This window comes from Lissotriton vulgaris, chromosome 7 (assembly GCF_964263255.1).
Source record: "Lissotriton vulgaris chromosome 7, aLisVul1.2, whole genome shotgun sequence".
NCBI classification, from domain to species: domain Eukaryota; kingdom Metazoa; phylum Chordata; class Amphibia; order Caudata; family Salamandridae; genus Lissotriton; species Lissotriton vulgaris.
In genome coordinates this window covers 195,533,657-195,605,745 of record NC_141695.1, presented here as the reverse complement: position 1 = coordinate 195,605,745, position 72,089 = coordinate 195,533,657, and the positions used below count along the sequence as shown (strand labels likewise).

The window sequence follows — 72,089 nt, the reverse complement described above, 5'->3', positions numbered from 1 at the left end:
GCGGATGGAATGTTGTGGATCCATGCAGATTCCAGAACTTTCAAACACATAAATGTGAGGAAAATGTGTTTTTGGACAAAGTTTGAGGTTTGCAAGGTACTTTGGATAACAGGACCTGGTGAGAGCCAGCCAATTCACCCCATACTGTATCCCACAGAGTGTCTAGTTTTTTAAAAATATTGAAGTTTGGTAGGTTTCCCGTTGTATCCTATTTTCCTATTCATATTTACGTATGCCATTTTCTACCACATGCTCGGCCAGTGGAATGTTACTGTGATTATGTATTATGGAATGTTGGGAGTCTGTGAAGAAAATCCACAGTTGAGAATGGTCTGAGCAGCATGCTGGATGCTCCTGGTGGGGCTAGTTCAGGACCTGTACTGGACTTATCTATTTCATCTACATATCTACGATAAATCATCCTGAACTACATAAACCTGTCTGGACTTCATTACTAACATTTTATGGCGACGATTTTTAAAGAAACTGCCTATTACACACGGATGATCAAAGTTTGGACATTTGGAAACATCTTTTACTGAAATCTGAACTTGGAAAAACTTCGAGGTAAAATGACTTCTTTTAACTAACAGCTACGTATCACAAGCAAACTGGCATCTCTTCGCCTCACCAGTGACTTTGCCATCGCTCAGCCACAACCTAAGTGTGTCAGTTTTTGCTGTTCTTGCTGTTTATGCTTCACCTGTTCAGGAGTTGCAGTGTATCTGTTTATTTTTGTCTGTCTTCAACAACTGTGGTAAAGTGCCTTATTGTTCCTGATACCAACCATGTTGTTATAGAACTTTCACATCTGCTTACGTGGGAAAAAGCACCTGGGGAAGTGCAACTTAAAGTGCTGCCAGTGTTGTGAAGTGCATCTACTCTCCAGAGTTCATCTTCAACACATCGACATGTGTGAAAAACCCTTCTGTCCCTTTTTGTGGGCTTAGCTTTGTCCCAGTTATCTCTCAAGAAGCATAGCAACGATGTGTCAAGGGCTCTTGTTTCGTCAGAGCCTGTGTTGTCCCCAGGGGTCGTGTGTCTCCAGAGCCTGTATTTTGATCGACTCAGGGTTGGTGCCTGAGTTTATTTTGAAGACACAATCTTTGATTAATTAATTAATTGTGGGTTTCTAACGCGCTAGAATCTACTCCCGAAGGAGTATCTCTGCGCAATAGACCGCTGGGGAACCCATCCTGGCTTTCCCTGTGAGATGGTCCCTACTGGGTATCTCCAAGGTGAAACCAGGCATCCCCTGCGTATGTGGGGGCCGTTGTGGAGATGAGGCAAGCTAATGCCCAGAGTTGCCGAGTGTGATCCCTGGTTAGAGTAGGCACCGAGGTGAGAATTATCGAGTCCGCTGACCCTGGTCCACGACCCTGCCGCGTCGGGAATTGAACCCTGGTCCCGGGCCGTCCTCTGCTCCCAGGTCTGCCGCCTCTTACCAGTGAGCCACACGACTCCACTCAGTGATGCTGTGGTTATATGGGGTGAGACAATATTTTTTTTTTTTTTTTTTTTTCACAGACTGCTCCCCTAGTTTCATGGCAGTTCAATGTCAGCAATGCATTTTTTTTATTGGAGGAGCATGCCAGCGACAGTCCGCGCACTCTTACCTGTTCTATCTGATCACGTCCAAGAGCTCCATGGTCTTATTGATGTCACAGCAGTTCCACAAGTTTCGCACTGCTCATAGATGTTTTGAAACTTAAGCGCTCCTGGATCCACCCGACAGGCATCTTTTCTGCTTGCCGCCATCTTGTGGTTGGCAAAAGCAGCAAATTCCAATATGTTCGGCACACATCAAGGGCCATATGTATCAAGCAATTTGCTAAATGGTATGTATGACACATTTTGGCAGCAAAATAAGGAATCGTAAAATTTGCTATTCCTTATTTTGCGATTGCACTTAAGGAATCGCAAATTGTGCGATTCCTTAAATGAAATGTATCAACGGAAAATTAATGCAAAAATGCCCATAAGGATTCGCAAATTACCACCAACTTCTAGTTGGTGGTAAGTTGCGAATTCTTTTAAAACAGCAATTTATTTAAAATCCAAAGGTGCCATATGACGCTCATGCATGCCCTTAGGGCATGTATGGGCGCCATATGCCAACACATGTCATTTTCAGGGGTGCAGCAGGTGTTCTTGTGACACCCCTGCACCTAAAAAGAAGCGATTTCCTACATACATACCATTTTGCGATTTCTAAATAGCGATTCCTTAAAAATCGCTATTTAGAAATCGCAAATGGTCAGGATGATACATCTGGCCCCAAGTGCAGTTCCCTGACCTGTCTGTCAGGTGTTCCGATCCTCGTTTGAGGAGTGGTGGTGAAACGCAGGACATTGGCAAGTTCTGTAGGGGGAATCTTCAAGCAAGGTGCTGTTTTTGGTGTTTCGCTCCCTTCCACTCTTTCTGCAATGCTTTATTCGCTTCTTTTAGGAAGTAAGTGTGACCCGAAGAGATTTCCTGCATCCTGTCACTTTGTTTTGTTTCCACAAATTAGTCTGCTGTATTTTAGGATCATTTTACGTTCTCTAGAGTCTCTTAATAAAATGTCTCTGGACATTACTGTGACTTCCAGTGGTGATATTACGTATATCGCTTGGATCATCTCTTCTGTTTGTCTTTTTGAGCAAGCATTTCAAGCCAACAAGATCCTATGGCTCTGTTGTTTTTCAAGTCTTTACAAAGGCATTTTGAAGTACTGATTACATTTTCACGTCTCGACAGTTGTTCTCGTTAGCGCCAGATTTTTTTTTTTACATGGTCACATGTTGCTTTGCATAAAAGTTATTTTGAATGCTTGCAGTTTTTCATGTCACTATTATGTCTACTAGTAATGTTTATTTTTGGGGGTTTGCATTTGTTTCGTAAAGTCATGTTACTCATTAGTTACAGTCCGCCCCGGACTATCTTTTTTAAGTGTGTTTGTTCAAACACTGGTGTGTGTCACATGGTTACGGTAACATATACACACATAGTTGTAACTGTCTGCAAATGAAAAGTTAATATCACTTGTATTTTAAGCCTGTTTATAGTGGTTGTGTTTTGCCATGGCTTGTAGCACATTTCACGAAGTTACTGTTTTTCACCCCTTTTATCCTTCATAGGATTGTATTATGGGTTTTGTACGTATATGGACTCTAGGTAGACGCCGTCAAGAGTATATTATTTCAGTTATATGCATGCAATCTACACATTCTTCCCTAAAGAGGGATAGCAATGGGTTCTAGTCCCATCTGCTCACTATACACTTGCCTTCATTGGCTACTTATGGTTCCCACGGCATCTACGCATGGGTGTTAGTCCTTTTGCATTATTTAATCATCTCTATCCTTAGGGACTGATTATGGGTTCCTATCCATTAATATTAGTTATCTATACCTTATTTCCATTTTTGTCTTAGTCTAGGTCAGTGGTTTCTTCCCCATGTTCTCTTATTTGGGTTGTATGGGTTTTAGACACATTACTATACTATGTTGATTTCTACAAGAGGTTGTCTTTACAAGGGCTATCGTTTCATGGGTTTTATTCCCAGTCGTAACAGTTTTTGGCCCCTTTACCATGCGGTAGATGTTGGTCTTGGGTTATAGTCCTCCCATTTTCACATACGTTGGTTACATCTTTACTCTTATATAGAATGTGTCTCATGTGTTCCAGTCCCATTTGATGCAACTTTTTGTTTTTTAAATTATTTGTATATTGTCAATTTTGCAATGTTATGTTTATATTTTATTACAATGTTAATTTTATAACGAGGAAGTATGAATGATCTTATTGTAGTTTGCTCTCATCTTCTCATTTTTCTTGCTTTTTCAGTTCTCCTTGTGATGTCTTTTCTCATTGCCATCCGTGGATTGTTGTTTCTTGTTTTTAGTTTTTCTTTCTTCTCTGTCTTTTCCTTATCATAGTGCGTCTTTCAAGCTCTTCCTTCCTTTTCTGTTTACTCTTCCTTCACCACGTTGTGTGTGTCTGGATGTAGTCCAGACTTTTGTTGTGTTGTGCTATGCTTTTCCTACTCACATGTCTGCCTGTTCAGGAGGTGTGTTTTGGGGGTAGTGATTGGTGCTTTCACGTCTAATCTTTTTCTCGTTGTCTTCTTTCGCTGTGTCTTTCTTTTCTTTTCTGTTGTTTTACATAGAAGGTAAGATGGGTTATATTTATCTGTTTTTCTTCTGTTGTTTTCTCCTACTCCCTATTATTGTTCTGTTCTTTCCTTGCAGTTCATTTATTTGCTTCGCTTTGCTGTTTCTCCATTTCTCTGTCTTTCCTCATTTAGGGTTCTGTCTTCATCTCATTTATGGTTCTCCCTTTTTGGTTTCCATCTTATTTGTTTTTGTTATATAGGAAAGGGGGATATGTAGTATCCTAGTTTCCTGTTCATGTTTATGTATGCCATTTCCACCACATGCTCAGCCAGTGGAATGTTACTGTACGGAATGTTGGGAGTCAGCCCATTCTCAACTGTGGCTTTTCTACACAGACTCCCAACATTCCGTAATACATCATCACAGTAACATTACACTGGCTGAGCATGCGGTGGAAAATGGCATACATAAACATGAACAGGAAACTAGTATACTACATTTCCCCAGGTGCCAGCAGAGTTAGGGATTCAAAATCAACAGCTAGGCACTTTTCAAAGGAAGGGTCCTTTTTCACTGTGAAAATGTGGTGTGTCCATGTTGCGTTTTGGTAGTTATGAAAAACAATTGGTCCTTCAAACAATTATAAGTGAAAAATCAGAACATATAGACCAGAATCAGTAGTATATTGATTTAACCCCTTCGATGTTCATGACGAGCTCAGCTCGTCATGAGGCACGGTTGAGCTGTGCTGATGACGAGCTGAGCTCGTCATGAACAATGGTAAATCTGGGAATGCAGCACCGGGGGAGAATATCTCTAGCAGCCAAGGTGTTAAGGATGTCCAGCCGGACATTTGAATTCAATAGATTCAAAAGCGATTCTTTGCGATGAATCAGAACGAAATTGAGTGGGACACAGTCCTGTATCCTTCAAGAGCAAAACATAAAGACAATTACAAATAAACATACATTTTTCAGGCAACACAAGAAAGCTTTTTGCCAATGCAAATAGTGAGGCAACGTTTTTTAGAAACAAACAGCTTTAACAAGTGAGTTTAACGTGCATGCTGTTTAGAGAGTCGACGATGTTTTGATCTATAACTAGATACATAGATCATCATCAGGACAATAGTATTTAGCAAGCCTGAAATTAAGCTCCCTGTAAGGAGAAATGAAACGGGAAGTGAGGCAGGAAACAAGACATTACAAATTTTAAAGGAACGAGAGAGAATAAAATGTGACCTCCAGGAGTTTGACCATACTGTGAAAGTGAAATTTACACAAGGCGATGGCAACAATTATCTATTGACAAGGAGTATGTGAAACAATGGGCTTGAGTGAGTGACAAGCCAGAGATAAATTATGAACACCAATGCTACCTGCCGGCCTCTTGATAAACCGGAGGCAGGCAAGGTGGAGCAGGCATGTAACCAGGAACGGAGGAATTAGGTGACTAGTAGCAGGCAGCCTATGTTTGTGGAGGCCTTCAATTACGGTGGTGAAGTGGTGAAAAAACATTTCTGAATACGAGATAGTGAGTAGGTATCTAAAACGAAGATGAGCAGGTGCGAGAAGTACTCAATTTTAAAAGAACATATGCTGAACTCTACTGTTCCGTGAAGAATGTGAGGAAATACGGTGTGCGAGATAAACTGCATATGGGCTGTGGACCGCGATAAGGATGAGCATGCAGGTTACAAGGACTCACCTGAATGGCGAGCGCGGGGTAGAGGGCATCCTGGGTAAGTGGAATTGGTAGGTGCTGGAAGGTTAAGGGGAATCGATTAGTGCTGTGAAGGGAAACAACCTTCACAACGTAACTTTTATAACGCACTACCTTTACAACGAAACTTTTACAATGCAAGATCCATTACAACGCATGCCATTACAGCGCAACCATTACAATTCATGACACTACAACGCATACCATTACAACGCATGTCATTACAACGCAGTCATTACAACGCATACCATTACAATGCATACCATCACAACGCATAGTACCCTTACACTATCCAAAACTTACCCTACTGTTGCACCCCCTGAAGTTAGAATAGTAATTTTTACCCCTACACTATCCAAAACTTACCCTACTGCTGCACCCCCTGGAGTTATAATAGTCATTTTTACCCCTACACTATCCAACACTTACCCTACTGTTGCACCCCCTGGAGTTAGTATAGCAATTGTTACCCCTACACTGTCCAATACTTACTATACATGCAATGTAATGGTATGTGTTGTAAAGGTAGAATGCATTGTAATGGAATGCGTTGTAATGGAATGGGTTGTAATGGATGTTGCGTTGTACAAAATGCATTGTAAAGGTATGCGTTGTAAAAGTATGCGTTGTAACGTCATACATCTGCTGTGAATAGGTTATTGAAGGGGACCGTGTTGTGTGGCATAACAAGGCGGGAGCTTACCTAATTAAATTGGAGAAGGTTAAGAACCTTTGCCGATGTAAATGTATGACCAGAATCAGGTAATTTTACGGCGCCAAGGTTAAAAGCGGCATCCGTTTGAGTAAGTGCGGTGGCTGATTGCTGAGCACAGGAAGGGCGGAAACTTGCCGATCACAAGGTTTTACCTAAAATTGGGGGATAAAACGGACATTAGAGGTGACCGGGGCACTCATTGGAAGGCTCCCTGGGGGGGAAAAAGGGATTCTTACCGGTCGTTCCTGTGGGCCATCTGGAGCAGGATCGCTGGTGCAAGAAGTGCCGTGAGTGAATGAATAAGGGGGCGGAGATGGTCACGTGATCTGTACGTGATGTGACACTGATGAAAGCATGCTCCCATGGTTTAGTGGGATAATGGAATCCATGTTGGGTGAGTCAGGAAGTACATTGTGTGAGGCCAGGTGTAAAATAGATTTGTGACATGGAAGAATACAAAGCATGTAATAGACACATATACTCATGAAGAAATTATTAGAATTGCAAATACATGGTGAAAGGACTTCTGACATTAAGAACAATGCATTTAAGGAACTTTGGTAGTGAGATAATGGCATCCATGTTGTGTGAGTGATGAAGTGTGGAGTAGATTTGTGACATGGAACAGTTCAAAAACATCCAATTGGCATTTATATTTACAAAATAAATATTTAAAAAGCGAGTATTGGCATTTAGAACATTACATTTTGGAAAAGTGGACCATTAGTGAAACAATGGTTATTACTGATAGTAAGCGAAGAAGTTTAAGTTGCAGAGATTAGATTACGGTTGTCCAATCTTCGTTCCTGTTTAAACCATTTTTGCTAGTGTCCAAACGGATGATGAGTTTTAATTCCTCTTTGTTTAAAAGCTGTGGTAAGTCATGTTGCGTTTTGGGCCATTCCTGTCACGGGCACTAGGCCTACCCACACGAGTGAGGCACCATTTTTCTCTGAGGAGTTTGGGAAATGCGGGGTGGGTGGAATGTTGCGGATCCACGCAGATTCCAGAACTTTCCACCACAGAAATGTGAGGAAAATGTATTTTTTGGACACAGTTTGAGGTTTGCAAGGGATTCTGGGTAACAGAATCTGGTGGGAGCCAGACAAGTCACCCCATCCTGGATTCCCTGGGTGTCTAGTGTTCCAAAAAAGTATAGGTTCCTAGATTTCTCTAGGTGCCGGCAGAGCAGGTCAGTTTTCACTGTGAAAATGTGGTGCGTCCACATTGCATTTTGGGCCGATTCCTGTCGCGGGCACTAGGCCTACCCACACAAGGGAGTAACGATTTTTCTCTGAAGACTTTGGGGAATGCGGGGTCAGTGAAATTGTGTGGTTACACGCAGATTCCAGAAATTTCCACCACAGAAATGTGAGGAAAATGTGTTTGCAAGGGATTCTGGGTAACAGAACCTAGTGAGAACCAGACAAGTCAACCCATCCTGGTTTCCCCTGGGTGCCTACTGTTCAAAAATGTATAGGATTGCTAGGTGCTAGGTTCCTCTAGGGGCCAGCAGATCTAGGGTTCAAAATCTTAAGATAGGAACTTTGTAAAAAAAGGGCCAGTTTTCACTGTGAAAATGTGGTGTGTCCACATTGCATTTTGGGCTGTTTCCTGTAGTGGGCACTAGGCCTACCCACACAAGGGAGGTACCATTTTTCTAGGAAGACTTTGGGGAATGCGGGGTGGGTGAGAATATGTGGATCCACGCAGATTCCAGAACTTTCCACCACAGAAATGTGAGGAAAGGTTTTTGTTTTGACAAAGTTTGAGGTTTGCAAGGGATTCGAACCTGCTGAGAGCCAGGCAAGTCACCCGATCCTGGATTCCCGTGGATGTATAGTTTTGTTTTTAAAAATGTATAGGTTTGCTATGTTTCCCTAGGTGCCGACAGAGCTAGGGTTCAAAATCTACAGCTAGACACTTTGCAAAAAAACTGTCAGTTTTCACTGTGAAAATGTAGTGTGTCCACGTTGCACTTTGAGAGGTTTCCTGTCGCGGGTACTAGGCCTACCCACACAAGTGCAGTACCATTTTATCGGGAGACTCAGGGTAACACAGAATTGTAGAGCAGCTGGTATTACCTATTGACTTTCGATGCATTACTGCCTTCCAAATGAAAGACAATGTGTAAAATAGAAGTCCCTTTGAAAAATTTCCTATATGTCTCATTCTTGTATGGGTACTCACAATTTTGAAAGTGCGCGAATAGCTACTGTTTCTAAACTCTATATTTTGTTCCAATTTCAGAAATACATAGGTTTCTTTCATCCCGATTTGTCACTGTATATATTTTCCAAAATGAATTTCTATATATCGGGTACATAATAAAAAAACATTGCAAGATGCTGCTCAGTTATTGGCTCTGGGTTCGTCGGGTTCTCAGTGAACCCGCAATTCCAATATATACCTACAACCAGAAAGGTCCATCGGATGTAACTGCATATTGCTTTTAAACATCTGTCATAATTAGAAGTTGTTACAGGTAAAAACGTTGGCCCAAATGGCTATTTTTTTTACTCATTTTCAATTTTTCCTATTTTCAACTGTTAGTTTCTATAAAGAAAACTTGAAAGATCTACACAAATGATCCCTTGCTTAAACAAAGATCGATAAATACATTGAATAGTGATTATGAGCATTAGGGATCCCTGGTCATGAAGAAGGCCACAAACCCATTTAGGCTTCGATGTTGCCTGAAACATGTCGAGCTAATGATGTGAAAAAAATAAGCATTCCATAAACATCCCTTTCCTTGTCTAGTTTTTAATCTTATCACTGGTACTACTAATACAGTTATTTGGGTGATCCTTTAGGTCATTTTACCAATATCCACTGGATTCCATTCACTACTGTGTGTAAAATCTAAACGAGCTGCCTATTGTAGTTGAGTTAATTCAGACAAAGCTGTGCCTGAATTTGGACAGCTTCTGATGATGGAGCATACCACTAACAGTGGGAAATGATTATTTGCCCATGACAATACCGATACTATGTTCGCACCAATTATGCTTTCAGAGGATTGCTATACTATTAATCAATTTTTGTGCCTGTTTGTAGTAGGAGGTATTTGCAAGGTTAGCCTCCTCGCTCTCTCCCCTTTGTCAGACAGTGTATGTAAGCTAATTCGCACATATGGCATGATTTAGTGTGTGCTGTAGAGGGTACCTAGTTGGAGTTGTGACGGAGTTCCCTTCCCACCAAATTGAAGGTCCGCCCACCTCAGTTTAGAGTTGGGTAGATCTTCAGACTACTCCGTCTCCGCTACTGACATACATGTAGTATGGAACAACGGAGCAAGGGCCATCAGAAGTTAGACTATTTGATCACCTGCCTGCTTACAGTGGGAGGTCAAATGGCAAGTTTTCACTGCAGTGAAACTGCAATATGATCCCCAATCCATGGAAGACAACTCCTATGGTGCAGAGGTCATTATTATTTTTTTTTTTTTTTAAATCCCACTTTGGAATTTAGTTTTTGAAGATAAAAAAACAGGTTAAAAGTTTGATGAAGGGTACTCTCATATTGACGGAGCCATCTGTCAGACATTCAATACACTGCCAGGATCCACTGTAACCGCAGTTCTTAATAATATAGGTGATGTTTGTTGGGTTGGCGGACATCTATAGGGACAGAGGGAGGGTACTCTGTCAGGAAGATGGAGGGTCTTATTTATGAGCCCCGTGGAACAGTTTTGCGCTGCCGTTGCATTACTTTTCGTGATTCACGTGCGGCAAAACAATGCACCACACCGCGCCATATTTACAAGGTGATGTATCTAGGTAGATGCGTCACCTTGTAAAGCCCTGAGCCACATTATACTTGCATCAGGTATAATGTATGCAGGGTGGGCTCCCACGCAACAAAGCCTTTCAGGAGTGGCCGGTGAAATCTATCAGATTTCATTGCGCCACTTCTAGGACGCACTCCGTCAAAACCTTACGCCTGCCTCGTAGCAGGCGTAAGGGTGACGCAGTGCTATGTGTGTGGGCCTGACTCATGAATTCCTGGAGTTGAGTCGTGCTTGTGACACAACTCCAGCAATGATTGACTTTTGCACCGACAGATACGTCAGGTTTCCTGATACATCTGTCACTCCTTGCAACATGGAGCACCGTACAGTAAACACGGCGCATCCATCGTGTTGCAAGGAAGGTGCAATGAAAACTGTTGAATGCTTTTTCGACACAGCAATGCAACAGTTTTAATAAAATAAGCCCCAGTAAATCTATACGTACCTTTTGCACACACCTTCTCGATGTTTTGGCAGTCGATATTTGTGACATGACATTCTGACCACAAGATATTTTTGTCATAGATATTCTATCAGACATACCATCTGAAAGATGTGCAGAATCATTCTGTGACACTTTCACACTAAGTCCCTATTAGAAAATGGTCTATTAAAATCCTTGTCATTTCCCTACACTAGTATCACTGGTATTCCTGTTCTTTCACTCAAAGATGCATCTGCTGACTAGGCACCTAAATATGGTTGAAAAAAACAAAAGTTCCAATTCCATTGGAACTGGGCCCATCAGAATTTATGTACCATGCATAAGGATGGTCCAACTCATCTGGGAGGGGACTCCACATCTGTTAATATACTGGTTCAGCGGTTTACCTGTTTCTGAATCTGAATGAAGGAAGTCTATCACACCTGGCCCCACCTCATCTTGTCATTAGGTATAATTATGGGATGGAATGTGAAAATTAAAATTATCCTGACCATGAGGCATGTTTCAGATTACAGCACATTTGGGCAGGTATGTTGCGCTATCAGGGCACACTTCTTTTTAGCTGTGTCCCGTGCAATTTCATGCTGTGCCATGAAACTCTGACTGGCCACACTGGCCCTCCTAATTGAGCAAATAAGGAATTACTTTCCTATGAATTAACCAATCAGGAAAAGTTGATACCTCTATACCGGGGTCAGAATTTCTATTAATGGCAGTAAATGCCTGTAGGAAGAGAACCAGAATGGAGGTAACTCTGCAATCATATTACTAAAACAGCAAGCATTATCAATGGTTTTATGTTATGTTATGCAGATTGCAGAGCGCACTTTTACCTGGAAGGCTATCCTGGCACTGAGCAGGTGTGACTCCAGTTAAACTTAGGGCCTTTTGAGACTTTTCAAAAGCCAGGGCTTCGGCTTCTCATGGAATTCAAGGAGTTATGAGGAGGCTCTCATGTGACCCATGATTTCAAAGTGATGTGGAAGGCTCGACCAAAACATCTGGTTTTCCTTAAGCAGGGGATTTTTGTAAGCAGGAGTTAGGACGAGAAGAGGTGTCTGGAAGGTTTGTGGAAACAGCTGTGATATATAGAGGTATGCTGGGCCAAAGTTATGTAATGCTCCTGAAAATGTGTGTGAGGAGTTTAAACTTCAGCGCCGCGCAGATTCCTGCGCTGTGCTGAACGTTCTAATGAGCCAACGGGCTCATGACGGAACGGTTCCGTCATGAGCACAGGCCAACCGACGCTCATGACGGAACCGTTCCGTCAATAGCATCGAAGGGGTTAAATTGTGCTCGTTTGTGTATGCAGAGCCAGTAGACTTCTTTCAGGAGTTGTGTAATGAGAGTGTGGCGTGGGAGGTTGAGAGTGATTCTGGCCTCCGGGTTCTGAATGGTTTGCAGACTTCGAGTATGGTGAATGAAAACACAAGCTTGTGTACTTGTGTCTTCACGCATTAACACTTTAAAGTCAGGTCTAATGGCTTTGCTAATATTTTCTTCCTCTACCACAGACTGTTATCCCCAATCCTGTGATGTCAATGATGTATGTTTCACTGGCAAGAAGCACACAGGGTACTAGCTGCAGGTCATACATGATCTGCAGTTAACCCCAGCAGCGGCTGCAGCCAAAATCAAATGGTGGGGCAGTGTGGTGGCAAGTAATTAAAAAAAACACACTTACCTGCTTCTTTCACTGCCGTTTGTCTGCCTGCTGCCTCAGTGCTCCTTTCTTCTGGAAGTCCTTGAGACAGCTCAGGCTCCAGTCTCCCCACCCAATATTAATACATTGAATTGCAGGGTTCTTGCATGTAGTGGAAGCCCAGATTGCCCACCCTGCCGGGACATTCACTTAAAAGGTTAGACTGTTGAGCCTTTGCACCATTTTGATCACGAGCAAGTTCCTGGTGGCACAATGGATCATCCTTGTATCAACAAAACAAACAACGGCTTCACCACTGCTGGGCTATTTTGAAATATATTGGGAGGTCAAGGTTTGCAAGATATGGCAGATCCTCATCCTACACTGTGGCAAATCATTCAGAAAAGGTGTGATTCTGCAGTATTCAGAATGTTGGCCACAAGTACAGAGCAGCTGAGAATCCTTTGAAAAGGCGGTCGAAAAACATGTCCATTTTGAAAGAGTTGATTTCCTGTTCAGTATGACGTGTGAAATCAGTCTCCAATTGTGAACATTGGCCAACACTTGCCTGCTTCTTTTGGGGCCAGTTTATAGTCGTGTTTGGTAAGAGGAATGCACACCACGTGAGCTGGTGTGAAACCTCCACTCATGAAGAGCAACATGTAATGTTCGAGAAATGTAACAAGCCAAAATAAAAACGTAAAAAAGGACCACTGAAAGGAAGGAATATGCTATTCTGAAGCATGGCAAAAGCTATCAAACATGTGCAAGCGTTTCTAACAAGTCTGAGCAAGTATTATGCAACCAAACTAACTGAAATGTGAGAAAACTGAACCACATCTGCCATGATGCATTGTGTGCAATTCACACTCTGTGAGAAGTAGATATAACATATGAACTGCTCTAGAAAGTTAGAAAATCACAAAACTGTTTACAACGACACTTCGAAGAGCAAATATTCCTTTAGAGGTTTGTCTACAAATGGGTTAAGTTTAACATAAAAATATTCAAAAGCTATAATAAAATGAGTCCATTGAGGGTAGACCGTCAGCTTTCCCATGGCTCCACCCTCAGCTTATTCCAATAGCTCTGAGACAGAGCATTATGCTGCCCCTGCTATGTAGAGGAGACGGCTGGATTTCCTTTTTTATGTCACTGATAAAGATCAACAAATAATCAGCCACTCAACTGTAAAGAAACTTCTAGAGTGTGGTGCCATCTTTTTTTGTTTTTCAGAAGAAACAATAAAGCATTTGATGCAGATCTGGCCATAATATGGTGGCTGTAAACCAAATTTTCAGTGCCTTCACAGGAACCACCAAGACGTCAGCTCCAGTATTCCCTCTAAATACGGCAGTCCTCGGGTGTTGGACAAAATGTTCTCTGCTTCCCTAACAGACAGAGGTAATATCACCATAGTGTAAATGAGACCCTAAGACTGTTCATAAGAGCTGGTGGCCTGAAGTCAGGTTACTTACCTTGGTTGGCACAAACTGTTTCCCAATGATGATGCTAAAGGCAGTTCACTTTTTGTGGTAAATCTTCAGGAATGGTTTCAGTGAAATGTCCTTTTCAGAATAGAGGGGGAAGAAAGGTGGATCCATGTGTCCTGCAAATGCTGACTTCCTACCAATATCACTCCTCCCAGGTAAGAGCAAAGTGTTGTAAAACCACGTCAATATGCACCTTTCTGACATCATCGAAGCCAAAAATATCCTACACCCATCCCAAGCTGGTTTTTGGCCTAAACATAGCACTGAAACTTTCCTTCCAGCAGTAGGGGAGGACTCAAAAAGAACACTTGACCAAGGAGGCACTGCAGCCATTATACTTCCTGAACTAAGTGCTGCCTTTGACTAGGTGAACCACGATATCCTGCTCAAAAAGAATTCAAAGGGCCGGAGTATCAAGGAAAGCCTGAACTGACTCAACTCATTAATGATGGACCGATCCTTTCAGGGATTCGAGATCTCCTGCTCTTCAGACATCATCATCTCAACTGTGGAGTCCCCCAGGGATCTTCCTTGAGTCCCAGGCTGTCTAATTGTTAAATACAGTCACTCACAGACATTGTAACTCCATTCTGGATCTTCATAGTCTTCTGCTTGGATGATACCCAACTGGTATTCTCGTTCCCCAGGCCTGTACCCTGCAGCCCCCACTTCGGGACCATGTCTGGAGCTTGTAGCCAGTTCGATGGACAAGGCTTGCCTTAAATTTAATGTAAGTGAAACCAAACTGATGATCTCAGGGAACAATCCAAACCCCTGTTCGTCCCTGGGTGGGCCAGAATGTCTAGGCAGGGTATGTTTGGATAAAACTCTATCTATGTAAACCCAGGCCACCAAACTCTTGCCCCTTCAGTATCCATCGAATGCTACGCAAATACTTCACCTGTACCCACCGACATTCAGGAGTATCTTAGTACAGTATCACTGATCCTCTCCATACTGGACCACTGCAACTCGCTCTATCTGGGTGCAACCAAAGCAGTCATCAACAAATTACAGGTTGTGCAGAAGAAAGCAGCGTGTACTTTGTTAAAAATGCCCAAATACCCGTCTGTAAGACAAGATATTACAGACCTAAACTGGCTCCCAGTCACCCATATATTCAAATTCAAGGCCCTGTGCATTGTGCAGAGCCGTCCAAATGCAAGGACCTCAAGTTTCTCGTCAGCTCATTGCCCCCTACATATTTAAGACGATCCTTGGGTCCTCTAAAGCACAAAGGGCCTCTGTACCTCCTAGTAGAAGGGCAAGGAGTGGAGGATGGTCCTTCAGCTTCAATGCATCCAATCTCAGGAACTCCCTACCCCTAGCATTGTGGACAGCGCAAAACAAGCTGTCACAATTCACTCCCTGTGCTCTCATGCTCATCACCAGGGGGGCGAATTGTGGGGCTTTACAGTGTTATAATATGCTTCTAGAGACTCCCCTGCATGCATATCTTGACTTCCAGGTATTTGGATACTATTTAGGATTTGACATCCATGCCCAATCCTTGCCAGGTTTTGTGGAAGCCAGTCTACTCATGCTGGAAACTCCATTACATATAATCCCCTGCTCACTGTTTCCTCTACACCCCTGCAGGCCAAGGATGGGTGGAGGAATTCAGCTCACCTGTGGTTGGCTGCTGCTGGCCTGTTCACACCTGATGCATGTGATTGCTGTGAGCTCTTTTAAGCCACAGCTCCCTTCAGGCCAAGGTTGGTCATTGTAGCTGTATTCCGGTGAGACTAATCCTTGTTTCCCGAGCTGTTTGATATTCCTTGATTCTTGAGCTATAGTTAATCTTTGTTCCTTAATTCCTGAGCTATGCCTATTCCTTGTGCTTGAACTAGCACTATTGCTACCTTCACTCCTAAGCCTTAGCATTCCTTGTTCATGAGCTGCAGCAGTTTTCCTTGTTCCTGAACTAGCACTGCCTGCAGTGCTACATTGGCTTTTTAGCTTTTGCTAAATTCTTGTCTTGCTCCAGCACAGCCTTCAGTACTACTTTGTTTTCTTTGGCTCCTGATCCAGGACTATTCTAGTATACCCTTGTAGCCCCCCCTTCTGTATATCCGTTTCCAGTCTCAACCTTTCTTCCCATTTCTTTGGTTCCAGTTCCTAGTTTGCTGACTTCTATTCTGCTGTCTTGCTCCTGCTACTTTTTATGTTTGTTACCTGCTTTCTGCCAAGTATGCCCTGTGATTTTCTTAGTTTCCTGTTAAGCACTCCTCCTTGCTAGCTCCTTGTCTATTGTACTTGTGTTTAGTTCTATCCCCTTGCTGTTACTGCCTTGCGTGTTCCTGTTTGATCACCAGGATCCGTGGGCACAGCTGACTACCTAGGTGGTGTTTCTTGTTAACTGTGAGTATTGTCTTTGAGTTACATTTATAATATCATCATCGGTATAAGCTCCACAGACCCTGCATTTGCATGCATATCCTATATGTGGGTATTTGCAGTCATTATCTGTAACAGCAATTGTGGGTGAGAAACTTAATGAGCTTCAGTCTTACTGTGTGAAGCTCCTGAGTGCTTCACCCCACATTCCCCCTTACTGTTAATGTTGTTTCATATATATTTCTTGCACATTCATCCCGGTTGAGGTTTTTCTGAATGTTAAATCACCTCATGAGTGTCTGTCCTTACTGAGTCTTAGCCATCTTGTTTCTTCTTGCAGGCTTGCCTTTTGGATCCCTTTTCTCCTCTGACTTCTGGTATGATTCTGGGATGTGCTGTACTTCTTTTCCTGCATACTTTTACTACCCATTAGTCCTGAACAGCCCCTAACACAAACTGTATATCCGTAAACTACTCAAGACTTGGCTATTCAAGTACTAACCCCAGACGGAGTATCGATTATACTCTGGGCCGGTGTGATAATGTTTGTTGGTGCCCGCCCCATTGACCACCTCTGCGATGGATTACCTCACTATCACCATTTAACAATACTCCTAAAGTCTCCATAACCATTGTCTGTTGTATTCATTTATTTTTATAGGGCCACTTGTACCAGTTTAAGGTGCAGAAAACTTTACGTCACACACACATTGCACAGAGACAATCCTACGTGTATAAATCACTGTATAGGAAATGTTGTATGAGACAGAGGCCTACAAGGTGTAGGACTGACATGTCATCCATTCTGGTATGCGGTACAGTTTAAGAGTCCTTGGTCTGGAAAAACACAAATTCAGAATTTAAAATGCAACACTATTGTTAGGGGTTTTCTTTAATAATAAGAATTGATTTTTATCCAAATGAGCCCTTTTTGCGATATTGCGATAGTGAAAGACTAGCCAAAAAAACTTATAGCTCAAATATATTCCCTGGAGGTTGCATGCAGCTCTTTCACTGACAGTTAATAGCTCACTGCTCTATATTTAGATTTACATTTATAAACTGCACATAACAGAAGGATCACTCTGACAAAAGCGGTAACCCATTGACCTATTTATATTACATGCACTTTGTGATCTGAATGGGACAATTCTCCTAGACAAAGCTCTGGTCTTTCTCCAGGAAGAACATTGATAACCGGAGTTATCTTGACATTTGTATTGATGCCTGAAAATTGCTGGGATAATGAACGCAGCATCCGGTGCTTTTAAAATGATCAACATGGCTCCCCCACACCAAGTCAGCGTCCGGTGCCAGGGCACCTATCGCACAGATCACACCGCCCTACAGGTGGCGGTTTTTTAATGCGATTACTATGATAGGATGGTATATATAGTCTTCAGCAGTCAACTGGATGTACTTTCTGAAGACAGCAGGCTACTGCTATTCACAGATCTTTCAGGTCCAGGTCATTTCAGACTCCACAACATTTTGAAGGATTTCCACTACCAGACCTATATACCAGTATCGATGGAACTCTGGATGCCATAGTACTGGAAGAGTAACTAGTGTTGGAGTTTAAGATAGCTCTAAGAGTATTGATGCCAGCAGGCAAAGAACAAGGGGGCATATAACCAACAACTAGCGATAATTATCACTAGGTTGGCTTAGCGGCAATAATTTTATCGCTGTGTAGCGACGATTTTTATCGCTTAGGAGCCTTGATATTATCAAGGTTTATCTCCTAAGCGATAAAAATCGGCCGAAATGCATGAATATCGCTGAAAAGTCAGCGATATTCATGCATTACCGAGCAAATGCTCTTAGCCATGTTATCCACCTCCCATTGGATAACATGGCTAAGAACTGCTCAGGGCAGGTGTTAGCTTTTGGAGATATTCGCGCTTAGCGCGAATATCTCCAAAAGTTGGTAATAGGAGATAGCGATGTTAGCGACTGTTTCCAGTCGCTAACATCTTGGCACGCCCACTTTAGTGATAAATATCACTGACATTTAAAGTGGGGCCCAAGATGGTCGCTATCTCCTACTAGCTGCCGCTAACTGGTGTTAGCGACAGCTAGGTAATAGGGAGATAATTTTATCTCTGCTTTCTTGGCTTTTAAAGCCAAAAAAGCGGAGATAAACCCCCTTGATAATATGCCCCATGATACTTATCCTTTGATGCTATTTCTTGTGGATAATCTATCTGACCTCTGGTTCCCGACCTTTAGATTAATGCCAGCTGCCAGACTAAAAGCATTTGCTCCCTTGTACCAGCTGGTGTCACTGTTGCACTATACAACAGCCTTGCCCCTCCATGGAATACATAGTCACATATAGGCACCCCTCCAGCGCACTCTCAGTTTCTTGCTCTCCTGGGTGACTTCAGATGCAGGTCAATCATGACAACGTGGATGTTACAGTGTGCTAAAACTAGCTTAGTGTCTTTCTGACAAAAAAAGGAATCCACTCTATGGAACGGGGTGAAGGTGTTGATAAATCTGCAGTTAGATAGACTATCCACCAGGAAGGGTGAAGTTGTGTGACTTATTCTTCTGGCGGTAATTTCTAACCAAACCTTCCTCACATTTATAGGAGATACCCAAGCAGTGCCCCTGAAAAGGGTCTGAAGAGTGATTTTACTCTGTGTAGCTGTCTGTCTACGCGCCTGGCAAATGTACGCAAAATACCCTCATAGTAGCCTGCCAGACAGAGGGGGAATACCCCTCGCCAATGCACCAAGCTTCCTCTGGCTTGGATTAAGTGAGCAGGTATGCATTCAAGGGGCTCCTTCTTGCACAAGGCATGGCATGTGTTTATGTACAAGATGATCCACTTGGAAAGGGACACTTTCTGGACTACCTTCTCCTTCTTGGCCCCGACCAAACCTATGACGAGCTGGTCATCTACACAGCATTACTGGTGTGCATAATATAAAAACTAAAGGCTCTTCTCTGGTCAAGCCAATGGAGCCTCTCCACCTCTTTTGAGCGATGTGGCACAGAGAAGAATGCAGCAAGTGGAATTGACTTACCTATGTGGAAGGTAGACACAATACAACCTACCTGCAGGGGATATCTGGGGTCCCCTTTCTCCTCTCCGAAGGGATGCTCTCAGGGTCTGCACTATGAGTGCATTACTATACTGTCAGTGCACCTCCTAAGAACATGCTTGTCTCTATGTCCACACCCGTAATACAGGGTAGATGCATAAGCAAAGAAATTCCCTCTTTTGCATGGGGCCACTCTCCCATGTAAATGAGTCAACACCCTCACGCGAGAAGAATGGTGCTAAATGTTTACCAGCGCTGTCAGTATTACAGAATGGGTAGCACAAGCGTCTGCGGTCCCTTCTGTAATAACAAGGGGCGCGGCATGTAAAAAGCAGGCAAACACGCCCATTACGCCACTGAGGTCCTTTCTGTAATACTAACCGTGGTTCTAGAAACCTATTCTATCAGTTTCACTTGGGAAACATAAATCACATCAAATCACTATGATCTCAGAAGCATCACAAATGGATGTCCAATGACTGGAGTCCTCCAGCATTCATCCTAAAAACTAACTGTGAATACTTGTTAGTTTGGATGACGCCCACCTTAGTGTCTATATTGTAACACCAATGTCAATAAACTGAAACAAAATGTAGAACCTACAAAACCATTAGAAAAAAACAATTTATTTGAAAATAGAAAATAAGCTCCACATTCCATAGGTTTTGTGTGTGAGTAATATCAAAGTATTTCACAGTCCATTCTTGTAGGAATGTTTAGTGTAATGTTATCTCCTCTTCAGGAGACTTTTTAAATTATGAAACCTGCGGACGCATCATAACAGCCATGTTGCAGGTCTTCCTATGTTCAGCTCTATTTCTGTGCAAAAAAGAGCTGAAATGTTGAACACTTGCTCTGAAAGAGTCCGGCACTGGGTGGCTTCATGCCCGTGTTCTTGAGCACCATCCATTCTGTTTCCTGCTTCAGGTCTTGTTCAGTTCTCCCTCTACTGAGCTTCCTTCCTGAACGACACCAAGGCAACAACAATTGCTCAAGAAGGAGCCACAAGAAGATGAGACACGAAGACCACAAGTGGAGAGAAAGAACAAAGGTCAAAGGTCAGTGGATAAGAAACCAACATTCTTAATGTGTGTATCAAACATTTAGATACGCGGTATACCTTCCCCCAGCTCTGCAGTGTGATAAAAGCACCACACATAAAACAACAATAAGCAAAAAACAAACAAAAACTGAGCGTAATGTTTAGCTTTCAAGCAAAAAGTAAGTTTCAGACCCAGCACCTATGTACCTTGGGCCTTATTTATGAAGTCCTTGCGTCAGTTTTGCGCCGCCGGTGCGTCACTTTTTGTGACGCACCAGCGGTGTAAAAAATGCGCCCTGTTGCGCCATATTTAAAAAGTGACGCATCTAGGTAGATGCGTCACTTTTTAAACCCCTGCGCCACATTATACCTGCGCCAGGTATAATGTATGCAGAGGGGGCGTTCCCCCGCAAAAAGCCTCGTAATAGTGACGCAGTGAAATCTATGAGATTTCACTGCGTCACTTTTAGGATGCTGTTGCGTCAAAATCTTGCGCCCGCCTCACAGCAGGCGAAAGACTGACGCAAGCCCTTTCACATGGGGCTTTCCCCATGTGAAAGGACGCATTGCTGGAGTTGCGTCACTTTTGTGACACACTCCAGCAATGCGTCACTTTTGCGCTTACAGATACGTCAGAAATACTGACGTATCTGTAACTCCTTGCGACATGATGCGTCATACATTAAATATGACGCATCAGGAATGTCGCAAGAAGTGCGCAGTGAAAAGTGACGCATCGCTGTTTTCACGCAGCGATGCGTCACTTTTCATAAATGAGGCCCCTTGTAGTTTCTAAAGAGAGATCTCTGCTGTCAGCTTCTGGTGCACATACAACACTTGGGCATATGGGTGAATGTCGTATTCCTGCTGCAGTAGGTCTACTCTCACTCTGGGCCCACTATCTACTTCATTAGGTCTGCACAGTCATCACTTATAATTGCAATATATACCTACCACCAGAAAGGTCCATCGGATGTAACTGCATATTTCTTTTAAACATCTGTCATAATTAGGAGAAGTTACAGGTAAAAACGTTGGCCCAAATGGCTATTTTTTTAACTCATTTTCAATTTTTCCTATTTTCAACTGTTAGGTTCTATAAAGAAACCTTGAAAGATCTACACAAATGATCCCTTGCTTAAACAAAGACCACTATATACATTGATAAGTGATTATGTGCATTAGGGATCCTTGGTCATGAAGAAGGCCACAAACCCATTTATGCTTTGATGTTGCCTGAAACATGTCGAGCTAATGATGTGAAAATAATGAGCATTCCATAAACATCCCTTTCCTTGTCTGGTTTTTAATCTTATCACTGGTACTACTAATACAGTTATTTGGGTGATCCTTTAGGTCATTTTACCACTATCCACTAGATTCCATTCACTACTGTGTGTAAAATCTAAACGAGCTGCCTATTGTAGTTGAGATAACTCAGGCAAAGATATGCCTGAATTTGGACAGCTTCTGATGATGGAGCATACCACTAACAGTGGGAAATGATTATTTGTCCATGACAATACCGATACTATTGTCAGACCAATTATGCTTTCAGAGGATTGCTATACCATTGATCAATTTTTGTGCCTGTGTGTGGGAGGAGGTATTTGCAAGGTTAGCCTCCTCGCTCTCTCCCCTTTGTCAGACAGTGTATGTAAGCTAATTCGCACATATGGCCTGATTTAGTGTTTGCTGTAGAGGGTACCTAGTTGCAGTTGTGACGGAGTTCCCTCCCCACCAAATTGAAGGTCCGCCCACCTCAGTTTAGAGTTGGGTAGGCCTTCAGAATGTCATCAGTGGAGACTACTCCGTCTCCGCTACTGACATACATGTAGTCTGGAACAACGGAGCAATGGCCATCAGAAGTTAGACTATTTGATCACCTGCCTGCTTACAGTGGGAGGTCAAATGGCAAGTTTTCACTGCAGTGAAACTGCAATATGATCCGCACTCCATGGAAGACAACTCCTATGGTGCAGAGGTCATTATTTATTTTATTTTTTTAACAAAATCCCACTTTGGAATTTAGTTTTTGAAGATAAAAAAACAGGTTAAAAGTTTGATGAAGGGTACTCCCAGATTGACGGAGCCATCTATCAGACATTCAATACACTGCCAGGAACCACTGTAACCGCAGTTCTTAATAATATAGGTGATGTTTGTTGGGTTGGCGGACATCTATAGGGAAAGAGGGAGGGTACTCTGTCAGGAAGATGGAGGGTCTTATTTATGAGCCCCTTGCAACAGTTTTGCGCTGCCGTTGCATTACTTTTCGTGATTCACGTGCGGCAAAACAATGCACCACACCGCGCCATATTTACAAGGTGACGTATCTAGGTAGATGCGTCACCTTGTAAAGCCCTGAGTCACATTATACCTGCATCAGGTATAATGTATGCAGGGTGGGCTCCCACGCAACAAATCCTTTCAGGAGTGGCCGGTGAAATCTATCAGATTTCATTGCGCCACTTCTAGGACGCACTCCGTCAAAACCTTACGCCTGCCTCGTAGCAGGCGTAAGGGTGACGCAGTGCTATGTGTGTGGGCCTGCCTCATGAATTCCTGGAGTTGAGTCGTGCTTGTGACACAACTCTAGCAATGCATGACTTTTGCACCGACAGATACGTCAGGATTCCTGATACATCTGTCACTCCTTGCAACATGGAGCACCGTACAGTAAACACGGCACATCCATCGTGTTGCAAGGAAGGCGCAATGAAAACTGTTGTATGCTGTTTCGACACAGCAATGCAACAGTTTTAATAAAATAAGCCCCAGTAAATCTATACGCACCTTTTGCACAAATCTTCTCGATGTTTTGTAAATCGATATTTGTGACATGACATTCTGACCACAAGATATTTTTGTCATAGATATTCTATCAGACATACCATCTGAAAGATGTGCAGAATCATTCAGTGGCACTTTCATACTAAGTCCCTATTAGAAAGTGGTCTATTAAAATCCTTGTCATTTCCCTACACTAGTATCACTGGTATTCCTGTTCTTTCACTCAGAGATTTATCTGCTGACTAGGCACCTAAATCTGGTTGAAAAAAACAAAAGTTCCAATTCCTTTGGAACTGGGCCCATCCGAATTTATGTACCACGCATAAGGATGGTCCAACTCATCTGGGAGGGGACTCCACATCTGTTAATATACTGGTTCAGCGGTTTACCTGTTTCTGAATCTGAATGAAGGAAGTCTATCACACCCGGCTCCACCTTATCTTGTCATTAGGTATAATTCTGGGATGGAATGTGAAAATTAAAAGTATCCTGACCACGAGGCATGTTTCAGATTACAGCACATTGGGGCAGGTATGTTGCGCTATCAGAGCACACTTCTTTTTAGCTGTGTCCCATGCAATTTAATGCTATGCCATGAAACTCTGACTGGCCACACTGGCCCTCCTAATTGAGCAAATTAGGAATTACTTTCCTATGAATTAACCAATCAGGAAAAGTTGATACCTCTATACCGGGGTCAGAATTTCAATTAATGGCAGTAAATGCTTGTAGGAAGAGAACCAGAATGGAGGTAACTCTGCAATCATATTACTAAAACAACAATCCTTATCAATGGTTTTATGTTATGTTGTGCAGATTGCAGAGCGCACTTTTACCTGGAAGGCTATCCTGGCACTGAGCAGGTGTGACTCCAGTTAAACGTAGGGCCTTTTGAGACTGTTCAAAAGCCAGGATTTCGGCTTCTCATGGAATTCAAGAAGTTATGAGGAGGCTCTCATGTGACCCATGATTTCAAAGGGATGTAGAAGGCTCGACCAAAACATCTGGTTTTCCTTAAGCAGGGGATTTTTGTAAGCAGGAGTTAGGACGAGAAGAGGTGTCTGGAAGGTTTGTGGAAACAGCTGTGATATATAGAGGTATGCTGGGCCAGAGTTATGTAGTGCCTTGAAAATGTGTGTGAGGAGTTTAAATTGTGCTCGTTTGTGTATGCAGAGCCAGTAGACTTCTTTCAGGTGTTGTGTAATGAGAGTGTGGCGTGGGAGGTTGAGAGTGATTCTGGTCGCCGAGTTCTGAATGGTTTGCAGACTTCGAGTATGGTGAATGAAAACACAAGCTTGTGTGCTTGTGTCTTCACGCACTAGCACTTTAAAGTCAAGTCTAATGGCTTTGCTAATATTTTCCTCCTCTACCGCAGAATGTTATCCCCACGAGAAGAAATCCTGTGACATCAATGATGTGTGTTTCACTGGCAAGAAGCACACAGGATGTTAATGTGATGGAACAAAACTAGCTGCAGGTCATATATGCTCTGCAGTTTACCCCAGCAGCGGCTGCTGCCAAAATCAAATGGTGGGGCAGCGCGGTGGCAAATAATAAAAAAAACACACTTACCTGCTTCTTTCACTGCAGTTTGTCTGCCGGACGCCTCAGGGCTCCTTTCTTCTGGAAGTCCTTGAGGCAGCTCAGGGTCCAGTCTCCCCACCCAATATTAATACATTGAATTTCAGGGTTCTTGCATGTAGTGGAAGCACAGATTGCCCACCCTTCCGGGACATTCACTTAAAAGGTTAGACTGTTGCGCCTTTGCACCATTTTGATCACGAGCAAGTTCCTGGTGTCACAATGGATCATCCTTGTATCAACAGAACAAACAACGGCTTCACCACTGCTGGGCTATTTTGAAATATATTGGGAGGTCAAGGTTTGCAAGATATGGCAGATCCTCATCCTACACTGTGGCAAATAATTCAGAAAAGATGTAATTCTGCAGTATTTAGAATGTTGGCCACAAGTACAGAGCAGCTGAGAATCCTTTGAAAAGGTGGTTGAAAAACATGTCCATTTTGAAAGAGTTGATTTCCTGTTCAGTATGACGTGTGAAATCAGTTTCCAATTGTGAACATTGGCTAACACTTTCCTGGTTCTTCTGGGGCCAGTTTATAGTCCTGTTTGGTTAGAGGAAGGCACACCACGTGAGCTGGTTTGAAACCTCCACTCGTGAAGAGCAACATGTAATGTTCGAGAAATGTAACAAGCCAAAATAAAAACGTAAAAAAGTACCACCGAAAGGAAGGAATATGCTCTTCTGAAGCATGGCAAAAGCTATCAAACATGTGCAAGCGTTTCTAACAAGTCTGAGCAAGTATTATGCAACCAAACTAACTGAAATGTGAGAAAACTAAACCACATCTGCCATGATGCATTGTGTGCAATTCACACTCTGTGAGAAGTAGATCTACCATCTGAACTGCCCTAGAAAGTTAGAAAATCACAAACTGTATACAATAGCACTTCGAAGAGCAAATATTCCTTTAGAGGTTTGTCTACAAATGGGTTAAATTTAACATAAAAATATTCAAAAGCTATAAGTCAAGTCAAGTCAACAAGACTTTATTCGGTTTTGATTCAAACCATAAAAGTGCATTTACAGTATTAACAAGTTAAAACATATTAAAACACACAATAATTAAAATACATGAGCAATTAGTGCAAAAGTGCAGGGTACAACATATTTCATAAAAAGTGAGTTCATTTAGTACAGATAGTCAAATCAACAGAGATACCATCATTGGTCTAAACAGTTTCTCATCTTAATGGACAATTTTAAAAAATCAATAACTTGAAGAATACTGTCACTGTGCAAAAGCTGCAAGTACAATAATGCTGGTATGATTTGATTAAATTAAGTTTCTTTAAAAGATTGACCAGAGAGCGTTTACGGGGATATTCATAAAATTTACATAAAAATATAAAATGCAGCATATCCTGTGGATACATACCGTCGCAGCCACAGGGGGCTGTAGGTTTGATAAAAGCAGCATTTTTAGGTCTAAACAGCAGATGATGAAAAAGGTTTAATCTGAACCTCGTTAACAGGAACTTCTCATGGGAAGTTAGCGATCCCATCAAATAGGGCTCCATCGTATCACCTGTTTTTTACATGGCATATCTTCTTACACTTGGTTTCAGGAGCTTAACATCTTCCCTTTCAAGTTTTCTATCCATAAAGAAGGCTTGCTTAACTGCATCCACATCGCCCTTCACTATCCCACTCGGGTGCTCAAACAGATCCAAGCGACCAAGCTTTAAAAAATTTAGTTTCAAATATTTTAACCAGGGTGTGCCCATTGCCTTATCCTGGGACAAGTAATCTTTCATAATCAGGTGGGTCAATGGTATGTCTTGGTTCAGCCACAGTTTTAACCAGCAGGTCAGCGGACGTAATGAGAAAATATCACAGAGATATTGCGACCCTAACTCTTCATGGACTACTAGATTAGATGTGGCTGCTGGAACACACAGAAGGCGTTTTATAAAAGAGTTTTCAACAGTCTGTAACTGTTCACCGGCCCTATAACCCCATATTTCGCTTCCATAAACGGCAGTTGCCACAGATTTTGCATTATAAAGTTTCATCATGGCATTATTAGGTTTTTCCCCCAGTTTTGATGCAAAGTTAAAAATAGTGGCATTTGCCCTTACCAATTCCTTTTTCTTTTTATCAAGGTGTGGGCCCCAACTAAGTTTGGAGTCAAAAGAGACCCCAAGATACGTAAATGTTTTTGTGATAGGGATTACTACGTTATCTAATTTAAATAAGATGGGGTTTTTTTGGCTGTTGGCCAACATGCATGATAAAGGACTTAGAATTGTTGACCAAGAGGTCTCTTTCTGTCATAAAATTCTTAAAAGCATTTAGTAGAGCTTGCAGACCTCTCTCTGTTCTAGAGATTAAAACTGCATCATCTGCATATAAAAGAACAGGAATTCCTCGCCTGCCAACTCTTGGGCAGACAGCTTTTACTTCCTGCAAAACGCTATCAAGATCATTCATATAAAAGTTAAAAAGAAAAGGGGCAAGAATGCATCCTTAACGCACGCCCTTCCCTACATTAAAATTATCAGTTACACACAGCTTTTGAGAGTACCTAACGTTAGCACTGGTGTTACTATGTAGATCCGCAAGGAAGTTTACAATCCCACTGTCAACAGCTTTCTCCTGTTAACACAGTCGAAAGCTGATGACAAATCCATGAAGGCAAGGTGCACAGTACCCTTTTGGGCAACAGTGTACTTACTTAATATTAAAAAGAGGTTAAGGCACTGTGTAATTGTAGAACGGCCACTGCAGAAGCCGTACTGGGAAATGGACATAATACTATTTTCCTGCGCCCAGTCAGAGAGCCTCCGCAGTAGAGGTTCAGGCAAGCTAAGGGGATTGAGGCTATTATGCCCGCACCGGTGACCAAGTCCCTAATGTGTACACATGTGTGGGTGCAGATGGTCTGGGATACAATCCTCTAAATCCCAAAATCAGAAAACAAAAAATCCTTTTTGTTTTACACATCAAATTGAAAAAGTTGACCCTGCACACCTGAACAATTAGTTAATACAATATAAATTCTTAATACGCATATGTTCACAGAAAGATCCAATTGTTCTCCCAAGAATATCCAAAGTCAGGTTTCTTCTTTAAGCAATCCTTTTATTCACAATTTTTAGATTAAAACCAATAGCCAACGCGTTTCGTCCGAAAACGGACTTCTTCAGACGACCGCATGAACTACGAGACGACCGCACGAACTACGAGACGCCGGGACCACACATACGGCACCTACTTCATCTCCTTACTTTGATTGAAAATATTGGACCTTTTGGCACATCTTGGACATATGATCTTTCCTTCTTTATTGAAAATCATTTCTGAAAACACAAGTTTTAAGACCAACCTGAAGCTGTGCCATACAGATATATTTAAATTAAGCCCTGAAGAAGTCCGTTTTCGGACGAAACAAGCCTCCGCAGTAGAATTCTACCCACTATTTTGACCATGGAATCAATGAATAAAATAGGTCTATAACAAAGGGGGCTACTCTTGTCCCCCTTCTTAAAAACTGGGACAATTGTCGATACCCCCCATGATTTCGGGCAGCCGATGTTAGCAGCTGCGTTAATGACCGATTCCAATATTGGTGCCCAAAAACTGGGTTCAGACTTATATAAGTCTGGCGGAATCCCATCAGGTCCCAGTGCTTTCCCAGCTGTAAGCCCATTATACCCTCAATGACCTCACCTCTATCAAACCTAAGATAATCATCACTGTTGCCTAGAGAGGAATTGGAGTTAGAATTCAACGTACCACCGTACAATTGCGAAAAATGTATTACCCATTCCTCCTTTCTTATGCAGCATTCCAATCCATCCCCTGGATCCTGGGTCAAAAAGGGTCTTTTTACTACCGCCCAGAATCTAAAGCTACACTTCAAAGTAGAGGGTTCAAGAATCTCATTCCATGCTTCCTCTCTTAAAAAGCCCTTACGTCTATTAATAACAATTTTGTATGCCTTTCTGCAATGTTGAATATTTTCCTTAATTCTGGGTTTCATTGACAGGGCTGTCCTTAGATTACGTGAAGCCCTAGAGCAGTCATGATTAAACCATCTTGGTCCCAAGATCTCAGTGCGTTTTACTGGTGCTGACATCAAGTGAGACACCTTATCTGTGATACTTTGAAAAGCACTTAAAACCTGACATGGTTCTGGTCCTTCCTGAGTACATTTTGCAATTTCCTCAGTACAGTGTTCCTTAATATCTTTATACAATCGATCTGGTGTGATCATAGTCCACTTAAGGCGCCTCCTGCCATCAGTGGTACTTAGTCTGCCATTGGTACAGTTCCGTCCCTCTTTGGCCACCCAGGGGCCCTTCAAGTGAACAGTCAATGAATTATGATCACTGAATTCACTGTGTTCAATGATAAAAGAGTCCACAAAAGTCTGCATTGACACAGAGAGCAAAATGTAATCAATGAAGGTACCCTTCCCGTGACCCCTGAACGTAGGGATTTCAAAGCGCTTGTGAGGATCCCTCAATGCCATTGCCACAAAGCTATAATAAAATGAGTCCATTGAGGTTAGCCAGTTACAAACCTATTTCCTTCCAGTCTAAAAGCAGTGGGGCAGACCTTCAGCTTTCCTAATGGCGGGGGCCCAGCTAGCTCCACCCTCAGCTTATTCCAACAGCTCCGAGACAGAGCATCATGCTGCACCTGCTATGTAGAGGAGACGGCTGGATTTCCTTTTTTATTTCACTGATAAACATCAACAAATAATCAGCCACTCACCTGTAAAGAAAACTTCTAGAGTGTGGGGGCCATCTTTTTTTGTTTTTCAGAAGAAACCATAAAGCATTTGGTGCAGATCTGGCCATAATATGGTGGCTGTGCACCAAATTTTCAGTGCCTTCACAGGAACCACCAAGACGTCAGCTCCAGTATACACTCTAAGGGGCCGATTATGAAGGCAGACGGACCTGAGTCCGGCCGCCACCATAGAGTAGGAGGGAACCTCCGCATGGCCTGCGGAGTTCCCTCCTGTGCAATTAAGATGTGACTGCCACCCTGGCGGTCACATCCTCTATTTTTACCATTGCGGCAGGTGCGGCTTCAAGCTGCATCCACTGCAATGGTAAAAATGTATACATTGCCTTTGTATGCAGAAAGCGGCAGGCACCGTGCAGTGCCTGCCGATTTCTGCATACAAAGGCAGGGGGGTTCTATAGGTACCCCCCATGTGCACCCCCACCCCCCTTCACCCAGGGGGCCTCCAACAGGCCCCCGCAGTGAAGTTACACATGCTTTTCCACAGCAGAAAACCCGCCGCGGAAAAGCATTTGAAATAGCCCATCCTAATATGGCTGACTGTGTCTGAGAGACTCTGTCACCATATTAGAGCTTTTCCGCCGCGGTTGTAAGCCAACCGCCGTGAAAAGCTGCGGACGGAAACCTGGACCCACCAGCCACCCTAATGTGGTGGTGGGTCTTTAGTGTGTCCGCTGCAGTTTTTCCGCATCCTCTGGGCCGGCGGTGGCTTCCGCCGGCCCGGAGGATGCATAAAAAACACAATCGTAATAGGCCCCTTAATACGGCAGTCCTCGGAGTGTTGGACAAAATGTTCTCTGCTTCCCTAACAGACAGAGGTAATATCACCATAGTGTAAATGAGACCCTAAGACTGTTCATCAGAGCTGGTGGGCTGAAGTCAGGTTACTTACCTTGGTTGGCACAAAATGTTTCGCAATGGTAATGCTAAAGGCAGTTAACTTTTTGTTGTAAATCTTCAGGACTGGTTTCAGTGAACAAGTCCTTTTCAGAATAGAGGGGGAAGAAAGGTGGACCAATGCGTCCTGCAAATACTGACTTCCTACCAATATCACTTCTCCCAAGTAGGAGCAAAGTGTAGTAAAACCACATCAATATGCACCTTTCTCAAATCATCGAAGCCAACAATATCCTACACCCATCCCAAACTGGTTTTTGGCCTAAACATAGCACTGAAACTGCCCTTCCAGCAGTAGTGGAGGACTCAAAAAGGACACTTGACCAAGGAGGCCCCGCAGCCATTATACTTCTTGACCTAAGTGCTGCCTTTGACTAGGTGAACCACGACATCCTGCTCAAAAAGGATTCAAAGGGCTGGAGTATCAAGGAAAGCCTGAACTGGCTCAACTCATTGCTGATGGACCGATCCTTTCAGGCATTTGACAAGCCCTGCTCTTCAGACATCATCATCTCAACTGTGGAGTCCCCCAGGGATCTTCCTTGAGTCCCAGGCTGTCTAATTGTTAAATACAATTACTCGCAGACATTGTAACTCCATTCAGGATCTTCATAGTCTTCTACTTGGATGATACCCAACTGATATTCTCGCCCCCCAGGCCTGTACCTTGCAGCCCCCACTTCGGCACCCTGTATGGAGCTTGCAGCCAGTTCGATTGACAAGGCTTGCCTTAAATTTAATGTAAGTGAAACCAAACTGATGATCTCAGGGAACAATCCAAACCCCTGTTGGTCCCTGGATTGGCCAGAATGTCTAGGCAGGGTATGTTTGAATAAAACTCTATCTATGAAAATCTAGGCCACCAAACTCTTGCCCCTTTGTTTCAGTATCCATTGAATGCTACGCAAATACTTCACCTGCACCCACCAACATTCAGGAGGATCTTAGTACAGTATCACTGATCCTCTCCCTCCTGGACAACTGCAACTCGCTCTATCTGGGTGCAACCAAAGCAATCATCAACAAATTACAGGTTGCGCAGAAAGCAGCATGTACTTTGTTAAAAATGCACAAATACCTGTCTGTAAGACAAGATATTACAGACCTAAACTGGCTCCCAGTCACCCATACATTCAAATTCAAGGCCCTATGCATTGTGCACAGAGCCCTCCGAATGCAAGGACCTCAAATCTCTCATCAGCTCATTGCCCCGTACATCTTTAAGAGGATCCTCGGATCCTGTAAAGCACAAAGGGCCTTGGTACCTCCTAGTAGAAGAGCAAGGAGTGGAGGAAGGTCCTTCAGCATCAAGGCATCCAATCTCAGGAACTCCCTACCCCTAGCATTGTGGACAGCGCACAAGCTGTCACAATTCACTCCCTGTGCTCTCATGCTCATCACCAAGGGGCCGAATTGTGGGGCTTTACAGTGTTCTAATATGCTTCTAGAGAATCCCCTGCATGCATATCTAGACTTCCAGGCATTTGGATACTATTTAGGATTTGACATCCATTCCAAATCCATGCCAGGTTTTGTGGAAGCCAGTCTACTCATGCTGGAACCTCCATTACCTATAATCCCCTGCTCACTCCTTCTTCTCCACCCCTGCAGGCAAAGGATGGGTGGAGGAATTCAGCTCACCTGTGGTTGGCTGCTGCTGGCCTGTTCACACCTGATGCATGTGATTGCTGTGAGCTCTTTTAAGCCACAGCTCCCTTCAGGCCAAGGTTGGTCATTGTAGCTGTAGTTAATCTTTGTTCCTTAATTCCTGAGCTATGCCTATTCCTTGTGCTTGAACTAGCACTATTGCTACCTAAACTCCTGAGCCTTAGCATTCCTTGTTCCTGAGCTGCAGCAGTTTTCCTTGTTCCTTAAGTAGCACTGCCTGCAGTGCTACATTGGCTTTTTAGCTTTTGCTAAATTCTTGTCTTGCTCCAGCACAGCCTTCAGTGCTAATTTGTTTTCTTGGCTCCTGATCCAGGACTATTCTAGTATATCCTTGTAGCCCCCCTTCTGTATATCCGTTTCCAGTCTCAGCCTTTCTTCCCATTTCCTTGGTTTCAGTTCCTAGTTTGCTGACTTTCTATTCTGCTGTCTTGCTCCTGCTACTTTGTATGTTTGTTACCTGCTTTCTGCCAAGTACGCCCTGTGATTTCCTTAGTTTCCTGTGAAGCACTCCTCCTTGCTATCTCCTTGTCTATTGTACTTGTGTTTAGTTCTATCCCCTTGCTGTTACTGCCCTGCGCGTTCCTATTTGATCACCAGGATCCGTGGGCACAGCTGACTACCTAGGTGGTTTTTCTGGTTCACTGTGAGTATTGTCTTTGAGTTACATTTATAATATCACCATCGGTATAAGCTCCACATACCCTGCCTTTGCATGCATATCCTATATGTGGGTATTTGCAATCAGTATCTGTAACAGCAATTGTGGGTGAGAAACCTAATGAGCTTCAGTCTTACTGTGTGAAGCTCCTGACTGCTTCACCCCACATTCCCCTTTACTGTTAATGTTGTTTCATATATATTGCTTGCACATTCATCCTGGTTGAGGTTTTACTGAATGTTCAATCACCTCATGAGTGTCTGTCCTTACTGAGTCTTAGCCATCTTGTTTCTTCTTGCAGGCTTGCCTTTTGCATCCCTTTTCTCCTCTGACTTCTGGTATGATTCTGGGATGTGCTGTACTTCTTTTTCTGCATACTTTTACTACCAATTTCCCAGTCCATGCCCAAATCCCTGACTGTGTCACAGACAGTCCTGAACAGTCCCTAACACAAACTGTACATCCGTAAACTACTCAAGACTTGGCTATTCAAGTGCTAACCCCAGACGGAGTATCCATTATACTCTGGGCCGGTGTGATAATGTTTGTTGGTGCCCGCCCCATTGACCACCTCTGCGATGGATTACCTCACTACCACCATTTAACAATACTCCTAAAGTCTCCATAACCCTTGTGTTGGAACCTAATGTTGTCAGGTCACCTAGGGTAGCCTGGCCTAAGGTAAGACAATCTCTAATTGAGGCACATGTGTAAAGATTGCAGACAACCCAGCAGTAACATCAAGCAATTCCACTTAAAAATGACGCTACACCAATCTTTGTGTAAAAATATGAGCTGTTTTATAAAAATACTCTTTGCTCTCTTAGCTATGGTTCATCTTCAGATAGTACAGTTCAATACATTACATTCAAACAGTGAAATTATTAAGATCTTCAAAGTTGCCAAAATATCTCACTATTCAGCTTTCCCGCTTAACAACACATTACATTAGTTTCCAGGGAGCAGTGTCTGCACTCCTCTAAACTTTACTAGACTTGACTCCTCTGTAAGTGATTAACACATTTACCCCCTCTCCACCTTTGTCTCTAGAAGAATTGGCTAGCCTTACTCACTTCCTTACTCTATGCAAGCTCCTCTCTAGAGCTATCTAAAGGGGAGTGGGTATATATATATATATATTCACTAAAGGTGTACAATCAGCATTCAATATTAGGTCTCAGATGATCTTTTCAAGAATCTTGGCGGGCTTTGCCCAGTGTTAGCCCAATCCTCGTGTGGCCAACTAAAAGTCTCTGCTCCTTGTAAGTGAATCTATGGCCTCCAACTTCCCCCTCTCAACCTCTCCTTACTTCCTTTGTGTTGGGCCCACTGGGCCTGTGTCTCCATTCATCAGGGGGGGGGGAAGACAAAAGGAACCAGTCTCTCCAGGCAGTTGACGCAGCCCCTCGTCCCTCCTCTCCGGCACCAGACCGCTCCTCCTTGTTAGAGCGGATGCAGGGAAATAGGGCACACAAGCGGAGAGGAGCCGATGCTCACCTCCCGGCCGCCTCCTCCACCGGTGAAATCTCCGCCTTCTTTGAGGGAAGCGGAGTGACTGGGCATGCGCGGGCGAGTAGTGACTCGCGGTCGGAGACTCCTCAGCTGCGCGGGACCTCCTCCTTGGGTTCCGCCCACGCCCCGGGACTTGTGTTCAGTCCGCCAGACCTGCGCAGTGCCTGGAAGTGAAGTTTCCCCAAACGAACCTTCCGCCTCAATTATCGGGCACAGCGAGATGGGGCAGCCTTCACTACACGGACAGTTCTTTGCGCCGAGCAGTAGGGGATGAGGTTCCTCACGCGATCTCACCACCTCAGTTACCAGGCTTAGAGAGATGGGGGCAGCCTTCACCACACGGACAGTTTTCCTCAGCGACACTGCGCCAGGCACTTGATTCTAAGCCCCAACCAGGAAGATCTCACTTCCCCTGATGAGGCGAGTGAACACCAAAGATAACCACAGAGGGGGGGGGGGAACTCGTATGGAAGTCTGGTAAATCCTCCTATACTCTCGGTTCTCGTGGCTTCCAATCAAGGCACACAGGAATCCCTCTCTCTTAATCTGCACCAAGTCCCTTTTTCTCAATGGCGGTGGAAGGAATTTCACTCCAGTGTAACCTCCCACATCCACTCTCTCCTCTAGGACCAGATGGGAACAGGTGCCCAGGGTCTACAGGTTTCCCTCAGGCAGGTTCAGGTCAGGAACTACAAGGGAAGAAGGGTGGTGCACCAGTATGGAGCGACCCTATCATGGGAAGTCAACCCTCTGTTGATCCAGCCCCCGCCTTATGCTACAGCCTTCACTCTAGCCAGCCTACTCTGCAAGACAAAATGGTTGCCCAGCATTCCGCCTTTTATAGGCTGACCCTCAGAGGTCCAGAAGGGACCAGAAGGTTCTGGAATGCCCTATGCTACCCTATGGGACAGTTCTCAGGTGTGACAATTGTGGCAGTTGGTAGCCACCATTTTGTGACTCTAAGTGAATTCCTGTCAGGAAAGGCATCTAGGCCTGTGGTGAAAAACTATGAGAGTAAAAGAACACCTATCCCCCAGGCCAACAACATAAAAACATAGTGGACTCAAAAAGATACAAAGGCATGAGGGGCAAAAAGGGGACAAAATAAATAATAGATTGGAGGGACTACGCAAAGGGCCAGACAGGTCTAACACCTTGTCTGTTGTATTCATTTATTTTTATAGGGCCACTTGTACCAGTTTAAGGTGTCAGAAAACTTTACGTCACACACACATTGCACAGAGACAATCATACGTGTATAAATCACTGTATAGGAAATTTTGCATCAGACAGAGGCCTACAAGGTGTAAGACTGACATGTCATCCATTCTGGTATGCGGTACAGTTTAAGAGTCCTTGGTCTGGAAAAACACAAATTCTGAATTTAAAATGCAACACTATTGTTAGGGGTTTTCTTTAATAATAAGAATTGATTTTTATCCAAATGAGCCCTTTTTGCGATATTGCGATAGTGAAAGACTAGCCAAAAAAACTTATAGCTCAAATATATTCCCTGGAGGTTGCATGCAGCTCTTTCACTGACAGTTAATAGCTCACTGCTCTATATTTAGATTTACATTTATAAACTGCACATAACAGAAGGATCACTCTGACAAAAGCGGTAACCCATTGACCTATTTATATTACATGCACTTTGTGATCTGAATGGGACAATTCTCCTAGACAAAGCTCTGGTCTTTCTCCAGGACGAACATTGATAACCGGAGTTATCTTGACATTTGTATTGATGCCTGAAAATTGCTGGGATAATGAACGCAGCATCCGGTGCTTTTAAAATGATCAACATGGCTCCCCCACACCAAGTCAGCGTCCGGTGCCAGGGCACCTATCGCACAGATCACACCGCCCTACAGCTGGCCGTTTTTTAATGCGATTACTATGATAGGATGGTATATATAGTCTTCAGCAGTCAACTGGATGTACTTTCTGAAGACAGCAGGCTACTGCTATTCACAGATCTTTCAGGTCCAGGTCATTTCAGACTCCACAACATTTTGAAGGATTTCCACTACCAGACCTATATACCAGTATCGATGGAACTCTGGATGCCATAGTACTGGAAGAGTAACTAGTGTTGGAGTTTAAGATAGCTCTAAGAGTATTGATGCCAGCAGGCAAAGAACAAGGGGGCATATTACCAACAACTAGCGATAATTATCGCTAGGTTGGCTTAGCTGCAATAATTTTATCGCTGTGTAGCGACGATTTTTATCGCTTAGGAGCCTTGATATTATCAAGGTTTATCTCCTAAGCGATAAAAATCGGCCGAAATGCATGAATATCGCTGAAAAGTCAGCGATATTCATGCATTACCGAGCAAATGCTCTTAGCCATGTTATCCACCTCCCATTGGATAACATGGCTAAGAACTGCTCAGGGCAGGTGTTAGCTTTTGAAGATATTTGCGCTTAGCGCGAATATCTCCAAAAGTTGGTAATAGGAGATAGCTATGTTAGCGACTGTTTCCAGTCGCTAACATCTTGGCACGCCCACTTTAGTGATAAATATCACTGACATTTAAAGCGGGGTCCAAGATGGTCGCTATCTCCTACTAGCTGTCGCTAATTGGTGTTAGCGACAGCTAGGTAATAGGGAGATAATTTTATCTCCGCTTTCTTGGCTTTTAAAGCCAAAAAAGCGGAGATAAACCCCCTTGATAATATGCCCCATGATACTTATCCTTTGATGCTATTTCTTGTGGATAATCTATCTGGCCTCTGGTTCCCGACCTTTAGATTAATCTCAGCTGCCAGACTAAAAGCATTTGCTCCCTTGTACCAGCAGGTGTCACTGTTGTACTATACAACAGCCTTGCCCCTCCATGGAATACATAGTCACATATAGGCACCCCTCCAGCGCACTCTCAGTTTCTTGCTCTCCTGGGTGACTTCAGATGCAGGTCAATCATGACAACTTGGATGTTACAGTGTGCTAAAACTAGCTTAGTGTCTTTCTGACAAAAAAAGGAATCCACTCTATGGAACGGGGTGAAGGTGTTGATAAATCTGCAGTTAGATAGACTATCCACCAGGAAGGGTGAAGGTGTGTGACTTATTCTTCTGGCGGTAATTTCTAACCAAACCTTCCTCACATTTATTGGAGATACCCAAGCAGTGCCCCTGAAAAGGGTCTGAAGAGTGATTTTACTCTGTGTAGCTGTCTGTCTACGCGCCTGGCAAATGTACGCAAAATACCCTCATGGTAGCCTGCCAGACAGTGGGGGAATACCCCTCGCCAATGCACCAAGCTTCCTCTGGCTTGGATTAAGTGAGCAGGTATGCATTCAAGGGGCTCCTTCTTGCCCAAGGCATAGCATGTGTTTTTGTACAAGATGATCCACTTGGAAAGGGACACTTTCTGGACTACCTTCTCCTTGGCCCCGACCAAACCTATGACGAGCTGGTCATCTACACAGCATTACTGGTGTGCATAATATAAAAACTAAAGGCTCTTCTCTGGTCAAGCCAATGGAGCCTCTCCACCTCTTTTGAGCGATGTGGCACAGAGAAGAATGCAGCAAGTGGAATTGACTAACCTATGTGGAAGGTGGACATAATACAACCTACCTGCAGGGGATATCTGGGGTCCCCTTTCTCCTCTCCGAAGGGATGCTCTCAAGCTCTGCACTAAGAGTGCATTACTATACTGTCAGTGCACCTCCTAAGAACATGCTTGTCTCTATGTCCACACCCGTAATACAGGGTAGATGCATAAGCAAAGAAATTCCCTCTTTTGCATGGGGCATCTCTCCCATGTAAATGAGTCAACACCCTCACACGAGAAGGATGGTGCTAAATGTTTACCAGCGCTGTCAGTATTACAGAATGGGTAGCACAAGCGTCTGCGGTCCCTTCTGTAATAACAAGGGGCGCGGCATGTAAAAAGCAGGCAAACACGCCCATTACGCCACTGAGGTCCTTTCTGTAATAGTAACCGTGGTTCTAGAAACCTTTTCTATCAGTTTCACTTGGGAAACATAAATCACATCAAATCACTATGATCTCAGAAGCATCACAAATGGATGTCCAATGACTGGAGTCCTCCAACATTCATCCTAAAAACTAACTGTGAATACTTGTTAGTTTGGATGACGCCCACCTTAGTGTCTATATTGTAACACCAATGTCAATAAACTGAAACAAAATGTAGAACCTACAAAACCATTACAAAAAAACAATTTATTTGAAAATAGAAAATAAGCTCCACATTCCATAGGTTTTGTGTGTGAGTAATATCAAAGTATTTCACAGTCCATTCTTGTAGGAATGTTTAGTGTAATGTTATCTCCTCTCCAGGAGACTTTTTAAATTATGAAACCAGCGGACGCATCATAACAGCCATGTTGCAGGTCTTCCTATGTTCAGCTCTATTTCTGTGCAAATAAAGAGCTGAAATGATGAGCACTTGCTCTGGAAGAGTCCGGCACTGGGTGGCTTCATGCCCGTGTTCTTGAGCACCCATCCAGTCTGTTCGCTGCTTCAGGTCTTGTTCAGTTCTCCCTCTACTGACCTTCCTTCCTGAACGACACCAAGGCAACAACACCTGCTCAAGAAGGAGCCACAAGAGGATGAGACAAAGAGACGACAAGTGGAGAGAAAGAACAAAGGTCAAAGGTCAGTGGATAAGAAACCAACGTTCTTAATGTGTGTATCAAACATTTAGATACGCGGTATACCTTCCCCCAGCTCTGCAGTGTGATAAAAGCACCACACATAAAACTCGAAAAAGCAAAAAACAAACAAAAACTGAGAGTGATATTTAGCTTTCAAGCAAAAAGCAAATTTCAGACCCAGCACCTATGCACCTTGTAGTTTCTAAAGAGAGAGCTCTGCTGTCAGCTTCTGGTGCACATACAACACTTGGGCATATGGGTGAATGTCGTATTCCTGCTGCAGTATGTCTATTCTCACTCTGGGCCCAATATCTACTTCATTAGGTCTTCACAGTCATCACTTATAAATGTAGGACCAAAAACATTTTTCTGAGGAGCTTAGCACCTGCCTTACTGAATACTGAGATTGTCAAATACAAGGCTGCCTCGAGCGTAATTAAGAGTTTAGTAGACAATGCGCTTCATCCCAAACATAGCATAGTATGCTGTCCGCCAAAATCGGGGTCCGCCCGTTTCATTTAGAGATAGTCAAACATTAAGAATTCTGTTGATGGAGCCTCCAGCGGCTCAATGAAGTAGATGCTGCCAGAGTAAGGGCATTGCATTATCTGTCCTATTTAGGATGAATGTTGTAATGCACTTTTCCCTGTAAGTACTGCCAGGAATAATATGGAAATTAGGAGCATGAAACAATCTATGTTTAAGAGGGGGAAAGCCAAGAGAAGGATCGACTATATTCTGGTAGACCTTGACCTCTGGCAAAAAATAATTACATGATCATATTGAATCGAAGGATAGTGGTCAAAATGCCGTCGCACTGAAGGTATCCGGTCTCCTAATTCTGTATGGCCGACCCCAACAGATGGTGGCCCCTGTTGTTACCACTAATAACAATAAAAAAGTAAAATGGCCACAGATATTGGCCAATGGGAATTTCACCCAAAACTTTATGCTGAGGTAGCACAGATCCTTTCGTGAGTAATCCTGATATTAGTGATGAGGATATTATGGCTACTTTCCAGCAATTAACTTCTACTCTTAGATCCTTTTTAGGTCTCGCCTACGCAGCGCGCATGCGCTGCTTGGAGAAAGACCTCTAGCCATCGGTTCCCCTTTTGAGGCAAAAACGTGCACCCGTTTCATTGTTTTGAATGCAACACGTGCACATTTGAGCTATTCTCTTGAGGGAGCGAGCTTTGGAAACATATGTTTGTAATTAACTCATAAACACGTGCCCCTGGCTCGCCCCTGCAAGGGAATCTCGCAGGACCCCTCCTCTCTCCCTCCCCCCTGCTGCCAGCGCGAGGCGCGCTTGCACTTGTTTTTTTATGTCAGTCCCCCGCGGGGCACAAGCAGGCATCCACTTCTGACATTTTGGTGGGATCATCTGAAATGACAGAAGTGGATGCCTGCTTGTGCCCCGGGAGAACTGCAGGACAGCCGAGAATATGTCTCGCAAGTCTGCAGCTATAAGGTGGTACAATGTAACAGAATTTAACCACAAGCGCCGCAGCGTGATTAATGACTATACATTCACGAGTCATGATGCTGCGGCACAAGTGGAGAGCGGGAGGCAACAGTTTAAACAAACCAGTGGCAGGCTGCAGGGGGTGGCAATGGAAGCATCACCAAGTTGTTCCGTGGTTATTATAATATCAAACACACACCCGATCGGCAACGCTCACACCAATCGCTGCGCGCAGTTGTTTAATTTATAACAGTATGGGGAGCTTGTCAATCAGATCTGACTTTTAACACATCTCCTGTGAACGTGTTTGAACTGTAGCAGAAGCAGGTTGTCCCCGTTTGCTTCCTGTACCCGGGGAAAGATGGCGGCGCAGGAACTGTAGAGGAAGCAGTTTGTCCCTATTTGTTTCCTGTACCTGAGGAAAGGACAGTGATGCCGAAGAAGAGGGGAACCTCTTGAGCATCTGGAAGAAGGTAATTCCCACTGGCTCGGGATGATCTTTTTATTTCCCTTCCTGGGATGCAGGCATTAGTCCTAGCGTGCTGTGAGGCAGTCTGCCTGGCATTAATGTTTATACATGTGACTGTAATACGGAGCAGTAGTCATACTGCCCTATACTTTGTGGTGTTGACACCCCTGCCCCCGTAGACCTCTCCTTCCAAGCGTGTGGCTCTGCCTCTGTCTTGTCTGTCTGGTGTCCTCGAAGCATGCTCTACTGTCTGCGCTTTTTGGTGGGAAGGGGTGCTGATTAGTCTTCCTGAGCACCACCATTTGGTAGATAGTAGCGTTAAAGGGTGAGACTGATGTCTTGGTTGGTGTCCTTCTGGTGAAGCCATCCTTTGGTGCTTTTCCCAATCACTGTTCAGTGTGGCTGTTGATACCCAGGAGCAGAAAGTTCACATCTCTCCTGCCTTGCTGTGCTTCTCCAGTCTACCCTGCTTTGAGGAGCCTCACTATACAAAGGCTGGAGAAGAGCCCGGAGAGGCATGATGAAAGCAGAATGACTAACACCGATTCTAGAAGTACAGACAGAGATTCGACAATACTTGTCTGCTGTGATTGTATAATAGTGGGACCTACTGACCCACTTGTTGTTTCAGTTCCAAGTTCATTTTTGTCAAGGAAGGAAGTGCTCCTCAGACAACTTAAAGGTCTGGAATCTGACCTGAAAGGAAAGAAGTCGTGTTCCAGTCCTTAAGTGCCTGGAGCCAACCTGCCTCCTGAAAGAGAAGGACCACGTCAACCATGCAGGTGGTGTGGTTGTCCAGATCGCGCCAAAATCAGCTGACCTTGGAGCTCCAGGGTTTAGCTCCCTAGGAAGATGTAGGGATCTGTGTGCTCCATGCACCTAATTACAGTCCCTCCCAGTTAGTTGCCGGCACAGTGAAGCTATTAAGTTGTACCTGAACAGAACGTGCCATTGTGACATTATAGAGTTGTGTCCAAGTGGATTGTGCTACTGTGACACTCATGAAGGTGTGCCTGCACAGGCTGTGCCATTCTGACATTGTGAAGTTTTGCCCTAGTGGACTGTGCTGTTGCAACAGCATGATGCTTGCCAGAGTGGGAGGGGATGCTGTGTCTTTAAAGTACACCTGATCATTATGTGCCAATTATCCAGCAATTTAAGCCATAGCTGGGTCATGCTGCCAGAAACAATCTGCCTTGAGGCAACCTCCTGACCCTTGACCCCACACCCTCAGTCCATAAGTTGGCTTACAGCTAGTGAGAGACTGCAACCACGCCAGAGATTGCCCACCTACTCACAATCTGCATAGCGGCCTAGGATGCTGCCTTCTGCGGACCTGACGTGAGTGCTAGAGCACACACCAGCGTATCTCCTCTCGGAAGAGGAAGAGAGAGACTGATGAGTGCAGTGGATCCCTGTCTTTGCTGAACAGCAGATGAAACTCCATAGTGGTGAGATAAGGACAACCGGGACTAATAAGAGTAACTGAGCAAACAATCTCATTAGAGAGGGAACCACTACACCTGTGCCTGATACCTGTCGTAGACAGAACTCAAAAAGGGGAGAGAGGAGCGTTGAGAAAGGGTCAGGGAAGGAGGGAGCAGGTCGATTACCATGACTGTTGAGTTTTGAGCTTGAAGAACCCCACACTACCCACTTTAGAAGCCTTTGAATGCTGCCATCTGAGAGTCAGGTGCTGGAAGGACTTGGCACACTTTGCAGCTCAATAGTGGAGCGGACCCCCAAGGGCATAATATCCACTCCCCCTCCTCTTTTGCTGCTGGTTGCGTGCATTCTCTCACAGTTCACCCAATCCTTTCCCTGACACATGCTCTTTCATTTTTTTGCTTTTCTTTTTTGTCCCTCACTCCCTTCCTCCCTTCATCTTTCTCTCCCCTTCAGCCCCTACTCTTCCCCCGCTTCCCCCTCCTCCCTCCTTGTCAGCCACTCTTTTTTCCCTTCTCTCTCTACATCCCACCTGCCCCTCTCACTCTGTGTGCTATGTGTTACGAATAGATGCAAATAAAGAAATATTTAGCATTCTAAGAAAAACACAAATAGCGATGTATTGGAGTGTACATTCCGGCTCACTTGAATGTATTTACTGTAAACGCTTTGATAACCTTGTGTTACGATGTAGGAGACACCAGGTGCAGGTAAGTGAACTCTTTATTCATAACCTCCACAGTTCCACTAACAGACAGCTTCAGCTCACATAACCTCTGCGTTCTCCTCTCAGCCCTCAGAGTCTAACATTCTAAGACAGCCTCCCGGCCAACAGATAGGCAGTGCCAAGAAGGGAAAGAAAGGAGGGGTGAGAGAGGGGGAATGAATACAAGGGCTGCTTCTATTGACTTGATACTTAACCTAATAGTAATCATTGATTAAAAATTATATGAGCGAATATAACACCTTTACTTTACCCGATTGTGTTTAAATGTGATGAACTCTGAATGCAACAAATACTAAAGGCTCTCTGGTTGGATTGGAGTTGCCTTCTCAGGCAGTTGACAAATGGAAACCAGGGGTGTAGCTACATTGATTCGGCAGGTGCAGTGACTCTGGGACCCAGAGGCCCGAGAGGCCCCTAAACCCTGATTATTTCTGTATTTCACAGTTCAAACAGTGTACAGGGGGTTCATGGCAATAGAGGGCATGCCACACAGGCTACGGCACTGATGGAAGCTCTACTTTTCTGATTAAACCATCGTACTGTGGGCCATCAGTGAAACAGGCACATACAAGCCCTGGCAAAGGCTGTCAGTCTGATCATAAAGTTTAAAGAAGTATCTGTGTTTAGACATTTGGCACAACTTGTTGAGATCCTGGATAGCTTGAACTAAACTGGGTCTTGCTGCTCCTTGCCTCATGCCTACCCTGAAAGAATATGGCTTCTCACTTTTCAGTTTAAATTACCTGTGGTTATTTATATAGAGCTCTTTCTGTGTGTCTTTATGAACCATCTCTTGTCAACACAGATGCAAGGTTTGTGCATTGAACATTTCCACACCACAGTTTTCTACTATATCTTCTTGGACGCAAAATAGTTTGCTCTACCATTTTGGAAGTAGAACATCACACTTAACAAGAATGATGTTTCAACTATGTAATAGGAATATAAAAAGTAATTGTCCTCCTTTAGAACTGACAATACTTGGTGTGGTTTTCCCCCAAACATTTCATTTTCAATCCTCCTGTTTTGCTGAATTTTTTTTTGTTTTGGCTCTAGGACTCTACACACTTTACCATTTCTAACTAGTGCTGAAGTGTTTGTGCTCACTCCTATAAACTCTGAAACATTGGCTTACACCCAAATGGCACTTTTAATTTACTTGTAGCTCTCTAGTAAATTGGTTCTACATCAAAGGTCTTCAAACTTTTTGATGCCGAGACCCCCTTGTAAAACCTTTTTAGGCGTAAGGACCCCCTTCCGACAAAAGTTTCTAGAAACTGGTACTCCTGTTCATCAACTTTTGACAACCATAAATGCGCCTGTTAGACCTCATCACATCCCTCCATCATTCATCCACCCACACTTTCACACATCCATCCATCCACCCTTTCATCCTTCCATCCATACATCCATCCTTCATCCATCCACCCTTTCATCCTTCCATCCATTCATCCATCCTTTACCCATCCACCCTTCCTTCCATCCACCCATCGTTCATCCACCCACCTTTTCACACATCCATCCATCATTCATCCATGCAACCTTTTATCCATTCATACATCCATCCACCCTTTCATCTTCCCATCCATACATCCATCCTTCATCCATCCACTCTTTCATCCTCCCATCCATACATCCATCCACCCACCCACCCTTTCATCCATCCATCTACCCACCCACCCTTTCATCCATCCATCTACCCATCATTGATCCCCCCACCTTTTCACACATCCATCCATCCATCATTCATCCATCCACCCTTCCATCCATCCATCCTTCATCCGTCCACCCTTTCATTCTTCCATCCATACATCTATCCTTCACCAATCTATCCTTCATCCATCCACCCTTTCATCCTTCCATCCCTACATCCATCCTTCATTCATCCACCCTTTCATCCTTCCATCCATACATCCATCCTTTACCCATCCACCCTTTCATCCTTCCATCCATACTTCCATCCTTTACCCATCCACCCTTCCTTCCATCCACCCATCATTCATCCACCAACCTTTTCACACATCCATCCATCATTCATCCATGCAACCTTTGATCCATTCATACATCCATCCACCCTTTCATCTTCCCATCCATACATCCATCCTTCATCCATCCACTCTTTCATCCTCCCATCCATCCATACATCCATCCTTCATCCATCCACCCTTTCATCCATACATCCATCCACCCACCCACCCTTTCATCCATCCATCTACCCATCATTCATCCCCCCCACCTTTTCACACATCCATCCATCCATCATTCATCCATCCACCCATCCATCCATCCATCGATCCATCCATCCATCCATCCTTCATCCGTCCACCCTTTCATTCTTCCATCCATACATCTATCCTTCACCAATCTATCCTTCATCCATTCACCCTTTCATCCTTCCATCCATACATCCATCATTCATCCATCCAACCTTTCATTCATCCATTCACTCATCATTCATCCACATACCTTTTCACACAACCATCCATACATCCATCATTCACCCATCCACCCTTTCATCCATCCATTCACCCATCCTTTACCCATCCACCCTTCTTTCCATCCATCCACCCATCATTCATCCACCCACCTTTTCACACATCCATCCATCATTCATCCATGCAACCTTTTATCCGTTCATACATCCATCCACCCTTTCATCCTCCCATCCATTCATCCATCCACCCTTTCATCCTCCCATCCATACATCCATCCTTCATCCATCCACCCTTTCATCCATATATCCATCCACCCACCCTTTCATCCATCCACCCATCATTCATATCCCCACCTTTTCACACATCCATCCATGCATCATTCATCCATGCAACCTTTTATCTATCCATACATCCATCCACCCTTTCATCCTCCCATCCATACATACATCCATCCTTCATCCATCCACCCTTTCATCCACACATCCATCCACCCACCCACCCTTTCATCCATCCATCTACCCATCATTCATCCCCCACCTTTTCACACATCCATCCATCCATCATTCATCCATCCACCCTTCCATCCATCCTTCATCCGTCCACCCTTTCATTCTTCCATCCATACATCTATCCTTCACCAATCTATCCTTCATCCATCCACCCTTTCATCCTTCCATCTATACATCCATCATTCATCCATCCACCCTTTCATTCATCCATCCACTCATCATTCATCCACCCACCCTTTCACACATCCATCCATCCTTCAGCCTTTCATCCATCCATCCACCCATCAGTCATACACCCACCTTTTCTGTGCCTCTCTCATGGGGGGGGGGATCAGTATCTCTCTGCGTCGTCTTCATTCTTCTTTCCCACTCATGGGAGGGCATCTCTGTGCCTCCCTGCTGGGGGCGGGGGACGTGTCATGGGACCCACAGCTCTAGGTGCGCAACATCCATTTCAGTCACAGGGCTAAACTACAGCCACTCCCCCAGCCCCCGCCCCCAGCTCCCCCCAGCTCGTGTATGTGAGGGCCGAAACAGCTTCAGGGACACACACACACAGTCACACCCAAGTACTTGACAGGTCTTTAAAAGACCTTTTACTTGTTGATGAGGCAGTTGATGTTTTTCACACCTCGGTGTGAATTAGGCCTCCGCCGAGCACCCTCCGCCCAATGCCAGGAACTGCACTCGGCAGAATCTGCGACCCCCTTCCCAGGACTCCACGACCCCCCTGGGGGTCGCGACCCACAGATTGGAGACCGCTGTTCTACATGTACCCAACCTGTGAATGAAATCCATTTAGTGACCCTGCACTACTTATTGTGTCGCCCACTTAAGCTGCCCTGTATCACACCTGTCAGTGTATCATGCGTGCAGCTTTAAACTACTATTTTGACTTGGCAAAATCAAACTTTTTCCCGGTCCAACTCTTCCTTTTTAATACATAGGGCACAGTGTATGGTATTTACAAAGCGGGACATGTACGTTTAAGTTTTACATGCCCTGGTAGTGGAAAACTCATAAATTCACTTTTCACTATTGCAAGGCCTAACTCTCCCATCAGATAACATAGGCGTACCTCATTACATTTAATAAGTGATAACATTTTATTGGGAGCAGGTAGCAAAGTTATGTTTGGTGTCTGCGGAATTGTAATTGAATACTCTTTTTAATGGTAAAGTCAGTTAAATGTCTTTTAGGTAGTCCCCTCATGTATACACCAATTACATACATTAGTCCCATCCACATGACAATAACGGTTCTAAGCAGGTGACCTTTTACCTAGTAGCTTGCTCTTGTCTCTTCGACACCAGGCCCCCGGTACTTATTATCTCTGTACCTGACGTACATAATCATGTCCCCAGGCACGGCAGATTTACTCTGTATAAGGGTCACCATTTTTTTCATTCATGGCCAATAACCAGCTGTTCAGATCACTTTTGTTTAGAAAAGGATTAGTGAATGTTTTGAAAGCGTCCTGTTGTTTTGAAAACAGATCAATTCTAGAAGAAACCCTCAAGTGACCACTTTAATATAAAAGACCCTCATTCCACCCTACAAATTAGAGGAGGATTCCTTCCAGGCTAGACTGAGACTCTGCGTGCTGATCCTTTGACGAGCAGCAATCTGCCATCCCTGGCAGGGTGTCATACTCAGTCATACTCGAAGCAGAGACTGGGTCCTTCGTTCTTTACCATCAGGAGAGGGGTTAGTGATTCCCTTGGGGATTCTTGGCTACATTTTTCCCACACACATGGGGATTCTTGGCTACATTTTGCCCACACATATGTGCACATACACATGCTGCACCTACATCTTTAGGTAAGGTATCGTTAGGCAGAATAGTAGGCAGCCCATTGTAGGAGTACGCCAATGCTACTGTTTTATATAACCAGCTTATTTGCTCTTTTTAGCAAGTAGAAATGTATCTACTATTCACTATATTGGTGCTCGCGAACACTTTTGTCTGCTCCTGTCTTCCGATTGTCATAGCAAATATGTTTTACACAAGTAGACGCTTGACCAATAAACAATTATTAAAAATGTCCCAATCATCATTCTGTGTGCATCCTGAGAAAAAGTAAGCATGATTGACTGAGCGGAAAGTACTGTACTGTTTTCCACGATACCTGAGGAATCGGGGTTGTCATGTTCAGTGGTTGCCAGAAACTACCTACACCGCTGTAGAATTCAAGGGGGTGGTAGTGGCACTGTAGAGCTAGCTGGTCTAACGGCTGACATATCCTGTGTGGGGTGTTGTGAATCTGTCTATACACCTGGCACCCAGTTTAGGTCATCGAAAATGCACAGGTCCGGGGACGGTCCTAGGAACTACACGACATAGCACTGCCAAAGTTGTTTTGGTTCCCAACCCACCTCATATGCAGGCCGAGAAACGGCCGCGAAGCGGGCGCGCCGCTGGCTCACCGAAGGCGCGTCTAAGGCAAGCCCGTCTGCGCCCGTCCGCGCCTGGACCGTACCCAGCGCAGGAACCCCTGGACTCCACAAACGCCATGACACCAGAATCCACTACGACGCCTGCACCCTCCACGCACTCAACACCGGCCGAAGCCACACCTGCTTCCATGCCACCCCGAAATGGACCCACGGACCCTTCTCCTGCCACACCTCAACCACCAAACCTCCAAAGACTACACCCAACCACCTCCGCTGCATACTCCTCAACACCCGCTCCGCACGCAAACACACCAACGAGCTCTGGGATCTGCCCCAGATGTGGCCTTCCTGACCGAGATCTGGTGGAACGACTCCTCGGCGCCCGACATCGCTATAGCCATCCTGGACGGCTACAAGATCACCCGCAGGGACCGCGCCAACGGAATCGGAGGAGGAATAACCATCGTCCACAAGTCCACCCTCAAGGTCACCACCCACGGACACCCTCAAGACTGCCGAACACCTGCACTTCTGAATCCACACCGACCCCAACACCACACTCAGAGGAACACTCATCTACAGACCCCCCGGACCCTGGGCTCAGTTCAGTGGCTCCATCGCCGACCTCGCCAGCACCCACGCACTCGCCTCCACGGACTACATCCTCCTTGGACCTGAACTTCCACCTCGAGAACAACAACGAAGCCAACTCCGCCACCGTGATTGACAACCTCGCCAACCTCGGCCTCAGACAACTCGTCACCGCATCCACCCACGTCACCGGCCACACGCCTGACCCCATCTTCTCCACAAGCTCCCACATCGCCTTCGACCACGCCACTGAACAGCACTGGACCGACCAATGCTGCATCCATTTCACCTTCAAGAAACCAACCACACACCTCCGCACCCAACAGCTGCCTTGCCGCTGCTAGAGCAAAGCTACCGAAGACCAGCTGATCACCTCCCTTGTCAAAAACCCACCCACGACCCCACCAACGCAGACTCCACAGCCCGCAACCTCAGACAATGGATTGATGACTTCGCCAACACCCTCGCCCCACTCAAGAAACCCTCCAACAGCCACACCAACAAGAGACCCACCTGGTTCACCAACAAGCTCCAGGCCTCCACACGTGCATGCCGGAAACTGGAGAAGACATGGCTCCACGAAGGCACACCGGACAGCTACGCAGCCCACAAGGACGCCACCCGCCACCCACCACATCATCAGATTAGCCAAGAGATCCTCCTTCAAAGACCGCTTGGATAACAACGCACACGACAGCAAAGAGCTCTTCAGCACCGTAAAGGAACTCTCCAACCCCAGCACCAATGCCAACGACATCCCGCCCTCACAAGAACTGTGCAACTCACCTGCCATCTTCTTCCACCTCAAGATCGCTGACATCCACGACAGCTTCAACACCACGACCGCCGGACTACGCCAGACTCCACCCCCCTGTGAACACCCCCAGCGCCAACCGCCTGACCTCCTGGTCCAACGTCAACGATGACGCGACACACTAGGTCATGAACTCTATCCACTCAGGATCTCCTTCTGACCCGTGCCCACACCACATATTCAACAAAGCAGACGCAGCCATCGCACCCCAACTACGGAAGGTCATCAACATCTCCTTCGAAACAGCAACATTCCCGGAAAGCTGGAAGCATGCCAAAATTAACGCCCTCCTCAAGAAGCCCAAAGCGGACCCCAAGGACCTCAAGAATTTCTGGCCCATCTCCCTGCTCCCGTTCCCGGCAGAGGTCATCGAGAAAATCGTCAACATGCAACTGGCCCGCCACCTGGAAGACAACAACATCTTGGACCTGTCCCAGTCCGGATTCAGACGAAACCACAGCACCGAGACAGCCCTCATCGCCGCCACAAACGACATCATGCGCCAACTAGACAACGGCGAAACATCAGCCCTCATCCTCCTGGACCTGTCAGCCGCCTTCGACACGGTCTGCCATCGAACTCTAAAGACACGCCTCCTAGAAGCTGGAATCCAAGAGAAGGCTCTTGACTGGACCACGTCCTTCCGCTCCGGCAGAACCCAAAGCGTCTGCCTCCCACCCTTCTGATCCGAAGCCACCGACATCATCTGCGGCGTACCCCAGGGCTCATCCCTCAGCCCGACGCTGTTCAACGTCTACATAACCCCCTCGCACAAGTGACCCGCCATCACGACCTCAACATCATCTCCTACGCTGATGAAACCCAGCTCATCCTCTCCTTCAACAAGGACCCACGCACCGCCAAAACCAACCTCCACAAGGGAATGAAGGCCGTCGCCGACTGGATGAGGAGCAGCAATCTGAAGCTGAACTCGGACAAGACGGAGGTCCTCATCCTTGGACCCACCCCCTCAGCCTCGGACAACTCCTGGTGGCCGACCACACTGTGAACAGCACCAACAACCACCGACCATGCACGCAATCTCGGATTCATCCCCGACTCCTCCCTCTCCATGTCGAAGCAGGTCAACGCCATCTCCTCCTCCTGCTACAACACCCTCCGCATGCTCCACAGGATCTACAAGTGGATCCCCACTGAAACAAGAAGAACGGTGACACAGGCCCTCGTCAGCAGCAGACTGGACTACAGCAACGCACTCTACACAGGAATCCCAGCCAAACACCTATGACGACTGCAACGCATCCAAAACGCCTCCGGCCGACTGATCATCAACGTCCCCCACTGCAGCCACATCACCCCCCCTGAGAGACCTACACTGGCTCCCCGTCGACAAGAAGATCACCTGCAAGCTCCTCACCCACGCACACAAAGCACTCCACAACGCCGGAACAGCCTACCTGAACAGCAGACTCAGCTTCCACACCCCCACCCGCCAGCACTGCTCCGCAAACCTTGCCCTCGCTGCTGTCTCCAGCATCCAATGAAAGACCTCCGGTGGCAGATCCTTCTCCTACCTCGCCGCCAAGACCTGGAACACCCTCCCTACCAACATTCTGCAGACCCAAGACCTACTCACCTTCAGAAGACTCCTCAAGACCTGGCTCTTTAAGCAGTAGCATCCCCCCTCTCCTCTCAGCGCCTTGAGAACCTCACAGGTAAGGAGCGTGCTTTACAAGTACTCTGATTGATTGATTGACTACGTCTTGCCGTGATTAAACTTCTCCAACAGCCCTGTTGATTAAGGGCCATCGGAGGCCGACCTATAATTCCACCCATCTGCTTTAGATGCACACAATTAGAGTTCAGCTTTATCTCCCTTCACTGCCAGGAAAACCCTGATGGTAAGGGAATCATGGTGAGGGGAGCATTGTCTTTTTATTTTCAAAAACAAAATACAGTTTGGGGATTTTAGGTTCGAAAATAAAATAAATAAAACAGTTTAGTGCAGGGCTCCATCATGTTGATGGAGCTCTTCACTAACAGCGCAATGCATTGACAGGAGCGGCTCCTGGCAATGCTTCAAATATGACCACCAGCTTGGCAGTTACTTATAACAAGCATTTGCAATGCAATAGGTCTCGCATTAGGAAAGTTTGAGCTATTGGTCTTGTAAATGACAAATATTTTATTTATGTGTTGGTTTTGAAACTAGCGATATTAATAGCTTTGTCATTTACAATGCCAATAGTTTTAACTTTCGCAAACGTAACACCTATAGCATTTGCAATGCAATATGTGTTGTATTTACATGACTTAGATGTATTAATATTACAAATAACAATGGCTTTTATTTTTTTTAATAATTAATACTTAAATAAAAGTTATTGTAATTTATATTGGCAATAGCTTAAACTTTTGTAAATAACTTTTGGGAAGATTATGTTCAGTGTATTTTATTGTGATGAAAATCCAAGAACAGAAGTGGAATATTAACATCTTTTTGTGACATATGTAATAAAGCTTGAAACATTGAGAGAACATATTAGAACCAGTTGTTGTTGAATGATTGCACAGAGTGATGCAGTGGCGTTCAGTGGTGCTGAGTGATGCTGTGGCCTTCAGTGGTGCTAAGTGATGCTGTGGCGTTCAGTGGTGCTGAGTGATGCTGTGGCCTTCAGTAGTGCTGAGTGATGCTGTGACATTGAGTGGTGCTGAGTGATGCTGTGGCATTCAGTGGTGCTGTGGCATTGAGTGGTGCTGAGTGATGCTGTGGTGTTGAGTGGTGCTGTGGCGTTGAGTGATACTGTGGCATTGAGTGATGCTGTGGCATTGAGTGATGCTGTGGTATTGAGGGATGCTGTGACGTTGAGTGATGCTGTGACGTTGAGTGATGATGTGACGTTGAGTGATGCTGTGGCGTTGAGTGATGCTGTGGCGTTGAGTGATGCTGTGGCGTTGAGTGATGCTGTGGTGTTGAGTGGTGCCGTGGCATTGAGTGTTGCTGTGGCGTTGAGTGGTGCTGTGGCATTGAGAGGTGTTGAGTGATTCTGTGGCGCTGAGTGATGCTGTTGCGTTGAGTGGTGCTGTTCCGTTGAGTGGTGCTGTTCCGTTGAGTGGTGCTGTGGCGTTGAGTGATGCTGTGGCATTGAGTGATGCTGTGGCGTTGAGTGGTGCTGTGGGGTTGAGTGGTGCTTGGCGTTGAGTGGTGCTGTGGCATTGAGTGGTGCTGAGTGATGCTGTGGCGTTGAGTGATGCTGTGGCATTGAGGGATGCTGTGCGTTGAGTGGTGCTGTGGTGTTGAGTGGTGCTGTGGCGTTGAGTGGTGTTGTGGCATTGAGGGGTGCTGAGTGATTCTGTGGTGCTGAGTGATGCTGTGGCGTTGAGTGGTGCTGTGGCGTTGAGTGGTGCTGTGGCATTGAGTGGTGCTGTAGTGTTGAGTGGTGCTGTGGTGTTGCGTGGTGCTGTGGCGTTGATTGGTGCTGTGGCGTTGAGATCGAGCCAACAGGGGAAAAGGAGTTCAGGAGGTTATTATGAGAAGTTAACCAACACCTCTTACACCCAGACCTTCAAGTCATCTTTGATCTGTAAGGCGATTAGACATTAGTGTGTTTATTCCAGTATGGCTGCGTTTTTTCAGTGTGTTTGTTAGCATTTGAGCCCTTCGGTGTTGTCCGTGGGTGGGGGTGGTTGGAGATGGTTGATAAGAAAGTAAAGCGGTGTTCACATCATCCAAAAATGTGGCCACTCATATTAGCGTGTGTCTGCGCAGCTCAGTGCCGCATGGAAAATGCTAGAGGGGGTAAAATACCGACAGCAGAGAGCTGTTAAGTGAAACAAGTGTTCATGGCTAAATGCTGTTTGGGAGGTGGGAGGGGAAGTTATAGGGCTGAAAGCGCATTGCTTTGAGGTCGTGGGGAGGCAGTAGTAAACGAGTGGGAGGGAAGCGCTGGCGAAGCGTCGCACTTCAAGAGCCTGGTGGGGGGGGGCAGGGCAGCGAGCGAGTGGAGCGCATTCCAATGAAGTCTGGTGCGATGGATGTGACGTGATCTTTTGTGACTCCAGCTGGATGTATTTGAGCACCTTATTAGCGTCCCTGATGTTTTATCCCTAATTTTAAAAATCTGTTAAAGGTGGTATTGTCTAAAAAGAATATGTGTAAACTGTGTTGAATGTGGCGTGAGCACTTGTGACTTTATTTGGAGCATTGTGTGCTAATAACGGAGCTGTGTAGTAGGGTAGGTCAAAAATTTGTTCGCAATATTTAGAAATAAGTAAAAAGTGATAATTTAAATATATGTAACGTTTCGGCACGAAAATATCACCTGCTGGAAGTGGCATAAGCCCCTGGGACTTCCTCTGGAGCTCTTTGTGGCAATTTCCCTAGGGCCCTCGAAGGAAGGGTTTGCGCCGATGCATGGAGTTATTGCTATGGAAGCAAAATAGCATTTTGGTTTTGGAGCACTCCCTGCATGTTTATTCAAATAAAAGGGACGCATGCCCCATTTAGTATAATATCACTCATGGAAGGAAGGGAGTGCAACAGAGCTTCATATTAGCGTAGAGTGAAGCTTTTTCCCTTAAATTAAGAAATGGTCAAAAAGCGGTATTTTGTAAAAAGAAAACGTGTAAAGTGCGCTGGATGTGGCATGCTTCCTTGTGTTTCCATCCAGGACCCTCTGTGCTATTAATAACGCTCCCTATTAGCATAAAATGCAGCCTTGTTTGTGATATTTAACAATGGGCAAAAAAAGTCTATTCCCAAATACTCCCCCCCAACCCCCCCTCCCCCGGAGCTCTGTGTGGCAATTTCTCTGAGCCCTCCGTGCGCTGTTGCTGTAAGTTTGGTTTCAGCTGTTTTAAAAGAGCAGGAAAGAAACGTTAGAGGCGCTGCATAGAGTTACTGCTAATGAAGCAAAATAGCATTTTGGTTTTGGAGCACTCCCTGCATGTTAATCGATATAAACGGAACATGTGCACCATTTAATATAACATGTGAGAAATATTGTATTAAATAATATTGAATTATAATGGGGAGACGAGAAAAAAATGTGCTCTGGAAAGTGGTAGCTGCGCACACAAAAGTGAAACCAAATTTAAAATTACAATTCTATCATAGTGTAGTGTAGGAGTTTCAGCCAAATATAGAGCATGTCTGCGTGCAACCCTGGGAGGTGGGAGCCCAAGTAAGCTTTATATTAGCGTAGAGTGTAGCTTTTTCCATAAGATTAAGAAATGGTAAAAAGTGGTATTTTGTAAAAACAGGACATGTAAAATGCGCTGGATGTGGCATGAGCCCCTGTGATTCCGTCTGAGCTGTGTGTGCTATATAAATAAAGCTCCCTATTAGTGACATGACAGTAGGCAATGTACTCAAAGCACAAGAATGTGGCGTACTGCCCAGAGCTGCAAGCAAAAAGCTAGAAAGCCAGGTACAAGTTAGAATGTCAGCTCACTATACTGTGACTGTGGGAGAATTAGTTAATGTTCCTGCAGCTTTGAGAAGGCAATGTGTTCTTGTACTATCCAATAGCTCTCATGTAAAAGGTGCCACTGTTTTGGGTGGGAGTTAGCGCTATATGAAATCGCCCAGAAAACAAAACAAAACAAGCGATAACAGTCAGATACTAAATGTGCGCCGCTGCCGAGGCCTATGCAACTCGTCGCACGCAAAAGGGCTTTGGAGAAATCCCTGGCTTTGTCGACATCGGGCCTGCGTGCAGCAATTTGGATGCTTCATTCTGGCCCTTAGAATTTATTGGTATGTATTTGACTTTTACATCCAGTGATTGCCCAGGATTACACATTGTGGCAAAAAAGAAGGGTGGATTAAAAAGCATGTCTCCTACTGCCACCGTAGGAAAGCCACTAGATAGAAAGTGCACTAAAAATGAAGTATGTTGCCAATTGAAGACGTGGGTTAAACGCTGCAGATATAGATGAAACGGGAAAAGGCATGGGCTTTGGAGAAATCCCTGGCTTTGTTGACATCTGGCCTGCGTGCTGCAATTCGGATGCTTCATGCGCGCTTCACGATAGCAATAACGTGTTTAGGCGTGAAACCCTTTGAAGTAGCCAGGAAATGAAACCCTTTGAAGTAGTCAGGCTGAAAAAAAAGCAATTAGGACGGCCTGCGGCCGTGAACAATTAGGACGGCCTGCGGCCGTGAATAAGTGACGGCGGGGGCGGGGAGAGAGGAACAGATGGCTGTGAAGGGAGAAAGGCTGCTGGCAGGGGGAAGGCTCGTGCATGAGAGCAGGTCACGTGATTGGGATTCACGTGAACTTTTGAAAATCCGCATCGTAAAAAGTCAGCTTTTGTATGGACAGCAATAGGTTCGAGTAAACTCGACCTAAAAACGATGGGTGGCCCCACGGAACACCGGGTCATCCATCAGGATTTAAATCAGCCCTCGGTCTTGAAGTTTATTAGAAGTAGTAAAAAGCAATGAAGATCATGGTGAGAATTGATAGCAATGTTAGTTAGTATTAAGTATTGGCTTTGGGAATCATGGTGAGATTTTTAATTAAAATGTATTACAGGTAGGGATCAGTGTTCAGAAGCATGGTCAGACTTGGTATTGAAGTTTATTAGAGGTAGACATTGGCATTGAGGATCATGGTGCAACTTGGTATTAAAGCTTATTAAAAGTAGACATCAGCATTGAGAATCACAGTGGGACTTGGTATTAAAGATTATTAGATGTAGATATTGGCATTGAGCATCACAGTGGGACTTGGTAATAAAGTTTATTAGAGGTAGATATCGTCATTAAGGATCATGGTGAGACAAATTGATAAACTGTAATAGATATCGGGCCTCACCTGCCAACAGAATCAGTCCTGCAGAGACCCAGCCTAGGGCAAACGACCAAGAATATGAAAGAGTGGCTCCACCTGAGCTGCTTGTGGATCCAGTAAAAACGCCCATAGCAATGATGGCGCTGCAAGCTGGGAACAAAAGGAGCAACATGAGACATCTCTTCACTCAGAGAAAGCAGATGAATTCTGAGTCAGGAATGAATAAGGACTGTTTACTTGGATCACTGATATCTGTTTAATTTGAGAAAACCATTATAGTAATAGTTTTATTTGTACTCATCCTGTTCCTTTACATTACACATTTGGAAAACTTAAATAAACAGAAATCTAGAAAATATTAATAGCACCATTATTATTTAATTACTGCGCTCTTTTGCCTTCCAGCATCTAAGCAGCGGTGGTCTGTAATGTGCTAAAAGGCATGGTTTTGGCTTCTGTATTGTTTTAATAACCTAAGTTCCAAACTGCAAGATGGAAAGAAAGAGAGACAGAAAGAAACCAAAAATGGAAGAAAGAAAAGAAGGAAAGAAGAAAGGGCGAAAGAAAAGAAGAGAGAAAGGAAGCAAGAAATGAAGAAAGAGAAAAAATGAAGGAAGAAAAGAAGGAAAGAAGAAAGGCAGAAAGAAAGTAAGTAAGAAAGAAAGAAAGAACACTCCCAGGTTCATGCCTGCGGCCAGTACCATGTGTTCAAGGGAGACCCTATTGGCAGAAATGTGCCCATCATCATCAAGAAACAATTCCATTAAAAATGTTACATCCGATCTAAATTTTCTTTAAATGTGAATTACCATTTACCAAATATAAGCTGGCAAATCGAACGTATTCATCTAAACCCAAACAGCTTGTTAGTGCTGCTCACGAAAACAATGCACCTCATCATGTTTTGTAATGGAAGAACTCGCTAGAAGTTGAAATGTTATGTTATGTGTATTTGTAAAGCGCGCTATCACCCACGAGGGTATCCCACAATAATACACCTACCAGGTATTGGCTGATTCAAGATGTAAGACCCTGTTTCAAGGCATTAGCTAAAGGCTGCTGATGCCAAAAAAGCTACCGGCTGTATATTGTACACAAGAGGTTGATTCATTCAGATCTAATAAACTCCAAGATGTATTCTGAGTACATTAGTAGAACTAACTGTTTAATTGTCATGGTAGCAACAATCTCTATTGCCATCATTGCATTTTTTCCTCCTACAAATGCCTTTTTTAGGGAATGTATGACTATACAACACATGCCTACACCTCGCATGCCTTTATCACACATATGTCTTTACCACGCATTCCTTTAACACACAATTCACGTATAGTTAAGGTAAGTTTACCCTCTACCTTTTTATATATCCCAACTTTTTTATATTAATTATAAATGTATTTTTTCTTTCTAAACCTCTCTTTCTTTGTCTAAATGACCCATACTTCTACCCACACCTAAAGCCTAAAAATACCCTTAAAACCCCATATCCTTACCCACCCCTAAACCCTACAAATGTATTTATCACCTATACCATTACCCTGCCCTAAACCCTAAGAATACCCTTGCTACCCTATATTCTAATCCACCCAAACTTCAAAAAGTACCCTTACCACCCAATACCCTTACCCACCCCATACCCTAAAAATACCCTTACCACCCTGTACCCTTTTACACCTCATTCCCTGCATATGACCTTGTCACCGTATAGCATTACTCACCCTTACACCCTAAAAATATGTCTAGAACTCTATATTCCTCTTAACCCCAAACCGTAAAAAACACTTTCCCACACCTAAATCCTACATTATATATATACAAAGACAGACAGATGCATGCACACACACACAAACATACACACAAACTCTCTCTTTCTTACCTTAAATATACTTATCTTGCATTGTAAAGGCATGTGTGGTGAAGGAGTATGAGTTATAAAGACATATGTGTGGTAAAGGCATGCGTAGCAAGTGCATGCGTGGTTAAGACAGTGGTGTAAATACTGTTTTCCTTGGTAGGTTGTAAATTTCAACTTCACTGAAATCACACAGTGTTGTATAAGATGCCGTCCTCATCTCTCCTCACCGCTCCGCGAGATCCATTGTTAAAACGGTTGAATCAATGTCATCCACAGCCAACTATGTGGTAAAACGATTAGTTACAAAATATCTCATCATATTTAGTGCATTTCTTAGAGAGACAACAAACTGTTTTATATCAAAGCTAGTATAAAGATTCACCTGCACAAAAATTCAGGATGGTCACCAGCTTCTGCTTATTCATCCCCATTGAAACATTGTTGATCCAGATTTCAAGGATCTGAGCGACGGCAGATCCCACCATCAACAGGAACGAGATGATGATGAAGGCTCGAGTGGCGTCAACATCAGCTGCAAGGAACCAAGAACACGTTCTTAAACTGATTCAGAGCATGGTTCACTCTGCCTTTGAGTTGCAAATGGATATTTTGGTAATGGTTTGGGGGGTGGTGTTGTTCCCTCTTCATCTGGGATAAAATAAGCCTGCAATTTCTGCCTAGCTTCATCCCCTGCACTTTTGAGAGGCATTAAAGCATCTATCCTTAACTAAACAAAGCAACCACATTCCTGCCTCGGATGCTATATGACGAGATACCCTACCTCTCCTGCGTATAGCGAGCTCCATCTTGTTTTAATTCCAGATGCTGGGACAATTCCTTTAGTTGGTTTTTCAAAGGCCAGCGCAGCACTTCTGCCAAAAACTGAAGGGATTATTGTGGCGCAACACAGTAAGTCGCCTTGCTGTGCTGCATAGCGCTGCATCACAGGGTAAGGGCAAGAACGCACTGTCTGTAAAGAATATGACACATTCCTGTCCTCTCCTTGCACTGGCACCATTTTGGCTGCTTCACTCTTATGCAAGCACCCTTACAGCATAGTGCAAGGGTGCCTGTGTTGCATGCAGGCTTGTTTTGTGCAGGAAGGGGCGCCTTTCTGCACAAAAACAATCCTGAGAGGCATATTCCTTTCTCTATGTCTGCTGTAGGGTACAAAACACATAAAAAAGTAAAGAGGAGAAATAAAAATATTTCTCTTTATGGCGCCTCTCCTCGGGAGGCCTATCTTTTTGGTACATCTAAGAATGTTTAAAAAAACATGGGATTGGCATGAAAACACCCACGCACCGTCCATGGAACACATTTCCAGAGTAATGCAACACAGTGATTTGTGCTGCGTTGTATTACTCAAGGCCACACAAGGTGGCTGTGCGTGGCTTCATTAATCTCTTTTGGACTTGTGTTGCGCTCACACCACATTGCAAGAGAAACGAAAGTCCTCTCAAAAATATACCGCTGAGTATTTTCTGATGTTGCTCAAATCTAAACTATGCCCGCAGTAAGGGGTCCAAAAGTAGAGAAACAATAAACAAAACACGCAGCAAGTTTGGTAACATAATTCTTGTATTTATGTGATCACGGTTTATGCATTTGACCAAAGATTGTGTGATTCTGGGTAATCCCTTATCATCTCATTGTGTCTGGAATAAGTGTATGTAGTCTCTTTGCCATTTCAATCAACTCACCCTCTAGTCTATGTAATATCATGCTGCCACCTCTGATTGTGATACTTCTCACTGTGTATAGTGTGTCTGTTAGAAATATTTGCTAATAAATGCTTTAATGTTGACCAAAGAGGTTTTCAGACACCAGCGTAGTTTTATTCTAATGTTATGTCTGACTGCCTCGGTGCAAAAAAGATCAAACAAACAGGGGGGTCTATTTCCTATATTTTTTTAATTTACAGTTTAGTTTAGATGTAGGAGTCACAAAGAAATCAAACCCCAGACCTTTTCCCTACTTGTGGAAAGCTTAAGACCACAGTCTTCTCTTCTGGAATCTGAGAGAGGAAATTTAGGAGCAGATGTATGAAGACGTCACAAAAAGAGATCAGAAATTCTACACTGACGTTTTGCAATGTGCATCTCACTTTGCGATGCAATTTATGTACTAGGTTGTGTTGCAAAATCTCAGATTACAGGAGAGCGCAGTACAATGTGCGTGGCGACTATTCAGGAGGTCGCGTTTGCAATCCCCTGTGATTGGCTGCAAACACAGAGGTGGTGGCTCCGGGAAGGATCATCAGACCACCATCCCCGTGTTTGTACTTTTTTAAGCAGCCAATGTTCATTACAGGAACTGAAGCTGCTTCAAAAAGTATGGTTCCCGTTTGGGAAGATATCGGGGTGCAGGGAACCACCGCCTGCTGCCCCGAGGCTGCGACATGATGTGATCCCAAGAGGATCCTTTCCCCTTCGAAATTGCGATTCGGTATGTCACTAAACGTGTGTTGCCAGTCTGACCTCCATTTACGACTTGCAAAATGGGTTTAGTACATTTAAAGAACGTTTGCCTACCCTGTGATTTTGCTACTGTCAGTGCTTGCAAATGCAAGTGGTTTAAACATCTGACCATAAAGGGAGAGACGAGAAACCTCTGGAAACTTCTGAATGGGACTGCTGAGTTCTGACATTCTGACTGGCACGGATTACCTTTCTAATGCTCAAACTAACGTATATAAAAGTAATTAAAGAGGGCTTCCACAGTAACTGAATTATTCAGAAACCTAAAAATAACTTTGGTCATGTTTGTGTCACTGCGGCCGGCACAGGTGGGGCGGGGCGGAGTGGGAGAAGGGGGAAGCTGACAGACGATGGAATAGGTATAATTAAATATTCAATACCTATTCAGTCGTCTGTTGGCTTCCCCCTGCCGCGCCCTGCCCCGCCCAACCGCCCTACCACGCTCACCTGAGCCAACCGCCGTTGTATTTTGGTGCTACTTGCCAAAGATTACCTTAACTTCAAGGGCTATCGAAAGTAGGTGCAGGAAGGTCGGATCCATGCTAGACTTTCAGGATTACGACTGTTCAATTGACTTGTTTTCATGTAGATTCATTTATTGCAAAGATATTTTGTTAGGGCATCCTGAAACTCTGGCATGAACCTAACATTTCTGAACTCACATTTGATGCTCCTGCTTTACGCGATGTCCGTCCTTCATGAGAATGCCTTTAAATCGGTCTCCAGTTCCTGTTTTTTTTTTACTTTTATAACATAGATGAAAAATTATCATACACATTGTTCCATCTCTGTGCATTTGACAGTTCGATTCCTTCTCTTACCGGCAGATCCAAATGTCGTGCAAATACCCCGTACACAAATTCTCCAGAGTCCAAAAAATGAACCAGAGCCAGACATCCAGTAATCGGATGCGAGCGAGATTAGAATGACTATACCACTGATGATGATAAGGACCAACGAAGACAATTTCAGGGCGGACATCATTAATTAGTTTCTGTGCAACCTCTTCAATTCACCTGAAAAGACATAACACAGATTATTATATTGATAATATTTATTAGAATTCCCCGAGTAGTTAACTATGGGGTTTAACCAATAAATGCTGAATTGCATAGCAAAGATAAAGTTCAAATGTTATAGAATATATTACAGAAAGAGCTGTAAAATCTAATCCAATTAAATATCCACTGGAAGAAGAATGGCAAACTAAGATACTGCCTGAATGGCTTCATTCCAAAAACATTGTAGAACCCAGAAGGCTCCTATGATAAAAGGAGAAAGAGCTTTTACAGCACTTGTGATTTCTTCATACAGAAATACACCGGCAGAAAGAATAATGGAGGAAAGAGCCTCTAAGTCTTCTAGGCGATGGCTCTGTGATAAAGAATACTGAGCTTTTTCACACAGAATAAATGAAATCCACCCTCACCTGAAAGTTAAGCTTTCTGCAGTAATCGCATTGATTGGATCCAAGTAGATGCCACAGTCAGCGCCATCTTTGTATTATTTCTCACCTATTTAAACCGTAGCAATGACTGGTATAATAAGCTGAAGCAAGCACAATGACTGTCCCTCGGATGTCTGTCCAAAAAAGGTTATGTTAGTTTTACTCCCTTCTTAGTCTTTGCAAAAGATTAATCTTGTAAAAAGAGTTCATTTCGGTAGAACTCAATTCTTATTATTCAAGAGAACCCTAACTATGGAGTTCTGTTTTAAATTCTGAGTTTGTGCTTCTCCAGACCAAGCACTCTTAAACTACACTGCCTACCAGTATGGCTGATGTGATTCTTACACCTGGTAGTCCTCTGGTTTATGTAACATTTCCTATATGCTGATTTACAAATATATGATTGGTTGTCTCTGTGTAATTTGTGTGTGATGCAAAGTGCTCTGACACCCTACACTGGTGCGAGTGCCACTATATAACTAATTGTAAAACTTCTGAAAGAGAGTGGTTATGGAGACTTGAGGGGCTCTGTTATGTGGTGGTGATGACCTCCACCATGGATGGGGGGCTCCAACAAACATTGTCTCACCGGGCACCACCAGCGCTAATGCCGGTGATGATGTTCACCAACCAAAAGTGAAAAATTAATTTTTGAATGAGGAAAAAATAGAACTCGAAACAAACCTACAGATATACTTTGGTGATGGTGTTTTCATTTTGTGACATTTTTATCGCACCAGTCGTTATAGCATAACTTTAAGTTAAATAGCAAAAACCTGCCACGTCAAGCAAAGTTGTTCAAAACATCATTCAAGTCCAATCATTAAATGCCTGTTTCTCCCCAGAATTATTAAATGCTCTACTTTTTCACTTACTCTTGCAGTGGTAGCTCTGTTCTCCTGTTGTGATGGGTCTTCTGCTGTTTCAGGTTGCTGTCCCTGTTGAACACAGCAGTGGCCTCCAAGTTTCACTTCTTGCCTGTTAGAGCCCTTATAAAGGGCAGTCTTCAGGATCTCACATTAATACCTACCGCCCACTTTTATTGTGTAAGCTAACTAAAAACGTGTTTGCACTGCCGTTGTATGTTCTGCACGTTTCTTTTAAGTGGAAGTATGAATCATTGAGCCTGAGCGATGAGTAAACAAAACTCTATTCTTTAAACAAAGGACATCTCCGGGTACTTGAAACCCATGTCGGGGGAGGCAAAGCCTTGACCCTTGGACAGAGGACCAGGAAGCTGGCCCCTCCGGTCCCCGTAATTTGAGGAGGCTGGGTCCACGCAGCAAAGAAAATAATTGTAAAGACAAGGAAGATATTCGCATGAATAGTAAGAGAGCATTAGGATAATCATGATCGTGCAAATGTATAAAACATGTTATGTTGAATAAACTGCGACCTTTTTTGCCACTAAAGCACATTGTCAGTGGTTTGATTTGAGGTGCATAAGGGACGCAGGGGTTGGAAGCAAGGAAGTGAGAGGGACAACTCACCTCCTGGTGAAGAACTCAAATCTTCATTCTCAGGGGTCTCACTAATACAAAAGAACTTGGCACAGAAGCTGAAATATCAAAAGACATCTTTATTAAATTTAATAAGTGAGCAATTGAATGAGGCAGTCTAAAAAGTTCAAAACACAGAGGCCTTTTATATGTTCAGAATTACAAACTCAGCATTAAAGAAAGGGGCAGTCCTAGCTTCTGCAAGCATACAAAATACCTAATATGGACATACAAGATCTGAAAAATAGTAGGAAATAGAAAAACATTATGTAACCAGAATGTCCCCCTTACGTCGTGTTTCTGCCCAACCCATAAGTCAATCAATTACAGCACTTATAAGTCAATCAGTAATGGCAGAACATGTCTGTATGCAGTTAGGCCAGCTAGTGTCTAAGATTGCTTTCAAAGCAAGGACAGAGGGGGGTTTTCTACACGTTGCAGTCCAAAGGGCAGAAATACTTCATGAATAGAGCAGTCTGTGTAAAGGCAACACAAATTGATGACAAATGTAAGATGGAGTCAAAATTAAAGAACCTCACTGGAAAGGGTTTTACATACACCTCAACACACACAAGCATGGGCATACATGTACAATCACAAACATTCACATACACAAACACACACACACTATAAATTATACAGCAATATCAAAGTGAAAAAAGTGCCACATGATCACTTTTTTAAGGAAGAGAAGAACACTGGAACACAGCTCTGCATTTGAAAGAGTAAGGGGTATATTCACAAGAACCTAACTCCGATTTATCCCCACCGTACCGCATCAAAAGAGGAGATAGATTTAACACCCCTTTCACAAGCTGTTCAAACTGCAGGCATCGCCAGTATTCCCGCGATAACTGCCCAAATATTTTGCTCCGCAGTGGACACCATCAACTAACCCTAATGTGATGCAGAGTAGGTGTTTCCATGCAAAAACACACGAAAACAACCACAACACCACTTTTACAACAAAATGCCAGATCCGCGAAGCGAACCAAAAACAGGCGATAAGCCGCAGTAGCAGCAGGGATTTGACACCTGTCTTTTGCTGGTGCTAAGCAGGACCATAACCCACAGCATGAAAGGGAGCCCAGCCAAGACCCACACCTGAAGACCCACAGATGCCACGGAGACAATGATCATGCAATAGCAGGATGAGAGGAGAGGCATAGAGCAGGCATGTGCAAGTACGGTAAGTGAACAAGGAATGTGAACCTACCCAATGAAAGGTGTGGCCTGGAGGTGCCTGACAGACCACAGAGTGCAAACCACGGAAATGCCCATGTTGTGAGTAACTGCTGCAGGTGCATGGAGTGCAGTGTCCAGTGGACGCTACCATGCCCCCAGGGGCAGAAAGGAGAATTGTTGCACGTTACGTCTCCCCCTGCATGCGTGTGCGTAGTGGGTTGGACCTGCATATGCCAGGCCTGCGTAGGGGTGTGAACAAAAAGTCCTCTCACTGCTCAATGGTTCTCTTTTCCCTGTGCGACTACCCCAGGCTGCTGGTCCCCAGACCCTTCATGCCTGCCCCAGTGTGCTAACAAGGCTCCGCTCACCTTACTACACCGGCGTATGTCAAAGAGGACCCACTACGTGCTGGTGCAAACTCCAAGCACAGGGCCGCGACCTCTGCAGTCTCCGCAGACAATCGCTGCCCCCCGACACTGGCCCACAGCACTCTATCCTCATTTACATACTCCACTGGCATCCTCTTTGGCCCAGTAGGTCCTACATGTGGAACTGTGTCCTGAGTCCTGAATGGCAGTGACCCCAAGTCTGTGGCAGTGGCCACAGCACCAGACCCCCTTCGATCAGTAAGGCATAATTCTATATGGCAAGCCAGCGACACGTGATGCCACTAACCGTGTTCAACGCAAGCCGGCAAAACGTGCTGCCACTAACCCTGTTCAACGAAAGCTGTCGACATGTGGTGCCCCAGGCCTACCCTGTGGACCAGTAGTTCACACATCCAGCACTTTTTTGCGAATCATGAATGGCAGAGTTCACACCAGTGAACGCATGGAGAGGTGTAAGAGGAAGATGCGGTTCAGTCCTGACGACATCTGGATCAGAGTCGCAGAGGTGATCGAACACTATCAGCAACTGACCTGGTGCCATCAATCCTGTCCACTGCAAGTCTGCGTCCTGTGGGGTAACTAAGCCTAAACTACGCATGCCGGTGGGGCCATCCAACCTAAGCCGGCAACACTCTGTCAATGGCCCGTGCCGACCGCTGCCTCAGGACTACACTGCGGTCGAGTAAATCACACACAATTTTGAATTCAGCCTTGATTAATTTATGGCAAACTTGATGTCATTGTACAGGCCTCATTGCAGACTGCATCCCTTTTCAGCCACGGTGCCACTGAGTTTGTTTCCCGAGACCTACGACACATTCTGGTTGGACTCTGGGGGTGACTGAGTCCATGGACTTGGGTTTGTCGTTGCCATCGTGTCAGTGATACTGACTCCGTGGGAAAAACGATGTAGTGGCAATCCATTCCTCCATTTGCTGGTTCCGGATAGCCTCCACCCTCTACATCATGCCCTGGAGGACACCTCCCACTTTCCCTTGCAACCCTCCGCCACATGCAACCCTCCGACGTTGATGAGGACCCTCCCAGGGCACATGCCCCATCTGGCTCTACTGCAAGTCACCGTCCCATGGTGGGGGGTCTGTTCCGGCCACAGTGCATCCGGGGCCACTAACTCTTTGCAGCACAAGTCATGGGGCCTTTGTGGTTGTATGGTTATGACCTTTACGATGTACACTGTTGTCGATTTCTGTCTGCACCAGGCAGCCCTTGCCGGCTGGTGTGCACACACCCCACACACATCCAACAGAGGTGTCACTCGGTATGTGTGCCGGCTAATAAATGTGGCTGTGCGCATGTGCACATAGCCACTTCTTACACCATCTGAGCAAGTATGTCAGTATAGTCATTGTGTCAGCATGATGGGCACTGGTCCTGCAACGTCACTGTGTGCTTTCTTCTTTGGACGTTAACATGTCACTTCATCTTTGGCAGTGGCCACGGACATGTTGCTGCGCACGTGCACCCCTGATTAGTGAGGGGGCACGTGGGAGGGAGGAGCAGCTGTGTGGCAACGTGACACACAGTGGGGTCGCTCATGTGCCACGTGCTGGGCATACCATCCGAGATTCTTATGGTCGTACACATCCCACCACAAGCACATCTCCTGTATGCATGCAGATGGTGAAGTTACTGCAGGAAAGAAAAGTCCTTTGTCTGCACTATCAGGCGGTAGCACATCTGCAGCTCTGAGCAGGAACTTGCATGTGGCCAGCACCCCCTGACAGATATGATAGCATTTGTTTGTGGCTCCCACACTACTCACTGCCAGATTTGGGGCCACTGTGTACACATCCCACATGCAGTAGTCCTTGCTCGTAGTTAGCATGCATGAAATGGCCTTCACACGTACCCCAACCACACCACAGATCTGCACCCATTGCATGCAGACACTTCTCATTCCACCAAGCTGTGCCATTGCATCCACAGGTCTGGCGCAGGGCAAGCCAGTGCTGCTTCAAGCAGAGCCACTGACGCAATGTCAGACCATCCCGGACACATGCCTGACTCCAGTCACTTTGAGCTGTACCATGCACGTCTGCTTCATGTCCTGGTGGCAATGCCTGTGGCAGTGCTGCTGATACGTTACCGGTGTTCAGCCTTGTGTTGCATTGTCGCTCGTGCATATTTGAGTGGTCCATGGATGTCTGACTCTTCAATGTCACAGGGGGTGACCTGGAGTTCAACGTGTGTGTGCCCCCTGTTGGCCCATGACCAGGAGTGTCACTGTGATGCCCATTTACGGCATGCATGTATGTTTGGCATGCAGGCTGGGAACTGGGCCTGGGAGATTGCACGAGTCGTTGTGTGCAGTGAGCACATTGAGCCACTACCCGATTGGGCTTTGGTGCCCATTGGCTCGAGTGGTTGGTGTCAGCACACCTGTCCGGGTCAGCTGATGGATTACGTCGACGACATGTCGGATATGTTGGATGACGATGGCTCATTGGAGCTGTTGGCCTACACTGCTGCTCTCGCGTTCATGGATGAGTGACAAGGTACCTTCAGCCACGACTGGATGTGACCCATTGAGCGAGTTCCGATGCCTGTTTGCAGGTGGTGGATCTGTTCATATGTCCTGAGATGACCTGAGAGACCACCACTGGCTCCCCATCCAGAAGTACTGCCTGTTCAAGATCCTCACACATGCCCACAGACTGGGACCTGCCTACATCAACAATCGACTGAACTTCAACCAACCTTCTAGACACCTGCGCTACTACTCACTCGCCCTTGTTCACACCCCCCACATCCCTCGCAGTCGCAGCAGTCGCCGCTCATTTCCTACATCAATGACAAGACCTGGAACGAAAGCATCCTCGCTGTCTTACTTCAGAAAGAGCCTTAAGACCTGGCTCTTTAAATGAGACACAGCGCCCAGATACCCCTAGGGGTGAAAGTGTTGCTCATTGCAAATGCTTTCGATTGCTGATTGATTTATTGAAGTATAAGGAAAGAGAGATGAAGATCAGACGGACATGGGATAGAGTTGATGAGTGAGGAATGAGGACTGAAAAGTTAGTAATGATGTCCTAAAAAGTAGCTTTACAAACATTGTGCTATGAAATGCTTCTCACTGCCCAATTTGTATTAAAGATTTCATTTAGGGTTGGGAATCGACATATATCCCACCTCTAAAAAGCCTCAGTATGAGTATCCGTGTTTGGCCTTTTAGTCTGCATCCAAGAGTTATCATTACCAGGGACACCAGTAATTTCCAGTGGCAGAGTTAACATGACTTGCAGGTGCAACCCAGAGGCTCCCTTGAGAAATGAGCAATTGCCTAGTAAAGCAGTAATTTTGGGTCAGATTCCTCTGGTAATTCCTAATTGCTCATACAGATACGCATTATGGACTGTGCCATGGGGGCACAACCCATTCTGTGCTTCCCTGGGATCCTTTGCTATTACAAGAAGGTCCACAAATGCTTGTGTTGCCCCTTCTACATTATTTATAGCGCTGGCACACGTGTAGCTGCAGCGCTATCTTGAGAGGGCGTTCCCTCATTTCCATGGGGGTGTAGAATCACTATGCCTCTGCACCTGTGCTGCATTACAGTAGCAAAAGAAAATAAAAAAAAAGTTGCTAATGACTCTTCTTTAAATATGGCACTAGAGTAACAGTTTTCATGCATTCTGTTGACACCCTAAAATATGTCTTAATAGGAGAGCACTTTTTTAAAATCACAATTCTACAAATATATATATATATATATATTTATATTTATATATATATATATATATATATATATATATATATATATATATATATAATATATATATATATATATATATATATATATATATATATATATATTGAAGAACACAAATCTATTACTTATACATGATTATAAGGTACCATTCTATTTATAATATTACTAAGATTATCTGTACATCAAGTGACCTATGAGTGGCTAACATTTGTTCAATAGTTTTTCTGAGCATAGATTCACAAGAGTTTCCCTTCTTGTTGAAATTTAAGAGTAATCAACACATTTTCATGTTCATTGAAGCCTTCCAAAGTTTCCCAACGAATCATTCTTTGAGCAAAATTATCTTCAATTTCTACCACAACTAAACAAAGCTAACAAATAAAAAAGGTGATAATGTGTTCTTAGGCCTTCATAAGACTGTGCATTTCTCTCAGCAACCCGTGTTCCTTTCCTGCATTTAACCTGTTACATGCTCGCATCGGCCACTACCTGCCCAGTGCTGCGCACGACGGTTGGCCGACGCAGCCCAGCCACTCTTTAGAACTCCCGCACCGGGGCGCAATTCGCGCCGCGGTAAAGGAGTTACTTTAAGAAAAACTAACCTGCCCACTTGTTTATATTGTAAAGATTCCAGGCTCTCAAAACAAAATTCACAAATGTCCACCCACCAATCACAAGTGAGCAGTTCATTTTTAAAGAGAAAATAATAAAACTCCAAACATACATCTATGTATAATGTGCTGTGAATGTTTTATTTTTGTGAAATTATTATGGTCAGTCGTTCTAGCATACCTTAAAGTAAAATAGCAAAAACCTGCCACGTCAAGCAAAGTTGTTCAAAACTTAATTTTGTACAGTCCGCTTATTAAATGCTTGTTTCTCCCCATCATAATTAAATCGTCTACTTTTTTTCTTACTCTTGCTGCAGAAGCTCTGTTTAGGCCAAGCTTTAGCTTTAGTGGTAGCGCGCAAGCGCTACTCTCTCTGCGATTCATGCAGTCGTCTAGTATGGGGAGACAAGCTGCCCTCACTCTCCGCCCATATTTTTCATTGGCTTCTGTGTTTGTCCTTCTTAAATTCTGTCTTCTAATTGATAATGAGGCTTGTTAGTCTTGCCTTATTATGCTATGTGGTCATTTGTATCCTTCCGTGGCTACTGGCCTCTTTACTTCGAGTGTTACACTGTACAGACATTGTTGCAAAGTCATCCTGTGCCCTGGGCAACCCCCAACTGTTTGCTTAATGGTACTGTTGGTAACTGACTCTGACTGACCCTGGGCTTTGCCTAATCAGGCCCAGGGCCAGTGCTGTGCTGAAAGAGACACATTTAGAATACATTGAAAACACCTACATACACTAGGGAACACTAAGGGTTTGGGTACCCCTGCGGTTGGCATGACCTACCCTATCAGACGCTATTAAATATTAGGGCAGGGGGATTAAAACTACCTAGAAATCCTTCACCCCCAAAAGCGCATGGCAGATTAGAGGCCAGCAGATTTTTCTGCACTTGCAGTTGTGCACTGCTGAAGCCTGGGTCAGTTTAAAAGTAGTGGCACGACTGCTTTTAAAAAGTATGTTGTGCTCAAACTCGACTTTGGGGCACTTAAAAATGGTTAACCTACAATGTTTTGGCATATTAGGAGCCCCCAGGGTCTCCCCAAGGTGTCCCAGTAATGGGGGTCAGGTATTTATAAGATAGACCCTTTGAAAATTCGTTTTATATGCCCTGGGTTAAGTGACATTTCACATTTAACTCCCCACATTGTGATAAAGTGCTGCCCAAATTCGACTTTGATGCTAGGAGTCCTGTGGAGGGAGGATCTGCGATGTTTCTACAGATTCAGAACCCCTAAAGTCTTGCCTAGTTGTCCCATGGGAAGGGGGTCCTGTAGATATAACCAAAGTACTTATAAAATATGTTTTTGTAAGTCCTGGTGCTGGAAAAATGGCCCAAGTCATTTTTCCCATTGCAAATCCCCTGCAACATAGGTTAACATAGCAGGAAGTTATTAACTAATAACTCTCGGTAGGGGAAGGCTAGAAGTGCCATTGAAATACTTCCCCGAATGGTATTATTAAACTCAAGAATATGATATGGTTGAATTTCCCCCAAAGTGTACATACAAGAAGTTATGAGACTTTCTTGTTTGTAAGTCCAGATTTAGCCTTCCAGTGGTCTGTCCTGAGTTAAGTGGATTAGCCAGGCTGCCTTAATGAGGTGATAAAGAGCCCCTGAGGTTAACCAGCTCTGCCAGGAGGGCATTGTGCTGCTACACAGGAATTCCAGAGCAGGGGGGGGGGTTTGTAAACCAAGGTCTTCATAGAGGAGAGGAGGCCTTAGTGTCATTTACAATTCTAAACTTTTAACCTCAGCCGGAGCTAGGCTTACGGAAGGAATGCACAGATGCAAGGGGAGGAGTTTATAGAAAGTAAGCCATCCTAGGGGTGTGTTTAGCCAGCTTTTACTTCCTTGCTGGAAAATCAGCCATTATGAATTTGGAAGATTTGGTGCACTCTGGGACAAAATAATGCCACTCAACAGGGTGTGGTCATATTCTTGGGCTGTTGCCCTGCTCCCAATGGTCCATAGTAACCCTGGGCAGAGAACTACGCTCCGCTCGCGGAGTTTGCAAATTTTCGGCAACTTCGCACTTCGCGGCGAGCGCGAAGCTGTCGACTACTTCGTAATCTACAGAGTAACGTAGTAGCTTTTCCTCCTCGCACGCTCAACAGCATTCTCGCGTGCGCGGTAATGACTTACCGTGGTTCTGCGTTCGCTTTCTCGCTTTTCTCTCCCGGTCGCGTTCGCTACGATGTTTGGAATCCGGCCGCACAATCCCACGCGACTGTGAGAACGCGATAATGTCATTCGGCCGCGCGAACACGTCATTAGGACGCGCAATCTTCCTTGCAGCACCATGTAGATAAGATCGCGTTTCCGAACACGCAGAAACTGCAATCTGGCACAGAATATCTCTCGAGCATGTTAAAACCTTCTCAAAAATGATCATTTTGACCAGGAAAACCCCTCAGATTGTGATTTGGCT

General features: G+C 44.5%; 1 protein-coding gene across 1 annotated transcript; it reads right to left on the bottom strand.

Moving 5' to 3' along the window:
* Positions 1 to 38,391: 38,391 nt before the first annotated feature.
* Positions 38,392 to 63,310, bottom strand: LOC147701174 (lens fiber membrane intrinsic protein-like). The gene is made up of 5 exons (XM_086928588.1): positions 63,112 to 63,310; positions 61,611 to 61,805; positions 58,692 to 58,841; positions 56,479 to 56,604; positions 38,392 to 38,770 (listed from the first exon to the last, which is right to left on the bottom strand). The coding sequence occupies exons 2-5, from the start codon at positions 61,771 to 61,773 to the stop codon at positions 38,730 to 38,732; spliced, it is 480 nt and encodes a 159-aa protein (XP_086784714.1). The 5' UTR covers positions 61,774 to 61,805; positions 63,112 to 63,310; the 3' UTR covers positions 38,392 to 38,729.
* Between the last annotated feature and the right edge of the window lie 8,779 nt (positions 63,311 to 72,089).

What these genes read in the sequence shown, in the direction of transcription:
- LOC147701174 (XM_086928588.1), bottom strand. Translation starts at nt 61,773, where the DNA reads ATGATGTCCGCCCTGAAATTGTCTTCGTTGGTCCTTATCATCATCAGT. An exon ending in CACGACATTTGGATCTGCCG is followed by an intron (nt 58,842 to 61,610) that starts GTAAGAGAAGGA and finishes GGTTCCTTGCAG; the next exon opens with CTGATGTTGACGCCACTCGA. An exon ending in CATCCTGAATTTTTGTGCAG is followed by an intron (nt 56,605 to 58,691) that starts GTGAATCTTTAT and finishes TTTTGTTCCCAG; the next exon opens with CTTGCAGCGCCATCATTGCT.